The 70,263-nt window shown below is 42.7% G+C and overlaps 3 protein-coding genes across 3 annotated transcripts; all 3 read right to left on the reverse strand.

Annotated features, from left to right (window-relative positions):
* Nucleotides 1-1,527: 1,527 nt before the first annotated feature.
* On the reverse strand, nucleotides 1,528-17,236 carry LOC311116923 (NACHT, LRR and PYD domains-containing protein 3-like). The gene is made up of 12 exons (XM_084191941.1): nucleotides 17,179-17,236; nucleotides 14,562-14,621; nucleotides 12,841-13,073; nucleotides 12,421-12,587; nucleotides 10,292-12,179; nucleotides 10,035-10,208; nucleotides 9,613-9,786; nucleotides 6,052-6,225; nucleotides 5,635-5,808; nucleotides 5,217-5,390; nucleotides 4,711-4,757; nucleotides 1,528-4,574 (listed from the first exon to the last, which is right to left on the reverse strand). The coding sequence occupies exons 3-12, from the start codon at nucleotides 13,044-13,046 to the stop codon at nucleotides 4,018-4,020; spliced, it is 3,735 nt and encodes a 1,244-aa protein (XP_084048067.1). The 5' UTR covers nucleotides 13,047-13,073; nucleotides 14,562-14,621; nucleotides 17,179-17,236; the 3' UTR covers nucleotides 1,528-4,017.
* Nucleotides 17,237-27,079: 9,843 nt separating this feature from the next.
* On the reverse strand, nucleotides 27,080-34,274 carry LOC311116924 (NACHT, LRR and PYD domains-containing protein 1 homolog). The gene is made up of 8 exons (XM_084191942.1): nucleotides 34,136-34,274; nucleotides 33,789-34,003; nucleotides 33,342-33,601; nucleotides 32,616-32,750; nucleotides 32,354-32,486; nucleotides 32,222-32,251; nucleotides 30,067-30,349; nucleotides 27,080-28,354 (listed from the first exon to the last, which is right to left on the reverse strand). The coding sequence occupies exons 1-8, from the start codon at nucleotides 34,216-34,218 to the stop codon at nucleotides 28,348-28,350; spliced, it is 1,146 nt and encodes a 381-aa protein (XP_084048068.1). The 5' UTR covers nucleotides 34,219-34,274; the 3' UTR covers nucleotides 27,080-28,347.
* Nucleotides 34,275-36,669: 2,395 nt separating this feature from the next.
* On the reverse strand, nucleotides 36,670-43,606 carry LOC311116920 (protein NLRC3-like; the record flags this gene model as incomplete). Its single annotated transcript, XM_084191939.1, has 8 exons — nucleotides 36,670-37,226; nucleotides 37,363-37,409; nucleotides 37,929-38,102; nucleotides 38,554-38,727; nucleotides 38,807-38,980; nucleotides 41,091-42,978; nucleotides 43,158-43,324; nucleotides 43,581-43,606. The coding sequence occupies 8 exons, from the start codon at nucleotides 43,604-43,606 to the stop codon at nucleotides 36,670-36,672; spliced, it is 3,207 nt and encodes a 1,068-aa protein (XP_084048065.1).
* Nucleotides 43,607-70,263: the final 26,657 nt, after the last annotated feature.

The raw sequence follows: 70,263 nt of genomic DNA on the forward strand, positions 1-70,263 counted from the left end.
CATGCGTGCATACATTTTTTAAAAATTATTTTAGATTTTTTTATTAGTGGTCCCGGGAATCGAACCCACTACCTTGGCGTTACAAGCGCCGTGCTCTACCAGCTGAGCTACAGAGGACCACATCGTTGGATTTTATAGGTACCTCTCAAATAATCGCTTTGTGGTGTTTTTAGCCAATTCTATTCTTAACCTGACTACCTCCTGTTGTAAAACTTCCCCCTCTGTTCTCTTCACTGGCCTCTTTACTCTGCCCCCCGTCTTCCCGCCCTTCCAACATTCCGGCTTGGCCGTCATATGGTGGGGGAAGTACGGGGATCACCCCTAATCTTCTTTTACACATGACAACGGTGTCATCTGGGCTTGCTCTACCAACTCTGGATATAACCTCTCTGCTCTTTGCTGTGGGGGGGTCCTGAAACTTCCTTTTTTCTGTATATCCCTTTCTCTCTCCTTCGCGCTTCAAAAAGCCATACCCTCGCTGTTTTTTCATCTAATTTTATATGCATCTGCCTACTAACTTTTTTACTTCGATGCCCAATAAATTCATACCTCTTCTCCCAAATGGATCCCTAAAACATATTTCTTTCATCTCCCGTTAATTCTCGGACTTGTTTAGAAGATGTCTTTCCCATCGTGGAACAATAAGAAATCCCTCCCCCCTTTTTGTTTTTTAAATAATTCCCTCCCGAATTATTTTCGTAGGAGCTAATATCTTAGTGCCCCTCTTGCTTTTGTAATTAACCCTTTAAAATTATTTAACCCCTAACCCAGAGTTTCTATTTAAAACTCCGGTTTCAGGAAAAGAGTAAGTTACCCAATTTTTTCCACACGACTTATTTTTTTTTCCTCCACCCCTGAAATAATGATCACGTCTCCGAGGGATTAAGTCTCACACACATACGACCTTATCATCCGTCAAAACTTGTTTGCACAGTTCTAGCAAATGCCCAGTCGCATATATGAACTCCCGACACAGCCCTATCATACGATGATAATCATTTCCCTGTTTATACTGAACATTGCAATTCGTACAATGACAATATTAACTTAGTTTACATTTGTGATTGCAATTCACTACCATGTCATTTCGGACTAGTTTTTTTTTGTAATAGCTATTTACCTCTAGGATCAATTGCGGACCCTCCCTGTCGTAATAATTATTACCTTCTTTGGTAAATAAGTTCAACTCATTTTACCAAAATCCATGAATAAAAATTACTGACCTTTTCCTTGCAGTCTGGATTAAAATGCTTTTTCAAACTTGTTAACGTCTTTATCGTTCATAAAGAGTAATCACCGGCCTGTTTTTTAACCTTAACGTGGAAGGCCAGGACTGTAACGGATGCTATCACCCGCCCGTGCACGGATTCGGTGTCTTCAGAACGATAAAGATGTATTAAGCTCCGCTCGAAGGACCAATCTGTCATGTGAATTTCTATCTCTAATTCACCCTAAGCTTGAATCATTACCAGAGGTTGTAAGGCTCTGGTTTTAATCATCAATGATTCAAGGTCCACAACTCACAAGTCTTATCTGTATTTTTATTCACGGTGAGAGCTCTGAGGCCAAAACACAAATCTCCTTTCTTTATACTTCTTGACAAACAAAAACACTATGCTCCTCCCACCTTTCTTAAACAGTTCCCGCCTCCCCCCTTGAATGGTTAGTAACGCCCCTTCTGTTAGTGGGTTGACACATGATAATTCTAACATTTATACTGTGTTTGGGGTGTAATTCTTTAGTCATTATTCTTAAAATCCAAATTAATCTAACACTAATGTGACATAACACTATGTCAACTTCCATGAAGTCAATACTGATGGTGACATTACAGGTGACATTGCTTATCTTGATGAAAGCCCCTAGAGACGTGAAGTCAACAGGTATCATTTTAACAGGTTATGATGCCCTCTTGTGGTTAGAGTGAAACTGACACTACAGTGAGACATAGGAGAGGAAACATCTGTACATCCAACAGAACACATTAAAACACACCACTACTACTAATCTAACTGTCTGTAGGTCCAACAGAACACATTAAAACACACCACCACCACTAATCTAACTGTCTGTAGGTCCAACAGAACACATTAAAACACACCACTACTACTAATCTAACTGTCTGTAGGTCCAACAGAACACATTAAAACATTACCACTACTACTAATCTAACTGTCTGTAGGTCCAACAGAACACATTAAAACACACCACTACTACTAATCTAACTGTCTGTAGGTCCAACAGAACACATTAAAAACACACCACTACTAATCTAACTGTCTGTAGGTCCAACAGAACACATTAAAAACACACCACTACTACTAATCTAACTGTCTGTAGGTCCAACAGAACACATTAAAAACACACCACTACTACTAATCTAACTGTCTGTAAGTCCAACAGAACACATTAAAACACACCACTACTACTAATCTAACTGTCTGTAGGTCCAACAGAACACATTAAAACACACCACTACTACTAATCTAACTGTCTGTAGGTCCAACAGAACACATTAAAACACACCACTACCACTAATCTAACTGTCTGTAGGTCCAACAGAACACATTAAAACACACCACTACTACTAATCTAACTGTCTGTAGGTCCAACAGAACACATTAAAACACACCACTACTAATCTAACTGTCTGTAGGTCCAACAGAACACATTAAAACACACCACTACTACTAATCTAACTGTCTGTAGGTCCAACAGAACACATTAAAACACACCACTACCACTAATCTAACTGTCTGTAGGTCCAACAGAACACATTAAAACACACCACTACTACTAATCTAACTGTTAGTAGGTCCAACAGAACACATTAAAACACACCACTACTACTAATCTAACTGTCTGTAGGTCCAACAGAACACATTAAAACACACCACCACTACTAATCTAACTGTCTGTAGGTCCAACAGAACACATTAAAACACACCACTACTACTAATCTATCTGTCTGTAGGTCCAACAGAACACATTAAAACACACCACTACTACTAATCTAACTGTCTGTAGGTCCAACAGAACACATTAAAACACACCACTACTACTAATCTAACTGTCTGTAGGTCCAACAGAACACATTAAAACACACCACTACTACTAATCTAACTGTCTGTAGGTCCAACAGAACACATTAAAACACACCACTACTATTAATCTAACTGTCTGTAGGTCCAACAGAACACATTAAAACACACCACTACTACTAATCTAACTGTCTGTAGGTCCAACAGAACACATTAAAACACACCACTACTACTAATCTAACTGTCTGTAGGTCCAACAGAACACATTAAAACACACCACTACTAATCTAACTGTCTGTAGGTCCAACAGAACACATTAAAACACACCACTACTACTAATCTAACTGTCTGTAGGTCCAACAGAACACATTAAAACACACCACTACCACTAATCTAACTGTCTGTAGGTCCAACAGAACACATTAAAACACACCACTACTACTAATCTAACTGTTAGTAGGTCCAACAGAACACATTAAAACACACCACTACTACTAATCTAACTGTCTGTAGGTCCAACAGAACACATTAAAACACACCACCACTACTAATCTAACTGTCTGTAGGTCCAACAGAACACATTAAAACACACCACTACTACTAATCTATCTGTCTGTAGGTCCAACAGAACACATTAAAAAACACCACTACTACTAATCTAACTGTCTGTAGGTCCAACAGAACACATTAAAACACACCACTACTACTAATCTAACTGTCTGTAGGTCCAACAGAACACATTAAAACACACCACTACTACTAATCTAACTGTCTGTAGGTCCAACAGAACACATTAAAACACACCACTACTATTAATCTAACTGTCTGTAGGTCCAACAGAACACATTAAAACACACCACTACTACTAATCTAACTGTCTGTAGGTCCAACAGAACACATTAAAACACACCACTACTACTAATCTAATTGTAGGAATGATTCCAGAGGAAAACACATGATGAAACATTGCTATGACTCACCTTTGAATGTGTTGGTCATCTATCTGACACAGGGTCACTGAGGAGGAGGAAACCCCAATCCCAATCCCAGGATAGAGGGGTTCAGTGAATGTGGTGTGTTCTGTGTAAAGGTGTGTCAGTGTACCAGAGGAGGACACACTATAGAAGGACAAAGTACCAGCTGGCCAGTCCAGATACACTCCAACTCTGTTAGAAACAGGACCAGGGATGGATCTGTTGACTCCAGGATGGTAAAATAGATATCCACTGTCATAGTAGAATAAACACCAGGACTTCCTATTGGCTCCAATACAACTGTCCTTCTCCTCTCCCTTCCTCTTCATTCCTTTGTACGCCACACCAATGCCAGCCCCGTCACCATCCTTCTCCACCTCCCAGTAATAACGAGATCCAGATAAGACTTCTCTGCAGAGAACTTGGTAATGACGGTCAAATCTGTCTGGATGGTCTTCATAATGCTGCTTCTCCTCCACCCGTGTCACCTTCCTGTTCCCCTCAGACAGTATCAGGTTTGGGTTTGCTGTATTTGGGTCCAGGGTGAGATGACAGGCATCTGTAGACAAAAGGAGAGTTTAATCAAACCACATCTCCATATAAAATGTTGTTTTGTAGGTAGAGAACAAGTATTGATTAGTTACTATGTTCCTGTAGTTCTGAATATGTAGTTAATTAGGATTGAAGAGACTTACATTTCATCAGCCCTGATTTCAGCCTGAACTCTCCACCATGATCCACACTGTTGGAGAAACAGGTTATTGACTGACAAAGACCTAATACAGCAGTCAACATTTAAACCATATTGTTGTGTTCTGGTGCACTATCCAAGTTCATTACTAAAGACATACAGGTATTCTATCCTACCTACTGCATACAGAACAGAGTACAATTCATTACTAGAGACATACAGGTATTCTACCCTACCTACTGCATTCAGAACAGAGTACAATTCATTACTAGAGACATACAGGTATTCTATCCTACCTACTGCATACAGAACAGAGTACAATTCCAACAGGATATCAGAGATGCAGTAGAAGAGTATTCATGTGGTGATGATGTATGCTGTGTTGGAGTGCTAAGCCTGCTGGGTAAACGTCCCCTGTATTCTACCATCATGTCCTCATGTTACTGAACCTACTACACTACATAGGACACAACCACTGCTCACACTATTAGGACATCTATTCTGACTTACTTCAGCTTCATCAGTTTATCTGTGGGATCCACCAGAGCAGCTGAAAGCAGTCCCCCTGCAGAGTCTCCTGGGTGATTGTAGCTCAGGTCCAGCTCTTTCAGGTGGGAGGGGTTTGACCTCAGAGCTGAAGACAGAGCAGCACAGCCCTCCTCTGTGACCAGACAGCCAGACAGCCTACAGAGAGACACAACAGCTGTCTAGGTTGGTGGACTGGTGTCAATCATCTTGTAGGACACCCATACATGACACAAACATTGTAAAGAAACATTCGATTTTTGTTTTACTAAGCTCAGTACCGACCTGACTGAAACAGCTGTACTTACCCCAGTGTGTGTAGTTTACAGTCTGGATCCTCCAGTCCAGCAGAGGGCAGTGTAACTCAGCTCAGTACCGACCTGACTGAAACAGCTGTACTTACCCCAGTGTGTGTAGTTTACAGTCTGGATCCTCCAGTCCAGCAGACAGCAGTGTAACTCCTGAGTCCTGCAGGTCATTGTCTCTCAGCTCCAGTTGTTTCAGTTGTGAGTTGGGTGAACTCAGGACTGAGGCCAGATCTGAACAGCAACCCTCTGTCAGACCACACTGACCTAGACTAGAGGGCAGAAGAGCACATGATTAACAAATGTTTAAAACATCCACATAATAACTCATACTGAAGATGTGGTCCTCTGTAGCTCAGCTGGTAGAGCACGGCGCTTGTAACGCCAAGGTAGTGGGTTCGATCCCCTGGACCACCAATACACAAAAATGTATGCACGCATGACTGTAAGTCGCTTTGGATAAAAGCGTCTGCTAAATGGCATATTATTATATTATTATAAGATAGTTAACTCACACTAGTGTCTGTATGTTGCAGAGTGGACTGGTTAGTCCAACAAAGAGCAGCTCCACTCCTCTGTCTCCCAGGTCATTGTAGCTGAGGTCCAGTTCTCTCAGGGGGGAGTTTGGTGTCTGCAGAGCTGAAGCCAGAGTCTCACAGGATTCATATGCGAGATCACAGCCAGCCAGTCTGGAGAGAGGAGATATGTTGATACACTGTTAAATATGCAAAGCTTTAAGAATAATGAGATGCATTAAGACAATAACAGAAGGACACATGATTAACCAATGTTAAAAACATACTAACTCACTCAAGATATTTACCTTAGTTTTATATATGTTATGTATGTTTCTGGATATGTCCCAAAAATGTTAAAATAATGTTAAAAACATACACATACTAACTATACTGAACAGAAATATAAACCCAACATGTAAAGTGTAGGTCCCACGTTTCATGAGCTGCAATAAAATATCCCAGATATGTTCCATACGCACAAAAGCTTATTTCTCTCAAATGTTGTGCATAAATTTATTTAGATCCCTGTTAGTGAGCGTTTCTCCTTTGCTAAAATAATCCATCCACCTGACAGGTGTGGTATATCAAGAAGCTGATTAAACAGCATGATCATTACACAGGTGCACCTTGTGCTGGGGACAATAAAAGGCCACTCTGAAATGTGCAGTTTTGTCACAGCACAATGCCACAGATGTCTCAAGTTTTGAGGGAGCGTGCAATTGGCATGATGACTGCAAGAATGTCCACCAGAGCTGTTGCTAGAGAATTTTATGTTAATTTCTCTACCATAAACCGCCTCCAACATCGTTTTAGAGAATTTGGCAGTACATCCAACCGGCCTCACAACTGCAGACCACATGTAACCACGCCAGTCCAGGACCTCCACATCCGGCTTCTTCACCTGCAGGATGGTCTGAGTCAAGCCACCAGGACAGCTGATTTACAGTGGGGGAAAAAAGTATTTAGTCAGCCACCAATTGTGCAAGTTCTCCCACTTAAAAAGATGATAGAGGCCTGTAATTTTCATCATAGGTACACGTCAACTATGACAGACAAAATGAGAAAAAAAATCCAGAAAATCACATTGTAGGATTTTTTATGATTTTATTTGCAAATTATGGTGGAAAATAAGTATTTGGTCAATAACAAAAGTTTCTCAATACTTTGTTATATACCCTTTGTTGGCAATGACACAGGTCAAACGTTTTCTGTAAGTCTTCACAAGGTTTTCACACACTGTTGCTGGTATTTTGGCCCATTCCTCCATGCAGAACTCCTCTAGAGCAGTGATGTTTTGGGGCTGTCACTGGGCAACACAGACTTTCAACTCCCTCCAAAGATTTTCTATGGGGTTGAGATCTGGAGACTGGCTAGGCCACTCCAGGACCTTGAAATGCTTATTACGAAGCCACTCCTTCATTGCCCGGGCGGTGTGTTTGGGATCATTGTCATGCTGAAAGACCCAGCCACGTTTCATCGTCAATGCCCTTGCTGATGGAAGGAGGTTTTCACTCAAAACCTCACGATACATGGCCCCATTCATTCTTTCCTTTACACGGATCAGTCGTCCTGGTCCCTTTGCAGAAAAACAGCCCCAAAGCATGATGTTTCCACCCCCATGCTTCACAGTAGGTATGGTGTTCTTTGGATGCAACTCAGCATTATTTGTCCTCCAAACACGAAGAGTTGAGTTTTTACCAAAAAGTTATATTTTGGTTTCATCTGACCATATGACATTCTCCCAATCCTCTTCTGGATCATCCAAATGCACTCTAGTCAACTTCAGACGGGCCTGGACATGTACTGGCTTAAGCAGGGGGACACGTCTTGCACTGCAGGATTTGAGTCCCTGGCGGCGTAGTGTGTTACTGATGGTAGGTTTTGTTACTTTGGTCCCAGCTCTCTGCAGGTCATTCACTAGGTCCCCCCGTGTGGTTCTGGGATTTTTGCTCACCATTCTTGTGATCATTTTGACCCCACGGGGTGAGATCTTGCGTGGAGCCCCAGATCGAGGGAGATTATCAGTGGTCTTGTATGTCTTCCATTTCCTAATAATTGCTCCCACAGTTGATTTCTTCAAACCAAGCTGCTTACCTATTGCAGATTCAGCCTTCCCAGCCTGGTGCAGGTCTACAATTTTGTTTCTGGTGTCCTTTGACAGCTCTTTGGTCTTGGCCAAAGTGGAGTTTGAAGTGTGACTGTTTGAGGTTGTGGACAGGTGTCTTTTATACTGATGATAAGTTCAAACAGGTGCCATTAATACAGGTAACGAGTGGAGGACAGAGGAGCCTCTTAAATAAGAAGTTACAGGTCTGTGAGAGCCAGAAATCTTGCTTGTTTGTAGGTGACCAAATACTTATTTTCCACCATAATTTGCAAATAAATTCATTAAAAATCCTACAATGTGATTTTCTGGATTTTTTTTCCTCAAATTGTCTGTCATAGTTGACGTGTACCTATGATGAAAATTACAGGCCTCTCTCATCTTTTTAAGTGGGAGAACTTGCACAATTGGTGGCTGACTAAATACTTTTTTTCCCCACTGTAACTGTGGGTTTTCACAACCGAAAAATTTCTGCACAAATAGTCAGAAACCTTCTCAGGGAAGCTCATCTGCGTGCTCGTCATCCTCACCAGGGTCTTGACCTGACTGCAGTTTGGCGTCGTAACCAACTTCAGTGGGCAAATGCTCACCTTCGATGGCCACTGGCACACTGGAGAAGTGTGCTCTTCACGGATGAATCCCGGTTTCAACTGTACCGGGAAGATGGCAGAAAGCGTGTATGGCGTCGTGATGGCATTGTGTGGGCGAGCGGTTTGCTGAGGTCAACGTTGTGAACAGAGTGCCCCATGGTGGCGGTGGGGTTATGGTATGGGCAGGAATAAGCTACGGACAATGAACACGATCGCATTTTATCGATGGGAATTTTAATGCACAGAGATACCGTGACGAGATCCTGAGGCCCATTGTCGTGCCATTCATCTGCCGCCATCACCTCATGTTTCAGCATGATAATGCACGGCCCCATGTCGCAAGGATCTGTATACATTTCCTGGAAGCTGAAAATGTCCCAGTTCTTCCATGGACTGCATACTCACCAGACATGCATGTTTGGGATGCTCTGGATCGACGTGTACGACAGCGTCTTCCAGTTCCCGGCAGTTTCCAGCAACTTCGCACAGCCATTGAAGAGGAGTGGGACAACATTCCACAGGCCACAATCAACAGCCTGATCAACTCTATGTGAAGGAGACGTGTCGCGCTGCATGAGGCAAATGGTGGTCACACCAGATACGGACTGGTTTTCTGATACACACCCATACTTATTTTTTTTAAGGTATCTGTGACCAACAGATGCATATCTGAATTCCCATTTATGTGAAATCCATAGATTAGGGTTCTAATGAATTTATTTCAATTGACTGATTTCCTCATATGAACTGTAACTCAGTAAAACCTTTCAAATTGTTGCATGTTGCGTTTATATTCTTGTTAAGTATATAGTACATACATAATATATAAACACTCACAGTGGATACTGAAGATAGTTAACTCACACTAGTGTCTGTATGTTGCAGAGTGGACTGGTTAGTCCAACACAGAGCAGCGTCACTCCTCTGTCTCCCAGGTCATTGTAGCAGAGGTCCAGTTCTCTCAGGGGGGAGTTTGGTGTCTGCAGAGCTGAAGCCAGAGACTCACAGGATTCATATGTGAGTTCACAGCGATCCAGTCTGGAGAGAGGAGATATAGTGATATACTGTTAAATATGCAAAGCTTTAAGAATAATGAGATGCATTAAGACAATAACAGAAGGACACATGATTAACCAATGTTAAAAACATACTAACTCACTGAAGACATTTAACCTTAGTTTGATATATTTATCACATTTTATGTATGTTTCTGCATATTTACCAAGACGTTCAAATAATGTTTAAAACATACACATAATAACTCATACTGAAGATAGTTAACTCACACTAGTGTCTGTATGTTGCAGAGTGGACTGGTTAGTCCAACACAGAGCAGCTCCACTCCTCTGTCTCCCAGGTCATTGTAGCTGAGGTCCAGTTCTCTCAGGGGGGAGTTTGGTGTCTGCAGAGCTGAAGCCAGAGTCCCACAGGATTCATATGTGAGGTCACAGTGATCCAGTCTGGAGAGAGGAGATCATCTGTTAGATATACAAATCCTTCAGAATAATGATACTGTATACATCAACTCAATAGCAGAACTTACAGTGCTCTCTTGCAGGTTTTCACTACCGGCAGCAACCTCTGATAACCTGTCTCTGATGTGGTGTATGTCTTCAGGTCAAACTCCTCCAGCACCTCCTCTGACATCAGCAACAGGTAGGCCAGGGCTGAACATTGTTGAGGTTTTAGTCTTGTTACTGAAAGAGTTCCTGATTGCAGGGAGGTTTGCATTTCTTCAACTAGAGAGTTGGCACCAAGTTCATTCAGACAGTGGAACAAGTTGATGATCCTTTCTGGTGAGGATTCCCTTTTGATCTTGTGTGAAAGGTACCTGACTGTTCTCTCAACTGTTTCCTCATTGCTCTGTGTTGTACTTCCTGTCTGTGTCAGAAGGCCTCGTAACAGATTCTGATTGGACTCCAGTGAGAGACCCAGAAGGAAGCGGAGGAACAGGTCCAGGTGTCCATTCTCACTCTTCAAGGCCTGGTCCACTGCTCTCCTGTATAAGTCATACAACGGGTTTGACTTCATGTCTCTGTAATGTTGTGTGATGACATTTTGGAGTAGGGTTGGAGTGGCTGCTTCATCATAGTCATCGTCAGAGGAATCATCATCACCATCACTAGTGACTGCTTTGGGGTGGAAAACATGTTCCTTCTTGTCCAGACATGATTCTAAAGCATGCACTGCTGCTAGAAACTCCTGCATGCTCAGATGCACAAAGCTGTAGACCTTGTCTTGGTACAGCCCAGATTCTTCTTTAAAGATCTCTGTACACAATGCTGAGTACTCTGATGCCTCTGTGACATCAAGGCCACACTCTCTCAGGTCCTCCTCATAGAAGATCAGGTTGCCCTTCTGCAGCTGTTGGAAAGCCAGCTCTGCCAGTTTCAGGATCATCTCTTTGTCTGACTGAGACAGTTCCTTTGGGTTTGTCTCTGTGGCTTTGTTGTACTTCTTGTTCTTCACAATGATTTGGATGAGCGTGAAGTGTGTGAACATCTGGGTCTGAGTTTTGGGGACTTCATCCTTCTCTGCCTCTTTCAGCATCATCTCAAGGACAGTGGCTGATATCCAACAGAAGACTGGCATGTGGCACATGATGTGGAGGCTCCTTGATGTCTTCATGTGTTTGATGATTTCATTGGCCAGATTCTGATCTGTGATTTTCTTCCTGAAGTACTCCTCCTTCTGTGGATCATTGAACCCTCGTACCTCTGTCACCTGGTCAACACACTCAGGAGGGATCTGATTGGCTGCTGCAGGCCGTGAGGTTATCCAGAGGAGAGCAGAGGGAAGCAGATTCCCCTTGATGAGGTTTGTCAGCAGCACGTCCACCGAGGTTGGCTTCGTGACATCACAGCACCTCTCATTGTTTTTGAAGTCTAGAGGAAGTCGACACTCATCCAGACCATCAAAAATGAAAACAGTTTTGGTTTCACCATCTTCAATGCTGTCAATCTCTTTCAGCTCTGAGAAGTAGTGGGAAAGAAGTTGCATCAGACTGTATTTGTCCTTTTTCAGGTTCAGATCACGGAAAGGAAGAGGAAACATGAAATGAACGTCCTGATTTGCTTTTCCCTCTGCCCAGTCAAGGATGACCTTCTGCACAGAGACTGTTTTTCCAATGCCAGCGATTCCTTTTGTCAGCACAGTTCTGATAGGTTTGTCTTGTCCAGCTAAAGGCTTGAAGATGTCGTTGCATTTGATTGGTGTCTCTTGTGTGATTTGTTTCTTGGATGCCATCTCTATCTGTCTCACCTCATGTTCATTATTGACCCCTCCACTTCCACCCTCTGTGATGTAGAGCTCTGTGTAGATGTCCTTTAACAGACTTTGGTTTCCATGGTTTCCAATTCCTTCAGATATGTGTTGATACTTGTGTTTCAGTTTAGCCTTAATGTCTTGTTGGACTGTCAGAAGAGTTTGACCTGTAGGAAAACAATGAGAGTTGGGACTCATAAGTGCATGTGTGTGTGTGTGTGTGTGTGTGTGTGTGTGTGTGTGTGTGTGTGTGTGTGTGTGTGTGTGTGTGTGTGTGTGTGTGTGTGTGTGTGTGTGTGTGTGTGTGTGTGTGTGTGTGTGTGTGTGAGTGTGTGTGTGTGTGTGTGTGTGTGTGTTAGAGGGGCCTTTGTCCCGTTCTTTGTAATATTGTATGAAACACAGTCTTACTTCTTCTGTCCAGAAGGTTGTGTGTGATCTTTAATGCATCCTCACTGTCTAAACTCTCCACTTCCTTATTGTCATCTGATAATGGTTCCTGGCTGAAAGCAGGTGGCTGATCACTCTTCATTGATAGCAGGCTGAGGGCAGGTGACTCTGCTCTGGGCTTCTGGACACTGAACAAAACAGGGAGGCAGATCACCTCATCAATATATCATCAGTACCTCATCTACATATTTTCAACAAGTGTATAGCTGAACTTATAGAAGTCCTGATGTTTCTTTATAAAGCTACAGTCTGCAATTGGTAAATCGATTGGGGGACTTTTAAATGAATGATGTAGACCTACATTTGATGTAATTTGGGAAAACCTTTCCCTTTAGGTTTATATCTTTAAGAGAACTGTATATTTTACATGTCATCTCTTACCTCTTAGAACTGGTGTCTTGAGTCATTTTAGAGGCAGTGGTCTCCTCATCTCTCTCCCCAGAGAGACTCATTTTAGAGTCAGTGGTCCCCTCCTCTCTCTCCCCAGAGAGACTCATTTTAGAGGCAGTGGTCTCCTCCTCTCTCTCCCCAGAGAGACTCATTTTAGAGGCAGTGGTCCCCTCCTCTCTCTCCCCAGAGAGACTCATTTTAGATGTAAGTCACAGCTCACTCAGCTACAATAAGAAATAACAGAACAGTCAATATTTCTGAACATTGTTGAAGAACCATTAACAATGACAACACTTTTACTGTCTGTGGTCAAAGTTCAAACAGAGACTTCATGTTGCATTTAAACATGCACAGTTAATTTGATTTGATTTGACTTGGATCCCCATTAGCTGACGCCATAACAACAGCTAGTCTACCTCGGGTAAACACAACTAAAAATACGTTACAGCTTAGATTGACAGACATTATAAACATTTACCAAGTAGACATTACAGACAGTTAAAATAGCTGACAGGTATTTCTTCTATACCAAAGGGAAGCCAGGCTATAATGTATCTTTCGTCTCTCTTTGCTTCATAATTGTCCTTTAATTCGCAAGAGGCTGAATGTATCTCACAGGAGAAAGCATCCGAGCGAGCTAAACAGCGCCCTTCTGTCTCTCTATGTGTAGGCCATCTATCTGATGCTGTCTGGTCCAAACGAGTATGACATTGTGGCCCGTTGCATTGAAGACAAGGGAAGCCTGCGAGCATTTGGCCTTTGATTTAAAAAACTATTAGAAATGAGCCAATCAGCGTTGAGCTAAACTGAGCGAGCTCAACTGTGATTGGTTCTGGTGCTCCAATAAAAGGTGTCAAGGTAAACCAGCTTGGATTTTGACAGAAACTACTTGAATTGTTGCATCTCGTTATGTAGTTGTCCTCTGGTGTCTAGCTAGTTAGTTAACATTGGTCCTTTCCTAAATGAACCATGGATGGAGATAGGGATTCGGACTTGTGGTTTTACTTAATTCTCCAAGCATTTTAGCCAGGTAGGAAAGGCGTAATTTCATAAGTTGGAATAGTGCCCTTAGTGAATACACCCATGCACTGCTTGACTTCACATGAGGTGCCAACAGTTTATCTCGTCCGTTGCACCCGGGCTTGTATTCAGGTGTGCCGACAACGATGCGGAACATTACGCAACAGTGCGCTGGCCAAGTTATATGAAGCGTACAGCACTGAGCAAAACGGACCACAGCCTTTCTGATCGGTGTCGCCAGAAAGCATTTTCAACGTGAACTTTGATTTATCCCAACATTTAATTAGTTTCTATGCTAATGTTGCACGTCATTTTTACTTGACTGACTTGACGAAACAGACTATTTTCTTTAGTGACAGCTTTACATAATTCCGATGCACGTCTTTCTAACGCAGTTTCGACATGCGGATAATAATCACGATAATGTGATGTCAATCGCCTTTACCAATAATACCCTACCTCATAGCCCTGTAGCCTATAACATCACATCACATTGGATCATATTGATTAGGCTAAGCAATATGAATCAACACCAATGTACAGTAAAATTAGCATTCTTGAAAGTTGAAATCAGTATTGTATTAACTTTATATTTCTGTAGATGTCTTACCCCTAAATCATCTGTCTCTCTCTGATAGCCTAACTTCTCCAGAACACTTTTCTACATTAAATTGTAAAAGAAAGCTACAAACCTCAGATGTTTTTGTCTTCTACCTGTAAGGTCCATTTCTTCCTCTACTTCCTGATACTACCTATGTTGGGACATGAGGTGGAGGGAGGGGAGAGGTAGAGGGAGGTAGGGAGGAGAGAGGGAGAGGTGGGGGAAGAGAGGGAGAGGTGGAGTGGAGGGAGGGAGGGAGGGAGGGAGGGGGGAGGGGGGGTGGAGGGAGGGAGGAGAGGTGGAGAGGTGGGGGGAGAGAGGGAGAGGTGGAGAGAAGGAGGAGAGGTGGAGAGAAGGAGGGGTGGAGAGAGGGAGGGAGGGAGGGAGGGAGGGAGGGAGGGAGGGAGGGAGGGAGGGAGAGGTGGAGTTTAGGGAGGGAGGGAGGAGAGAGGGAGAGGTGGGGGGAGAGAGGGAGAGGTGGAGTGGAGGGAGGGAGGGAGGGAGGGGGGAGGGGGGGGAGAGAGGGAGAGGTGGAGTGGAGTGGAGGGAGGGAGGGAGGGAGGGAGGGGGGATGGGAGGAGAGGTGGAGAGAGGGAGGAGAGGTGGAGATTGATCATTGTGCAATATCAAAAGTAGTGCACTATATAGGGAAAAGGGTGTCATTTGAGAGTACGTACTCTATACACTGTGTAGTAACATAGGACCTTAGAGCTTATTGACATAGGATCTGCCTCTCTCTCTAACACACACACACACACACACAGACACACACACACACACACACACACACACACACACACACACCTTAACAGAGGTGACTACACTGCATTTACAACTTGCTGTAACTCTCTGTGGATCTAAATCAATAGTTGTTTAGTGATCGGAAACATTAACTTGCTTGACCATGATGTAGGTCATGTAACTGTCTGTTACATAGAATATGCTTTGTGGACTTAACTGGACAGAAGTTGCTCTCTGGTTTTGTGATAAAAACAAAGGTGTGGTTGAATTTATTCTCCCACTGTGTCTTCTTATTGTCTCGACCTTTAGGCCTAAAGCCTATATCAGGGTCACAAGGCATATGAATTAACAGGTTATAGAGCAAAACAAATATTACAACACATAGATTGTATTGTATTTTTCTGTCTTCCCCAGTGATTTTACGCACGCACCTCTACTGGTGTGACCTCATAATAGGCGTGGATGCAATTTGGACCCCCAAGCTTTAGGCTTCTGTAGGACTGAACCTGCCGAGTTGATGTATGAGCTTCGGAATGTTTTAATTATAGGCTATGCCCGGGCTTTTCTCCGTTTATTTTACAAGTTGTATCATGTTAAATATCAGCCACTATCGAGAGCCACCGTCAGTAAAACCCACATACATTTATAACTGTCACTTTAGTGTTCGTTTTCTTCCATTTGTAGCTTCCATTTTGCATCATTCCATTCTGTTTCCCTTTCTTTCCTCTGTCACGTCAGTTGTTCCTGAGGGTCGTTAGCATTAGGCTAACGTTGTGCAAGAATTTAGGACATGTAGCCTGTTTGAATCATTATGGAACTCAGACCACACGTAGCCGGTTAAACCTGTAGCCTGGTTCACGGTTCACGACGACTGAACCGGTTTCATACAGTTCCATGATTAGTGAGAATTAGGGTAAATGTATAGGACCCCCCTATTCAACCCCTATTGTACACTTTTTTTCCACCTTCCAATATTTCATGGATTGAACTTGAAAATGACAACTTTCAGGATGAATCAAACCACTGTATTTTATATTAATCAATATATTTAGTGTGTAAAGTTTCTCCAAACCAGTTTTTCTTGTATGATTCATACATACTTTCCAAACCCTAAAATGTGCCTAAATAATCTACAAAATCTGAGTATTTTTAAATCTACCAAGCAAGTGGGAGTGTTTTCAGCGGTTGAAATACATTTATTCAGCGCACGCAAGGGAACCACGCCTGCAAAGCCCGTTGTGCAACTTAATAAGGTAAAGTCTGAATAGAAACTATGAGCAGTGCGTAGGAAAGGCGTAATTTCATAAGTTGGAATAGTGCCCTTAGTGAATACACCCATGCACTGCTTGACTTCACATGAGGTGCGATCAGTTTATCTCGTCCGTTGCACCTGGGCTTGTATTCAGGTGTGCCGACAACGATGCGGAACATTACGCAACAGTGCGCTGGCCAGGTTATATGAAGCGTAGAGCACTGAGCAAAACGGACCACAGCCTTTCTGATCGGTGTCACCAGAAATCATTTTCAACTTGAACTTTGATTAATCCCAACATTTAAATAGTTTCTATGTCTGTTGTTGCGCGTCATTTTTACTTGACTGACTTGTCGAAACAGACTATTTTCTTTAGTGACAGCTTTACCTAATTCCGATGCACGTCTTTCTAACGCAGTTTCGACATGTGGATAATAATCACGATAATGTGATGTCTATCGCCTTTACCAATAATACCCTACCTCATAGCCCTGTAGCCTATAACATCACATCACATTGGATCATATTGATTAGGCTAAGCAATATGAATCAACACCAATGTACAGTAAAATTATCATTCTTGAAAGTTGAAATCAGTATTGTATTAACTTTACATTTCTGTAGATGTCTTACCCCTAAATCATCTGTCTCTCTATGATAGCCTAACTTCTCCAGAACACTTTTCTACATTAAATTGTAAAAGAAAGCTACAAACCTCCGATGTTTTTGTCTTCTACCTGTAAAGTCCATTTCTTCCTCTACTTCCTGATACTACCTATGTTGGGACATGAGGTGGAGGGAGGGGAGAGGTAGAGGGAGGGAGGGCGGAGAGAGGGAGAGGTGGGGGGAGAGAGGGAGAGGTGGAGTGGAGGGAGGGAGGGAGGGAGGGAGGGGGGGGGGGGTGGAGGGAGGGAGGAGAGGTGGAGATTGAGCATAGTGCAATATCAAAAGTAGTGCACTATATAGGGAAAAGGGTGTCATTTGAGAGTACGTACTCTATACACTGTGTAGTAACATAGGACCTTAGAGCTTATTGACATAGGATCTGTCTCTCTCTCTAACACACACACACACACACACACACACACAGACACACACACACACCTTAACAGAGGTGACTACACTGCATTTACAACTTGCGGTAACTCTCTGTGGTTCTAAATCAATAGTTGTTTAGTGATCGGAAACATTAACTTGCTTGACCATGATGTAGGTCATGTAACTGTCTGTTACATAGAATATGTATTGTGGACTTAACCGGACAGAAGTTGCTCTCTGGTTTTGTGATAAAACAAAGGTGTGGTTGAATTTATTCTGCCACTGTGTCTTCTTATTGTCTCGACCTTTAGGCCTAAAGCCTATATCAGGGTCGCAAGGCATATGAATTAACAGGTTATAGAGCAAAACAAATATTACAACACATAGATTGTATTGTATTTTTCTGTCTTCCCCAGTGATTTTACGCACGCACCTCTACTGGTGTGACCTCATAATAGGCGTGGATGCAATTTGGACCCCCAAGCTTTAGGCTTCTGTAGGACTGAACCTGCCGAGTTGATGTATGAGCTTCGGAATGTTTTAATTATAGGCTATGCCCGGGCTTTTCTCCGTTTATTTTACAAGTTGTATCATGTTAAATATCAGCCACTATCGAGAGCCACCGTCAGTAAAACCCACATACATTTATAACTGTCACTTTGGTGTTCGTTTTCTTCCATTTGTAGCTTACATTTAGCATCATTCCATTCTGTTTCCCTTTCTTTCCTCTGTCACGTCAGTTGTTCCTGAGGGTCGTTAGCATTAGGCTAACGTTGGGCAAGAATTTAGGACATGTAGCCTGTTTGAATCATTATGGAACTCAGACCACACGTAGCAGGTTAAACCTGTAGCCTGGTTCACGGTTCACGACGACTGAACCGGTTTCATACAGTTCCATGATTAGTGAGAAATGAGAATTAGGGTAAATGTATAGGACCCCCCTATTCAACCCCTATTGTACACGTTTTTTTCCATCTTCCAATATTTCTGAATAGAAACTATGAGCAGTGCGTAGGAAAGGCGTAATTTCATAAGTTGGAATAGTGCCCTTAGTGAATACGCCCATGCACTGCTTGACTTCACATGAGGTCTTGGTTTTCTGCACATAAATATCAGAAGCCTCCTTCCTAAGTTTGAGTTATTCACTGCGTTAGCACACTCCGCCAACCCTGATGTTCTAGCAGTGTCTGAATCCTGGCTTAGGAAGGCCACCAAAAATTCTGAAATTTCCATCCCCAACTATAACATTTTCCGTCTAGATAGAACTGCCAAAGGGGGTGGAGTTGCAATCTACTGTAGAGATAGCCTGCAGAGCTCCATCATACTATCCAGGTCTGTGCCCAAACAGTTTGAGCTTTTAGTTCTAAAAATCCACCTTTCCAGAAATAAATCTCTCACTGTTGCCGCTTGCTACAGACCCCCCTCAGCCCCCAGTTGTGCCCTGGACACCATATGTGAACTGATTGCCCCCCATCTATCCTCAGAGTTCGTACTGCTTGGTGACCTAAATTGGGATATGCTTAATACCCCAGCCATCCTACAATCCAAGCTAGATGCCCTCAACCTCACGCAAATTATCAACGAACCTACCAGGTACAACCCTAAATCCGTAAACATGGGTACCCTCATAGATATCATCCTGACTAACTTACCCTCTAAATACACCTCCGCTGTCTTCAACCAGGATCTCAGCGATCACTGCCTTATTGCCTGCGTCCGTAACGGGTCCGCGGTCAAACGACCACCCCTCATCACTGTCAAACGCTCCCAAAAACACTTCAGCGAGCAGGCCTTCCTAATTGACCTGGCCCAGGTATCCTGGATGGATATAGATCTCATTCCGTCAGTAGAGGATGCCTGGTTGTTCTTTAAAAGTAATTTCCTCTCAATCTTAAATAGACATGCCCCATTCAAAAAATACAGAACTAAGAACAGATATAGCCCCTGGTTCTCCTCAGACTTGACTGCCCTTGACCAGCACAAAAACATCCTGTGGCGTACTGCATTAGCATCAAATAGCCCCCGTGATATGCAACTTTTCAGGGAAGTTAGGAACCAATATACACAAGCAGTTAGGAAAGCAAAGGCTAACTTTTTCAAACAGAAATTTGCATCCTGTAGCACTAACTCCAAAAAGTTTTGGGACACTGTAAAGTCCATGGAAAATAAGAGCACTTCCTCCCAGCTGCCCACTGCACTGAGGCTAGGAAACACTATCACCACCGATAAATCTACAATAATCGAGAATTTCAACAAGCATTTTGCTACGGCTGGCCATGCTTTCCACCTGGCTACCACTACCCCGGCCACCAGCTCTGCACCCTCCGCTGCAACTTGCCCATGCCCCCCCCGCTTCTCCTTCACACAAATCCAGACAGCTGATGTTCTAAAAGAGCTGCAAAATCTGGACCCCTACAAATCATCTGGACTAGACAATCTGGACCCTTTCTTTCTAAAACTAGCCGCCGAAGTTGTCGCAACCCCTATTACTAGCCTGTTCAACCTCTCTTTCGTAACGTCTGAGATCCCCAGAGATTGGAAAGCTGCCGCGGTCATCCCCCTCTTCAAAGGGGGTGACACTCTAGATCCAAACTGTTACAGACCCATATCCATCCTGCCCTGCCTTTCAAAAGTTTTTGAAAGCCAAGTCAACAAACAGATCACCAACCATTTCGAATCCCACCGTACCTTCTCCGCTATGCAATCCGGTTTCCGAGCTGGTCATGGGTGCACTTCAGCCACGCTCAAGGTCCTAAACGATATTATAACCGCGAACGATAATAGACAGTACTGTGCAGCCGTTTTCATTGACCTGGCCAAGGCTTTCGACTCTGTCAACCACCGCATTCTTATTGGCAGACTAAATAGCCTTGGTTTCTCTAATGACTGCCTCGCCTGGTTCACCAACTACTTCTCAGATAGAGTTCAATGTGTCAAATCGGAGGGCCTGTTGTCTGGACCTATGGCAGTCTCTATGGGGGTGCCACAGGGTTCAATTCTTGGGCCAACTCTTTTCTCTGTGTATATCAATGACGTCGCTCTTGCTGCTGGTGACTCTCAGATCCACCTCTACGCAGACGACACCATTTTGTATACATCTGGCCCTTCATTGGACACTGTGTTAACAAACCTCCAAACGAGCTTCAATTCCATACAACACTCCTTCAGTAGCCTCCAACTGCTCTTAAACACTAGTAAAACAAAATGCATGCTCTTCAACCGAACGCTGCTTGCACCCGCCCACCCGACTAGAATCACTACTCTAGACGGGTCTGACCTAGAGTACGTGGACAACTACAAATATCTAGGTGTCTGGTTAGACTGTAAACTCTCCTTCCAGACTCACATTAAGAATCTCCAATCCAAAGTTAAATCTAGAATCGGTTTCCTATTTCGCAACAAAGCCTCCTTCACTCATGCTGCCAAACATGCCCTTGTAAAACTGACTATCCTACCGATCCTTGACTTCGGCGATGTCATTTACAAAATAGCCTCCAACACTCTACTCAGCAAATTGGATGTTGTCTATCACAGTGCCATCCGTTTTGTCTCCAAAGCCCCATATAATACCCACCACTGTGACCTGTACGCTCTTGTTGGCTGGTCCTCACTACATATTCGTCGCCAAACCCACTGGCTCCAGGCCATCTATAAATCACTGCTAGGCAAATCCCCGCCTTATCTTAGCTCATTGGTCACCATAGCAACACCCACCCGTAGTCTGCGCTCCAGCGGGTATATCTCACTGGTCATCCCCAAAGCCAACACCTCCTTTGGCCGCAATTCCTTCCAGTTCTCTGCTGCCAATGACTGGAACAAATTGCAAAAATCTCTGAAGCTGGAGACGCTTATCTCCCTCACTAACTTTAAGCATCAGTTGTCAGAGCACCTTACCGATCACTGCACCTGTACACAGCCCATCTGAAATTAGCCCGCCCAACTACCTCATCCCTATATTGTTATTTATTTTGCTCATCTGTACCCCAGTATCTCTATTTGCACATCATCTCTTGCACATCATTCCAGTGTTAATACTAAATTGTAATTATTTTGCACTATAGCCTATTTTATTGCCTTACCTCCATAACTTGCTAAATTTGCACACTGTATATTAATTGTATTTCTGTTGTATTTTTTATTTATTTTTGTTTTGTTTTACCCCATATGTAACTCTGTGTTGTTGTTTTTATCGCACTGCTATGCTTTATCTTGGCCAGGTCGCAGTTGTAAATGAGAACTTGTTCTCAACTGGTTTACCTGGTTAAATAAAGGTGAAATAAAAAATAAAATAAAAAGGTGCCAACAGTTTATCTCGAGAGAGGGAGAGGTGGAGTGGAGGGAGGAGAGGTGGAGAGAAGGAGGGGTGGAGAGAGGGAGGGAGGGAGGGAGGGAGGGAGGGAGGGAGGGAGGGAGGGAGGGGTGGAGAGAAGGAGGGGTGGAGATTGAGCATAATGCAATATCAAAAGTAGTGCACTATATAGGGAAAAGGGTGTCATTTGAGAGTACGTACTCTATACACTGTGTGGTAACATAGGACCTTAGAGCTTATTGACATAGGATCTGTCTCTCTCTCTAACACACACACACACACACACACACACACACACACACACACACACACACACACACACACACACACACACCTTAACAGAGGTGACGTCACTACATTTACAACACCTCACCTTAACAGAGGTGACTACACTACATTTACAACACCTCACCTTAACAGAGGTGACTACACTACATTTACAACACCTCACCTTAACAGACTGACTACACTACATTTACAACACCAATCCTTAACAGACTGACTACACTACATTTACAACACCTCACCTTAACAGACTGACTACACTACATTTACAACACCTCACCTTAACAGACTGACTACACTACATTTACAACACCTCACCTTAACAGACTGACTACACTACATTTACAACACCTCACCTTAACATAGGTGACTACACTACATTTACAACACCTCACCTTAACAGACTGACTACACTACATTTACAACACCTCACCTTAACAGACTGACTACACTACATTTACAACACCTCACCTTAACAGACTGACTACACTACATTTACAACACCTCACCTTAACAGACTGACTACACTACATTTACAACACCTCACCTTAAGAGACTGACTACACTACATTTACAACACCACACCTTGACAGACTGACTACACTACATTTACAACACCTCACCTTAACAGACTGACTACACTACATTTACAACACCTCACCTTAACAGACTGACTACACTACATTTACAACACCTCACCTTAACAGACTGACTACACTACATTTACAACACCTCACCTTAACAGACTGACTACACTACATTTACAACACCTCATCTTAACAGACTGACTACACTACATTTACAACACCTCACCTTAACAGACTGACTACACTACATTTACAACACCTCACCTTAACAGACTGACTACACTACATTTACAACACCTCACCTTAACAGACTGACTACACTACATTTACAACACCTCACCTTAACAGACTGACTACACTACATTTACAACACCTCACCTTAACAGACTGACTACACTACATTTACAACACCTCACCTTGACAGACTGACTACGACTACACTACATTTACAACACCTCACCTTAACAGACTGACTACACTACATTTACAACACCTCACCTTAACAGAGGTGACTACACTACATTTACAACACCTCACCTTAACAGACTGACTACACTACATTTACAACACCTCACCTTAACAGACTGACTACACTACATTTACAACACCTCACCTTGACAGACTGACTACACTACATTTACAACACCTCACCTTAACAGAGGTGACTACACTACATTTACAACACCTCACCTTAACAGAGGTGACTACACTACATTTACAACACCTCACCTTGACAGACTGACTACACTACATTTACAACACCTCACCTTAACAGAGGTGACTACACTACATTTACAACACCTCACCTTAACAGAGGTGACTACACTACATTTACAACACCTCACCTTAACAGAGGTGACTACACTACATTTACAACACCTCACCTTAACAGACTGACTACACTACATTTACAACACCTCACCTTAACAGAGGTGACTACACTACATTTACAACACCTCACCTTAACAGACTGACTACACTACATTTACAGCACCTCACCTTAACAGAGGTGACTACACTACATTTACAACACCTCACCTTAACAGACTGACTACACTACATTTACAACACCTCACCTTAACAGACTGACTACACTACATTTACAACACCACACCTTAACAGACTGACTACACTACATTTACAACACCTCACCTTAACAGACTGACTACACTACATTTACAACACCTCACCTTAACAGACTGACTACACTACATTTACAACACCTCATCTTAACAGACTGACTACACTACATTTACAACACCTCACCTTAACAGAGGTGACTACACTACATTTACAACACCTCACCTTAACAGACTGACTACACTACATTTACAACACCTCACCTTAACATACTGACTACACTACATTTACAACACCTCACCTTAACAGAGGTGACTACACTACATTTACAACACCTCACCTTAACAGACTGACTACACTACATTTACAACACCTCACCTTAACAGAGGTGACTACACTACATTTACAACACCTCACCTTAACAGACTGACTACACTACATTTATCCTGTGGTATATATTAAGAATATATTACAATAAAGATATGCTGTATTTAGAATATATTACAATAAAGATATGCTGTATTTAGAATATATTACAATAAAGATATGCTGAGGTATATATTTATAATATATTTTCCGTATTGACTGACCTTCATGTCTTAAAGTAATGATGAACTGTGGTTTCTCTTTGCTTATTTGAGCTGTCCTTGCCATAATATGGACATGGTCTTTTACCAAATAGGGCTATCTTCTGTATACCCCCCTACCTTGTCACCACACAACTGATTGGCTCAAATGCATTAAGAAGGAAATAAATTCCACAAATTAACTTTTAAGAAGGCACACCTGTTAATTGAAATGCATTCCAGGTGACTACCTCATGAAGCTGGTTGAGAGAATGCCAAGAGTGTGCAAAGCTGTCATCAATGCAAAGGGTGGCTATTTGAAATACGTCAGAGTAATCTGAAATGGGGGCATTAATTCATGTTCACATTTACAACATAACATATATAGGCATTACATCATTACGACCTTCAGGAAATAATGTCTGGAGGGTGAAAATCCAAAAACATTCTCTTTTGCTCAGAGTTATTTATATCACCTCCACTGTCTGATATTTTAACTTTCTCTATGCCACAAAATCTAAAAGGTAGAAATGTCATGTTTTAGGAAAGAAAGAAAGAAAGACAGAGACAGACAGACAGACAGACAGACAGACAGACAGACAGACTCACCTTCCCGCAAACTTTAGACCATGCGTATTCACCGTTTCTAGCGGTTGAAGTCTTGCATTGCAAGAAGGCAAGTAGATTAGTACATTTACATTTACATTTACGTCATTTAGCAGACGCTCTTATCCAAAGCGACTTACAAATTGGTGCATTAGTATTTTGTGTAAATGTGGGATATGATGGACATGCTAATTCATAACAATAAAAAGGTTAATAACAAGATGCCGTTAGAGAGAAGAGAGAAAATGTATTTCGTTTATCTATGCGTTTTAAAATAATTAGAAATAGACATCTATTTCCTAGGCTATTATTTATTTCGTTTCCATGCTCATTGCATAATAAATTCCTCACCTTTTCTGTGATGGTTTCATACTCACGAGGTAGCATATAGACCTACAACAAGGTTACTGTTCCAACCATCTCTCGTTTAATTGGACCCACTTCACAGCAGTAAATAGATCAGCTATTTCAAGTATTTTGCTCTATAATACCAGGGGTCTCATTTATAAACGTTGCCTACACACAAAATATGCCACAAAACATGCATGTGCCACTTTTCACGCAAATGTTGTCATTTATAAAAACGGAACTTGACCTGAGAATTTGCTGTAAACTTTAGACCATGCGTGCGCACAGTTTCTAGTGGTTGAAGTCTTGCACATTAAGAAGGCAAAAGTAGCCTAGTAGCTTTGTGCAGATGGGGAATATATGACGAGACTCTTATTCAGAACAAAATAACAGGTAGGCCTAGCTAAATATAATAACAAGATGCAATCATTTGCTGCTAGTGAAAATCCATTTATCTTTACATTCTAAAATAATTAGAAATAGGCATATATTTCCTGTTATTGCAGAATAAAGCCTATACTCGCGAAATATCCTATAGGCCTACAACAAGTTCGGATTGGCTACCATTCGTCCCGTCTCTCATTTAATAGGACCCACTTCACAGTAGTAAATAGATCAGCTACAGTATTTCCAGCAGCCTATTTTGCTCTATGCGATCCGATCCGAAGCGCAGTTTAACGTTAGAACAGACGTTTCACCTTTTCCCTTGACGTTTGTAGGCTAAGTCTGAATGATGTAATGTGACATTTCTTGCGTAGACAATATTTCATTTATAAACATAATACATTATCATAATCATTGCATAATAAATTCCTCACCTTTTCTGGCCATGATGAGTTCATATTCCCGATGTAGCCATACAACAAATGACCATGCGCATTTCTCATTTAATTGGGCCTATCAGAGAGGCTATTATTTAAAGTGTTTGCTCTATGCAGATGACAGGGTGCGCGGCGCGGTTTATAACATACAGCAGAATGGAACAGGTGAACAGACAGCTGATCTTTTGGATTGAAGTGTGAAGGCTACCAATAAACTCGTTTATTTTAATTTTTTCGAGTAGACAATGTTTCCGAATTTGTGGGCAGTGAAGCATATTTAGTTTCGGGAAAAAGTGAATGCAAAACATTACTTCATTCCAACGATCTGTTTACAGGTCCACAACTATTTGCAAGTGTTTTTGTCTTTCAGAAACGGTCAGATAGACCGACAGCAAATGTCACTGTAAAATAAAACATTCTGCCAACACCTCCAAAGACATTTGAAGTTCGCCATGGATATGTTCTGTAGATATACTGTCTGGGCCTAATTCCAATACTTCCCAACTATACAGCAAATAAGGTCGTTATTGTCACCATAAAAGATTGATGATGGGTGTATTTCATAACGCTAGTTCATGCAGGCACCGTTTTACAACAGGTCTGATTTTATAACTGCAAACATGAATGCGCCAAGTTTATACATCTCAATGCTTTTGTACACATTTATCAATTTATAAATATTGTGTAGAATCTATCTTAAAATACAACATATAAACGCAATTTTGTTGGTATGCATAGAAAAAGTATGATGTATTAACCAATCCTATGACGCAAACGTAGGAGATCGCCATTGATAAATACCAGTTGTTCTCAGCCTCAGTTCTTGTGTATTACTTTGGCTATTTAGCATTTATAAACGCCCCTAATTAACCAGATATGGTCAAAATCATCCCTTTAAAGCCCGTGGAGAATGTACAAAGCCTTACAATGAAATGAAACAACAAAAGCTAAGAAAAAACTTTTCCAAGACTGAAATAGAGGTGTTAGTGTCAGATATTTAATACAATAAATGTTACGAATTTCAGTAATTTAAAAAAAAAAAAATCACTATCATCATTGTGGGACTTTTATTTTGAAGGAAAATCGCCGAGGTCACGACCTTATTCTTTCTCGGTCTTGTTTATTCATACTGGCAGAACGGAGGTGAAGCGAAGTAGCGGCACCATTGATCTACAATAAGAGGTAGACCCGTTCCCCTACTTCATTATAAATGGACTTCCTATTTCAACACAGTGGGCGGATTCAACACCCATAGGTTCATCTAAAGTCTTCATCCACTTAATACAAGTATTCAGCCTATAAGTTAAGATTCTATCTAGTAAAACTGCAATTACATTATTCAAAAATAATAGCAGTTGGGAGTATTAATGGTATTATAATCAATTTTACATTCCTTTTCACAATGCAACTAGTTTATAATGATAATAAGACCTTTACAGGCTTTGTTACATTCACATCTATTGATAGAATTTGACCGACAATATATTTGATGTGAAAAAAAATCAGCGATTCCGCGAATGGTGGTCCTCAAGAGCTTTGGACGGTGATTTGATGGTCTCCAGAATGGGAAAGTTTGGGAACCGCTGAGCTAGACAGTCACATCTGTGTGGTAACATGATAGGATGGAAAACCAATGATATACAATGATTCTGCAAACCCAAAACAGACTGATTATAATGTATAGTATATGACGTTACATTGAACTAATCACAGTAATCAGAGACCAACTCACACACACAGATAGACACACACAGTATATACAAAGACACACACACACACAATACATTCCTAGGTGAAGAAGTGTCTTAGTCCACAGACTAGGAGACAGGCCTCAGCGTCTTCAGATTAGGTGAAGAAGTGTCTTAGTCCACATACTAGGAGACAGGCCTCAGCGGCTTCAGATTAGGTGAAGAAGTGTCTTAGTCCACAGACTAGGAGACAGGCCTCAGCGTCTTCAGATTAGGTGAAGAAGTGTCTTAGTCCACAGACTAGGAGACAGGCCTCAGCGTCTTCAGATTAGGTGAAGAAGTGTCTTAGTCCACATACTAGGAGACAGGCCTCAGCGGCTTCAGATTAGGTGAAGAAGTGTCTTAGTCCACAGACTAGGAGACAGGCCTCAGCGTCTTCAGATTAGGTGAAGAAGTGTCTTAGTCCACAGACTAGGAGACAGGCCTCAGCGTCTTCAGATTAGGTGAAGAAGTGTCTTAGTCCACAGACTAGGAGACAGGCCTCAGCGTCTTCAGATTAGGTTCTACAAGAAAGAGGATGGAGGAGAAGGGAAGAGAGAGATCAGAAAGTATGGAGGAGAAGGGAAGAGAGAGATCAGAAAGTATGGAGGAGAAGGGAAGAGAGAGAGATCAGAAAGTATGGAGGAGAAGGGAAGAGAGAGATCAGAAAGTATGGAGGAGAAGGGAAGAGAGAGATCAGAAAGTATGGAGAAGAAGGGAAGAGAGAGATCAGAAAGTATGGAGGAGAAGGGGAGAGAGAGATCAGAAAGTATGGAGGAGAAGGGAAGAGAGAGATCAGAAAGTATGGAGGAGAAGGGGAGAGAGAGATCAGAAAGTATGGAGGAGAAGGGGAGAGAGAGATCAGAAAGTATGGAGGAGAAAGGGAAGAGAGAGATCAGAAAGTATGGAGGAGAAGGGAAGAGAGATCAGAAAGTATGGAGGAGAAGGGAAGAGAGATCAGAAAGTATGGAGGAGAAGGGAAGAGAGAGATCAGAAAGTATGGAGGAGAAGGGAAGAGAGAGATCAGAAAGTATGGAGGAGAAGGGAAGAGAGAGATCAGAAAGTATGGAGGAGAAGGGAAGAGAGAGATCAGAAAGTATGGAGGAGAAGGGGAGAGAGAGACCAGAAAGTATGGAGGAGAAGGGAAGAGAGAGATCAGAAAGTATGGAGGAGAAGGGAAGAGAGAGATCAGAAAGTATGGAGGAGAAGGGAAGAGAGAGATCAGAAAGTATGGAGGAGAAGGGAAGAGAGAGATCAGAAAGTATGGAGGAGAAGGGAAGAGAGAGATCAGAAAGTAGGGAGGAGAAGGGAAGAGAGAGATCAGAAAGTATGGAGGAGAAGGGAAGAGAGAGATCAGAAAGTATGGAGGAGAAGGGAAGAGAGAGAGATCAGAAAGTATGGAGGAGAAGGGAAGAGAGAGATCAGAAAGTATGGAGGAGAAGGGAAGAGAGATCAGAAAGTATGGAGGAGAAGGGAAGAGAGATCAGAAAGTATGGAGGAGAAGGGAAGAGAGAGATCAGAAAGTAGGGAGGAGAAGGGAAGAGAGAGATCAGAAAGTATGGAGGAGAAGGGAAGAGAGAGATCAGAAAGTATGGAGGAGAAGGGAAGAGAGAGATCAGAAAGTATGGAGGAGAAGGGAAGAGAGATCAGAAAGTATGGAGGAGAAGGGGAGAGAGAGATCAGAAAGTATGGAGGAGAAGGGAAGAGAGAGATCAGAAAGTATGGAGGAGAAGGGAAGAGAGATCAGAAAGTATGGAGGAGAAGGGAAGAGAGAGATCAGAAAGTATGGAGGAGAAGGGGAGAGAGATATCAGAAAGTATGGAGGAGAAGGGGAGAGAGAGATCAGAAAGTATGGAGGAGAAGGGAAGAGAGAGATCAGAAAGTATGGAGGAGAAGGGAAGAGAGAGATCAGAAAGTATGGAGGAGATGGGAAGAGAGAGATCAGAAAGTATGGAGGAGAAGGGAAGAGAGAGATCAGAAAGTATGGAGGAGAAGGGAAGAGAGAGATCAGAAAGTATGGAGGAGAAGGAGGAGTTCCACCTGAGATAATGATGTGATGATGGTCCTATGATGTAACTACAATAAGATAACAGTCATTTATTACAGACAGAAACACTAAAACATGCTTCCATTCTGGAAAAACAGTTCCTCTTTGATCTGGGTAGCTGTGTTTTTATTGGACCTATATTTAATCATTACACATATTCAAGGGAGGGAGAAATGAAAACTGTCTTACCTAGATTCACTCAAGTCCTTAACAAGATGGTTTTCATGTTCAACGAGAGCTTTGAGACAAGCTCCCGTCACTTCTGGTCCTTTGGGGATGACTGCTTTCAGTAGTTTTCTCATTCGGTCCTGTTCAGTTGTTTCAGCTGTTATTCTGGAGTGCTCTTCTTCACCAATCATGTTCTTTGACCACAGATCATCTGCTATTGGCATTGAGTTTTTGGTTCGCTGAATTAGTTTAGCCCAGTGTTTCTTCAGAAACTCCTCAGCAGGAATGTCAGGGACTGTTAATGCTGAAGGGGGGGTCAATTAAATTAATATGGCTTTAGGGTTAACAGCAGCTGTTTCTACATCTTCCAGTCTCTCCAGTTATCATTCCTCTGATAGTCATTTCTTGTATAGAGCCGACTCCAGGGTTGTGGTCAATTCCAATTAAAGTCAGTCAATTTAAAATAAAAAATTGAAATAATAATTTTTCCTGTTAGGTTTATTGAGAAGTCATTGAAAATAGATTATTAATGTTTTATCAACAATCTACTCAGAATCCTCTAATGTCAAAGTGGGCCTGTCCCCCATACATTCAACATCTGGAAGGTCCCTCAGTCAAGTATCGCATTTCAAGCACAGATTCAACTATATACAAAGACCAGGGATCTTTTTTGAAAGCCTCATAAAGAAGGACAGTGATTGGTAGATGGGTAACAATAACACATCAGACATTGAATATCTCTTTAAGCATGGTCAAGTTAATAATTATTCTGTGGGTGATGTATTAAACCACCCAGACACATCAAAGATACAGTCGTCCTTCTGAACTGAGCTGCAGGACAGGAAGGAAACTGCTTAGTGATGTCACCATGAGGCCATTGGTGATTTTAAAACAGCTACAGAGTTCAATGGCTGTGATGGGAGAAAACTGAGGATGGATCAACAACATTGTAGTGACTCCACAATAATGACTTAAAATAACACAAATATACAGAATAAAAATATTCCAAAACATGCATCTTATATGCAAAAAGGTACTAAAGTAATACTGCAAAAGGAAACGGCAAAGGAATATACTTTTTGGCCTAAATGCAAAGCCTCATGTTTGGGGCAAATCAAACACAACACATCACTGAGTAACTGCCTCCTTATTTTCAAGCACGGTGGTGGCTGCATCATGTTATGGGTATACTTGACATCGGCAAATACTGAGGAGTTTTTCAGGATAAAAAGAAACGGGATGGAGCTAAGAACAGACTAAATCCCAGAGGAAAACCTGCTTCAGTCTACTTTTCACCAGACACTGGGAGAGGAATTCACCTTTCAGCAGGACAATAACCTACAACACAAGGCCACATCTACACTGGAGTTGCTTACCAAGAAGACAGTGAATGTTCCTGAGTGGCCAAGTTACAGTTTTGACTTAAATCTGCTTGAAAATCTATTGCAAGACTTGAAAACTGCAGTCTAGCCACGATGCCCAACATCTTGACAGAGCTTGAAGAATTATGAAAAGAATAATGGGCTAATATTGTACAATCCAGGTGTGTAAAGCTCTTAGAGACTTAGACAAGAAGACTCCCAGCTGTAATGGCTGCCAAGGTGTTTCTAACATGTATTGACTCAGGGAGCTATTTCATTTCTATCAATCTAAATATATATATATATATAAATATTCTTCCACTTTGACATTAGAGTATTTTGTGTAGATTGTTGACATAAAATGACAATTAAATCCCCTTTAATCCTGCTTTGTAACACAATAAAATGTGATGCAGATACTTTTGCAAGGCACTGGGTTTCTGTCTGAATGTTCCGTAGCATTACACACCACTGAACATGACTCATGAAGGTCTTCATCACCCCACTGAACATGACTCATGAAGACCTTCATCACCCCACTGAACATGACTCATGAAGACCTTCATCACCCCACTGAACATGACTCATGAAGACCTTCATCACCCCACTGAACATGACTCATGAAGACCTTCATCACCCCACTGAACATGACTCATGAAGACCTTCATCACCCCAATGAACATGACTCATGAAGGTCTTCATCACCCCACTGAACATGACTCATGAAGACTTTCATCAGTGTCCTTCATCACAACTTGAAGAGACGTTCGCTCTATAACCCGTTTTATAAACCTCGTCCACAAAAACAAACGTACCTATTGGATGAGAGTCTTTGCTGTATTCATCTAAAAGACAAACAAGATAAAACATCATAAAAACATTTTAATAGCATCTGGAAGAAAAGGACATTTATGATTGACATACTGTTCATATATAGTATTTCTTACCTTTTGATACCACTGATTTCCATACTGTCCTCTCATCATCCCCGATTAACTCCATCTCAATGTCAACCCCTGTGTTTCTCATAACCATCTTACAACAGCTTGGTGTGGTGTCTGCAGGTAACAGCTGAATCTTCTGTAGAAGGTCATATGGTGCAACGATTGAGACGACAGACAGAGAGAGAGAGAGAAAGAAATAGAATGATATTCCAGTTATTAATATATAACATGACAGATTCATGTCCTCAGCCTGCTAAAACTGCACCTCTGGATAGATGGAGGAGGAATGGGGATTCTTGACTGCAAACCAACTGTTCAGCTTTAAGGACCCCTTTGGACTTGACAGCAGAAATTCTGAATATCCTTGGGACACCTGATTCTTCTCCCGGTCCCGAACAGCCTACAAAATGAGCAGTGTAGTAGTCAGTCTGAACAATGTAGTCTAATAATTCACACAACATGCAGCTCACTGAGCAATCCTTTTTATCAACCCCCAAAAATGTGTACACTATTTTTTATTTATTTTACCCTTATTTTCCAGGTAATTGACTGAGAAGAGAGTCTATTTTACAGCAACGACCTCGGGAAGTGTTACAGGGGAAAGGGGATGAATGAGCCAATTGGAAGCTGGGGATGATTAGGTGGCCATGATGGTATGAGGGCCAGATAATGAATTTAGCCAGGACACCGGGATTAACACCCCTACTCTTATGATAAGTGCCATGGGATCTTTAGTGACCACAGAGAGTCAGGAAACATGTTTAACGTCCCATGCGAAAGACAGCACCTTACACGGGGCAATGTCCCCTTCACTGCCCCGGGGCATTGGGTTCTCCTTCGAACAGAGAGAAGAGTGCCGTCTACTGGCTCTTCAAATGAATGAGACAGAAATAGATTTTGTAACTTTGTAATCTATATATTTTCAACAACCTATCAGCTTTCCTTTAGTAAGTTTCAACATACTGGTGTCACTTCAATGATGGTGCCTCACCTCTTTCTGACTGGAGTTTCTGAGGAGCATGTACAGCCGTGAAATTACTGTTGCCTTTTTTACTGCCATATAGAGGACCACGTCACAGTGGACATCTACGTTCCAAAAAAAGATATAGCTCAGTATAACAGCGATAGCTGAGAACTTGGGATGGAGAATCTTAGCATGGAATCTGGTGACCTCATGCACTTCCTCAACAGACACTCCATGTTCCTCTACATGAAGAATCTTCATCTCATTCCTCAGGGAATGGTTGGTCCCTGAACAACACAATAAAAAGGAGACAGAAAGACAAATATTATATTATTCATCCAACTAAAACACAAAGAATATGAGGTACCAGATCACAGTAAACTCAAACTCCCAGAATATTCATTTATTCATTCAGGAAGTGAAACTCAGTTACATGGAAATGTCTTTCTGAATACTATGTCTATATGGTTTTACCTAAACAGACAAAGTGTGGCAGATGAACTTCCTCCAGTTCACCTAACTCCATAGTGATGTCCAGCAATGGACCACCTTGTCCGTACTGCATGTCTTTCAGAAGGTGACTGTAGGGATACCAGTTCCTGAAGTGATACTTCAGAATGACATCTCTGTCACACACCCAGCGGAGCCCAGACACTGTGCACTCATAACGCCCTTTGGGTGTCCTGTGCCTGAGGGCAACAACAATATATGGTAGAGAGGGTCAATCGTCAAATGGAGAGGTTGGATTAGAAGCCTATTCCCAAAGGTAATGGGGAAATACACTAGCAAGTGGAATGAAATGTTAAAAGTAGTTATTTTACCTGAACATTGTCACTTCCTGGACAGTGGAAGTCAAGGGTTCAATCTGAAGCCAGTGTGTGGAGTCCTGAACAAGGACAAGCATGTCAGTTATACATATGGGGCCAGTTTCCTGGACACAGATTGAGTCTAGTGCTGGACTTAAAGCATGATCAATGGAACTTTCAATAGAAAGTTATTTAAGGTCCAAGACTAGGCTTAATCTTTGTCCGGGAAACTGGCCCATTAAATGAACAAAGTAATTTATCTAATGTATTTATTCAATGTTACATGGAATGCTGGTGATTGATCCAATTAAACTGTCTAATGACAAAATATGACAGAAGTTAAAATCCTGCATTCCTACAAGCAGAACACAGGACTGTCTAGATCCCAGTATGAATGGTTGGTCAGTACACACCTGGCTTTCAGACTGTGTTTATATTACTAAAGCAGAACACAGGACTGTCTATATCCCAGTATGAATGGTTGGTCAGTACACACCTGGCTTTCAGACTGTGTTTATATTACTAAAGCAGAACACAGGACTGTCTATATCCCAGTATGAATGGTTGGTCAGTACACACCTGGCTTTCAGACTGTGTTTATATTACTAAAGCAGAACACAGGACTGTCTATATCCCAGTATGAATGGTTGGTCAGTACACACCTGGCTTTCAGACTGTGTTTATATTACTAAAGCAGAACACAGGACTGTCTATATCCCAGTATGAATGGTTGGTCAGTACACACCTGGCTTTCAGACTGTGTTTATATTACTAAAGCAGAACACAGGACTGTCTATATCCCAGTATGAATGGTTGGTCAGTACACACCTGGCTTTCAGACTGTGTTTATATTACTAAAGCAGAACACAGGACTGTCTATTTCCCAGTATGAATGGTTGGTCAGTACACACCTGGCTTTCAGACTGTGTTTATATTACTAAAGCAGAACACAGGACTGTCTATATCCCAGTATGAATGGTTGGTCAGTACACACCTGGCTTTCAGACTGTGTTTATATTACTAAAGCAGAACACAGGACTGTCTATATCCCAGTATGAATGGTTGGTCAGTACACACCTGGCTTTCAGACTGTGTTTATATTACTAAAGCAGAACACAGGACTGTCTATATCCCAGTATGAATGGTTGGTCAGTACACACCTGGCTTTCAGACTGTGTTTATATTACTAAAGCAGAACACAGGACTGTCTATATCCCAGTATGAATGGTTGGTCAGTACACAGCTGGCTTTCAGACTGTGCCTGACTCCTGAAGGTATGTAAAAGTGAGAATTGACATTATGACTTACCTCAACATGGTCACAAGTCTTACAGCTCTGAGGAATCCCTGAAGTCAAAAGTAGTTGTTATTTAAAACGGACAATCTCATGTAATAATGAATTAATAAATATTAAACAGACTTGTAATAAAAATGAATGTAAGTGAGCAACAGTCTCAGAATGTACACTCATTATCATACCATAATCTGACATTAGTGTTATATAATGAATGTTTGTGGAAGCAGGAAACAACATGGTTCTGGTCCATGTTTTGGAGATGTTGGGGGCCTGATTTCTGGTAGATCCCAGGATGAGAGCTTAAAGGTAGAGTCAGCTAAATGATGTTGTACGAGCAGCACCGCAGATATTGTGATGAGCAAGATGCCTGACTTCTCTCTCACACAGTATCTGCCCAGGTGCACGGGTTCTCTTCACTCTCTTACAGCGTGGTAGCCACGGGACCAAAACAGAGAAGTTTAGCATCGCGCTCCAACGCTCTTAGTTGTTGTAGAAATTTACCCAATATGATGTTTACTTTGTGCATCTACATCATATTGCTGACTCTACCTTTAAGTTTGTTTTGACCAAATAGATCATGATTGTGTTCCTTGCCTGGGATTCAAGAACGCTTTAATCGTATTTTGATTTTAAAACAATTATCAGTTAACACTCACATATCTGGTCTCTGGTGTTCTCAGGTCCAGACTTGATACAACACTCTCCACCATGGTCTCTGCTGTTGGGAAAGCAGAAGGATAGACTGTGATTAATCTAAATACAACTTATAAAGGCTTTATATAGCATACATACAGTCTTCATAAGCAATACAAAGGGTGTATAAAGGATGACAGAACCACTCCCTATGTAGGGTGCATTGCCAAATGTGACATAACACTATGTCAACTTCCATGAAGTCAATACTGATGGTGACATTACAGGTGACATTGCTTATCTTGATGAAAGCCCCTAGAGACGTGAAGTCACCAGGTATCATTTTAACAGGTTCTGATGCCCTCTTGTGGTTAGAGTGAAACTGACACTACAGTGAGACATAGGAGAGGAAACATCTGTACATCCAACAGAACACATTAAAACACACCACTACTACTAATCGAACTGTCTGTAGGTCCAACAGAACACATTAAAACACACCACTACTACTAATCTAACTGTCTGTAGGTCCAACAGAACACATTAAAACAAACCACTACTACTAATCTAATTGTAGGAATGATTCCAGAGGAAAACACATGATGAAACATTGCTATGACTCACCTTTGAATGTGTTGGTCATCTATCTGACACAGGGTCACTGAGGAGGAGTAAACCACAAACCTAAACCCAGGATAGAGGGGTTCAGTGAATGTGGTGTGTTCTGTGTAAAGGTGTGTCAGTGTACCAGAGGAGGACACGCTATAGAAGGACAAAGTACCAGCTGGCCAGTCCAGATACACTCCAACTCTGTTAGAAACAGGACCAGGGGTGGATCTGCCGACTCCAGCATGGTAAAAGTTATATCCACTGTCATAGCAGAATAAACCCCAGGACTTCCTATTGGTTCCAATCCTACTGTCCTTCTCCTCTCCCTTCCTCTTCATTCCATTGTACACCACACCAATGTCAGCCCCGCCACCATCCCTCTCCACCTCCCAGTAATAACGAGATCCAGATAAGCCTTCTCTGCAGAGAACTTGGGGATGACGGTCAAATCTGTCTGGATGGTCTTCATAATGCTGCTTCTCCTCCACCCGTGTCACCTTCCTGTTCCCCTCAGACAGTATCAGGTTTGGGTTTGCTGTATTTGGGTCCAGGTTGAGATGACAGGCATCTGTAGACAAAAGGAGAGTTTAATCAAACCACATCTTCATATAAAATGTTGTTTTGTAGGTAGAGAACAAGTATTGATTAGTTACTATGTTACTGTAGTTCTGAATATGTAGTTAATTAGGATTGAAGAGACTTACATTTCCTCAGCCCTGGTTTCAGCCTGAACTCTCCACCATGATCCACACTGTAGGAGAAACAGGTTATTGACTGACAAAGACCTAATAAAGCAGTCAACATTTAAACCATATTGTTGTGTTCTGGTGCACTATCCAAGTTCATTACTAGAGACATACAGGTATTCTATCCTACCTACTGCATACAGAACAGAGTACAATTCATTACTAGAGACATACAGGTATTCTATCCTACCTACTGCATACAGAACAGAGTACAATTCATTACTAGAGACATACAGGTATTCTATCCTACCTACTGCATACAGAACAGAGTACAATTCATTACTAGAGACATACAGGTATTCTACCCTACCTACTGCATACAGAACAGAGTACAATTCCAACAGGATATCAGAGATGCAGAAGAAGAGTATTCATGTGGTGATGATGTATGCTGTGTTGGAGTGCTAAGCCTGCTGGGTAAACGTCCCCTGTATTCTACCATCATGTCCTCATGTTACTGAACCTACTACACTACATAGGACACAACCACTGCTCACACTATTAGGACATCTATTCTGACTTACTTCAGCTTCATCAGTTTATCTGTGGGATCCACCAGAGCAGCTGAAAGCAGTCCCCCTGCAGAGTCTCCTGGGGGATTGTAGCTCAGGTCCAGCTCTTTCAGGTGGGAGGGGTTTGACCTCAGAGCTGAAGACAGAGCAGCACAGCCCTCCTCTGTGACCAGACAGCCAGACAGCCTACAGAGAGACACAACAGCTGTCTAGGTTGGTGGACTGGTGTCAATCATCTTGTAGGACACCCATCATTCTGTCCATGACACAAACATTGTGATAAAACATCAGATGTTCAGAGTATTTGTTTTACTAAGCTCAGTACCGACCTGACTGAAACAGCTGTACATACCCCAGTGTGTGTAGTTTACAGTCTGGATCCTCCAGTCCAGCAGAGGGCAGTGTAACTCAGCTCAGTACCGACCTGACTGAAACAGCTGTACTTACCCCAGTGTGTGTAGTTTACAGTCTGGATCCTCCAGTCCAGCAGAGGGCAGTGTAACTCAGCTCAGTACCGACCTGACTGAAACAGCTGTACATTGCCCAGTGTGTGTAGTTTACAGTCTGGATCCTCCAGTCCAGCAGAGGGCAGTGTAACTCAGCTCAGTACCGACCTGACTGAAACAGCTGTACTTACCCCAGTGTGTGTAGTTTACAGTCTGGATCCTCCAGTCCAGCAGACAGCAGTGTAACTCCTGAGTCCTGCAGGTCATTGTCTCTCAGCTCCAGTTGTTTCAGTTGTGAGTTGGGTGAACTCAGGACTGAGGCCAGATCTGAACAGCAACCCTCTGTCAAACCACACTGACCTAGACTAGAGGGCAGAAGAGCACATGATTAACAAATATTTAAAACATCCACATAATAACTCATACTGAAGATATTTAACTCACACTAGTGTCTGTATGTTGCAGAGTGGACTGGTTAGTCCAACACAGAGCAGCTCCACTCCTCTGTCTCCCAGGTCATTGTAGCTGAGGTCCAGTTCTCTCAGGGGGGAGTTTGGTGTCTGCAGAGCTGAAGCCAGAGTCTCACAGGATTCATATGTGAGTTTACAGCCAGCCAGTCTGGAGAGAGGAGATATAGTGATACACTGTTAAATATGCAAAGCTTTAAGAATAATGAGATGCATTAAGACAATAACAGAAGGACACATGATTAACCAATGTTAAAAACATACTAACTCACTCAATACATTTAACCTTAGTTTGATATATTTACAGTGGGGAAAAAATGTATTTAGTCAGCCACCAATTGTGCAAGTTCTCCCACTTAAAAAGATGAGACAGGCCTGTAATTTTCATCATAGGTACACGTCAACAATGACAGACAAAATGAGAAAAAAAAATCCAGAAAATCACATTGTAGGAATTTTAATGAATTTATTTGCAAATTAGGGTGGAAAATAAGTATTTGGTCAATAACAAAAGTTTCTCAATACTTTGTTATATACCCTTTGTTGGCAATGACACAGGTCAAACGTTTTCTGTAAGTCTTCACAAGGTTTTCACACACTGTTGCTGGTATTTTGGCCCATTCCTCCATGCAGATCTACTCTAGAGCAGTGATGTTTTGGGGCTGTCGCTGGGCAACACGGACTTTCAACTCCCTCCAAAGATTTTCTATGGGGTTGAGATCTGGAGACTGGCTAGGCCACTCCAGGACCTTGAAATGCTTATTACGAAGCCACTCCTTCGTTGCCCGGGTGGTGTGTTTGGGATCATTGTCATGCTGAAAGACCCAGCCACGTTTCATCTTCAATGCCCTTGCTGATGGAAGGAGGTTTTCACTCAAAATCTCACGATACATGGCCCCATTCATTCTTTCCTTTACACGGATCAGTCGTCCTGGTCCCTTTGCAGAAAAACAGCCCCAAAGCATGATGTTTCCACCCCCATGCTTCACAGTAAGTATGGTGTTCTTTGGATGCAACTCAGCATTCTTTGTCCTCCAAACACGACGAGTTGAGTTTTTACCAAAAAGTTATATTTTGGTTTCATCTGACCATATGACATTCTCCCAATCCTCTTCTGGATAATCCAAATGCACTCTAGCAAACTTCAGACGGGCCTGGACATGTACTGGCTTAAGCAGGGGGACACGTCTGGCACTGCAGGATTTGAGTCCCTGGCGGCGTAGTGTGTTACTGATGGTAGGCTTTGTTACTTTGGTCCCAGCTCTCTGCAGGTCATTCACTAGGTCCCACCGTGTGGTTCTGGGATTTTTGCTCACCGTTCTTGTGATCATTTTGACCCCACGGGGTGAGATCTTGCGTGGAGCCCCAGATCGAGGGAGATTATCAGTGGTCTTGTATGTCTTCCATTTCCTAATAATTGCTCCCACAGTTGATTTCTTCAAACCAAGCTGCTTACCTATTGCAGATTCAGTCTTCCCAGCCTGGTGCAGGTCTACAATTTTGTTTCTGGTGTCCTTTGACAGCTCTTTGGTCTTGGCCATAGTGGAGTTTGGAGTGTGACTGTTTGAGGTTGTGGACAGGTGTCTTTTATACTGATAACAAGTTCAAACAGGTGCCATTAATACAGGTAACGAGTGGAGGACAGAGGAGCCTCTTAAAGAAGAAGTTACAGGTCTGTGAGAGCCAGAAATCTTGCTTGTTTGTAGGTGACCAAATACTTATTTTCCACCCTAATTTGCAAATAAATTCATAAAAAATCCTACAATGTGATTTTCTGGATTTTTTTTCCACAATTTGTCTGTCATAGTTGACGTGTACCTATGATGAAAATGACAGGCCTCTCTCATCTTTTTAAGTGGGAGAACTTGCACAATTGGTGGCTGACTAAATACTTTTTTTCCCCACTGTATCACATTTTATGTATGTTTCTGCATATTTACCAAGACGTTCAAATAATGTTTAAAACATACACATAATAACTCATACTGAATAAAGTTGACTCACACTAGTGTCTGTATGTTGCAGAGTGGACTGGTTAGTCCAACACAGAGCAGCTCCACTCCTCTGTCTCCCAGGTCATTGTAGCTGAGGTACAGTTCTCTCAGGGGGGAGTTTGGTGTCTGCAGAGCTGAGGCCAGAGTCTCACAGGATTCATATGTGAGTTCACAGCGATCCAGTCTGGAGAGAGGAGATCATCTGTTAGATATACAAATCCTTCAGAATAATGATAATGTATACATCAACTCAATAACAGAACTTACAGTGCTCTCTTGCAGGTTTTCACTACCGGCAGCAACCTCTGATAACCTCTCCCTGATGTGGTGTATGTCTTCAGGTCAAACTCCTCCAGCACCTCCTCTGACATCAGTAACAGGTAGGCCAGGGCTGAACATTGTTGAGGTTCTAGCTCTGTTTCTGAAAGAGTTCCTGATCGCAGGGAGGTTTGCATTTCTTCAACTAGAGAGTTGGCACCAAGTTCATTCAGACAGTGGAACAAGTTGATGATCCTTTCTGGTGAGGATTCCCATTTGATCTTGTTTGAAAGGTACCTGACTGTTCTCTCAACTGTTTCCTCATTGCTCTGTGTTGTACTTCCTGTCTGTGTCAGAAGGCCTCGTAACAGATTCTGATTGGACTCCAGTGAGAGGCCCAGAAGGAAGCGGAGGAACAGGTCCAGGTGTCCATTCTCACTCTTCAAGGCCTGGTCCACTGCTCTCCTGTTTAAGTCATACAACGGGTCTGACTTCATGTCTCTGTACTGTTGTGTGATGACATTTTGGAGTAGGGTTGGAGTGGTTGCTTCATCATAGTCATCGTCAGAGGAATCATCATCATCATCACTACTGACTGCTTTGGGGGGGAAAACGTTTTCCTTCTTGTCCAGACATGATTCTAAAGCATGCACTGCTGCTAGAAACTCCTGAATGCTCAGATGCACAAAGCTGTAGACCTTCTCTTGGTACAGCCCAGATTCTTCTTTAAAGATCTCTGTACACAATGCTGAGTACTCTGATGCCTCTGTGACATCAAGGCCACACTCTCTCAGGTCCTCCTCATAGAAGATCAGGTTGCCCTTCTGCAGCTGTTGGAAAGCCAGCTCTGCCAGTTTCAGGATCATCTCTTTGTCTGACTGAGACAGTTCCTTTGGGTTTGTCTCTGTGGCTTTGTTGTACTTCTTGTTCTTCACAATGATTTGGATGTGCGTGAAGTGTGTGAACATCTGGGTCAGAGTTTTGGGGACTTCATCCTTCTCTGCCTCTTTCAGCATAATCTCAAGGACAGTGGCTGATATCCAACAGAAGACTGGCATGTGGCACATGATGTGGAGGCTCCTTGATGTCTTCATGTGTTTGATGATTTCATTGGCCAGATTCTGATCTGTGATTTTCTTCCTGAAGTACTCCTCCTTCTGTGGATCATTGAACCCTCGTACCTCTGTCACCTGGTCAACACACTCAGGTGGGATCTGATTGGCTGCTGCAGGTCGTGAGGTTATCCAGAGGAGAGCAGAGGGAAGCAGATTCCCCTTGATGAGGTTTGTCAGCAGCACGTCCACTGAGGTTGGCTTCGTGACATCACAGCACCTCTCATTGTTTTTGAAGTCTAGAGGAAGTCGACACTCATCCAGACCATCAAAAATGAAAACAGTTTTGGTTTCACCATCTTCAATGCTGTCAATCTCTTTCAGCTCTGAGAAGTAGTGGGAAAGAAGTTGCATCAGACTGTATTGGTCCTTTTTCAGGTTCAGATCACGGAAAGGAAGAGGAAACATGAAATGAACGTCCTGATTTGCTTTTCCCTCTGCCCAGTCAAGGATGACCTTCTGCACAGAGACTGTTTTTCCAATGCCAGCGATTCCTTTTGTCAGCACAGTTCTGATAGGTTTGTCTTGTCCAGGTAAAGGCTTGAAGATGTCGTTGCATTTGATTGGTGTCTCTTGTGTGGTTTGTTTCTTGGATGCCATCTCTATCTGTCTCACCTCATGTTCATTATTGACCCCTCCACTTCCACCCTCTGTGATGTAGAGCTCTGTGTAGATGTTCTTTAACAGACTTTGGTTTCCATGGTGTCCAATTCCTTCAGATATGTGTTGATACTTGTGTTTCAGTTTAGCCTTAATGTCTTGTTGGACTGTCAGAAGAGTTTGACCTGTAGGAAAACAATGAGAGTTGGGACTCATAAGTGCATGTGTGTGTGTGTGTGTGTGTGTGTGTGTGTGTGTGTGTGTGTGTGTGTGTGTGTGTGTGAGTGAGTGTGAGTGTGAGTGTGAGTGTGTTAGAGGGGCCTTTGTCCCGTTCTTTGTAATATTGTATGAAACACAGTCTTACTTCTTCTGTCCAGAAGGTTGTGTGTGATCTTTAATGCATCCTCACTGTCCAAACTCTCCACTTCCTTATTGTCATCTGGTAATGGTTCCTGGCTGAAAGCAGGTGGCTGATCACTCTTCATTGATAGCAGGCTGGGGGCAGGTGACTCTGCTCTGGGCTTCTGGACACTGAACAAAACAGGGAGGCAGATCACCTCATCAATATCTCATCAGTACCTCATCTACATCATTTCAACAAGTGTATAGCTGAACTCATAGAAGTCCTGATGTTTCTTTATAAAGCTACAGTCTGCAATTGATAAATCGGTTTTTGGCCTTTTAAATGAATGATATAGGCCTACATTTGATGTAATTTGTGAACAATTTTCTCTTCATTAGTTTGATATTTTTAAGAGAACTGTATATTTTACAATTAATCTCTTACCTCTTAGAACTGGTGTCTTGAGTCATTTTAGAGGCAGTGGCCCCCTCCTCTCTCTCCCCAGAGAGACTAATTTTAGAGCCAGTGGTCCCCTCCTCTCTCTCCCCAGACAGACTCATTTTAGAGGCAGTGGTCCCCTCCTCTCTCTCCCCAGAGAGACTCCTTTTAGAGAGAGAGGCCCCCATCCTCTCTCTCCCCAGAGATAATAATTTTTGAGTCACAGCTCACTTACCTACACTAAGAAATAACAGAACAGTCAATATTTTCCGAACATTGCTGAAGTAACATTAACAATGACAACACTTTTACTGTCTGTGGTCAAAGTTCAAACAGAGACTTCATGTTGCATTTAAACATGCACAGTCCAATATGTTATTAATTTGACTTGGATCCCCATTAGCTGACTCCATAACAACAGCTAGTCTCCCGGGTTGGATCCCCATTAGCTGACTCCATAATAACAGCTAGTCTCCCTGGTTGGATCCCCATTAGCTGACTCCATAACAACAGCTAGTCTACCTGGTTGGATCCCCATTAGCTGACTCCATAACAACAGCTAGTCTACCTGGTTGGATCCCCATTAGCTGACTCCATAACAACAGCTAGTCTACCTGGTTGGATCCCCATTAACTGACTCCATAACAACAGCTAGTCTACCTGGTTGGATCCCCATTAGCTGACTCCATAACAACAGCTAGTCTACCTGGTTGGATCCCCATTAGCTGACTCCATAACAACAGCTAGTCTACCTGGTTGGATCCCCATTAGCTGACTCCATAACAACAGCTAGTCTACCTGGTTGGATCCCCATTAGCTGACTCCATAACAACAGCTAGTCTACCTGGTTTGATCCCCATTAGCTGACTCCATAACAACAGCTAGTCTACCTGGTTGGATCCCCATTAGCTGACTCCATAATAACAGCTAGTCTACCTGGTTGGATCCCCATTAGCTGACCCCATAACAACAGCTAGTCTACCTGGTTGGATCCCCATTAGCTGACTCCATAACAACAGCTAGTCTACCTGGTTGGATCCCCATTAGCTGACTCCATAACAACAGCTAGTCTCCCTGGTTGGATCCCCATTAGCTGACTCCATAACAACAGCTAGTCTACCTGGTTGGATCCCCATTAGCTGACTCCATAACAACAGCTAGTCTACCTGATTGGATCCCCATTAGCTGACTCCATAACAACAGCTAGTCTCCCTGGTTGGATCCCCATTAGCTGACTCCATAACAACAGCTAGTCTCCCTGGTTGGATCCCCATTAGCTGTCTCCATAACAACAGCTAGTCTACCTGGTTGGATCCCCATTAGCTGACTCCATAACAACAGCTAGTCTCCCTGGTTGGATCCCCATTAGCTGTCTCATTAACAACAGCTAGTCTACCTGGTTGGATCTCTATTAGCTGACTCCATAACAACAGCTAGTCTCCCTGGTTGGATCCCCATTAGCTGACTCCATAACAACAGCTAGTCTACCTGGTTGGATCCCCATTAGCTGAATCCATAACAACAGCTAGTCTACCTGGTTGGATCCCCTGACTCCATAACAACAGCTAGTCTACCTGGTTGGATCCCCATTAGCTGACTCCATAACAACAGCTAGTCTACCTGGTTGGATACCCATTAGCTGACTCCATAACAACAGCTAGTCTACCTGGTTGGATACCCATTAGCTGACTCCATAACAACAGCTAGTCTACCTGGTTGGATCGCCATTAGCTGACTCCATAACAACAGCTAGTCTACCTGGTTGGATACCCATTAGCTAACTCCATAACAACAGCTAGTCTACCTGGTTGGATCGCCATTAGCTGACTCCATAACAACAGCTAGTCTACCTGGTTGGATCCCCATTAGCTGACTCCATAACAACAGCTAGTCTACCTGGTTGGATCCCCTGACTCCATAACAACAGCTAGTCTCCCTGGTTGGATCCCCATTAGCTGACTCCATAACAACAGCTAGTCTACCTGGTTGGATCCCCATTAGCTGACTCCATAACAACAGCTAGTCTACCTGGTTGGATCCCCATTAGCTGACTCCATAACAACAGCTAGTCTACCTGGTTGGATACCCACTAGCTGACTCCATAACAACAGCTAGTCTACCTGGTTGGATCCCCATTAGCTGACTCCATAACAACAGCTAGTCTACCTGGTTGGATCCCCATTAGCTGACTCCATAACAACAGCTAGTCTACCTGATTGGATCGCCATTAGCTGACTCCATAACAACAACTAGTCTACCTGGTTGGATCCCCTGACTTCATAACAACAGCTAGTCTACCTGGTTGGATCCCCTGACTTCATAACAACAGCTAGTCTCCCTGGTTGGATCCCCTGACTTCATAACAACAGCTAGTCTACCTGATTGGATCACCATTAGCTGACTCCATAACAACAGCTAGTCTACCTGATTGGATCACCATTAGCTGACTCCATAACAACAGCTAGTCTACCTGGTTGGATCCCCATTAGCTGACTCCATTACAACAGCTAGTCTACCTGGTTGGATCCCCATTAGCTGACTCCATAACAACAGCTAGTCTACCTGGTTGGATCCCCATTAGCTGACTCCATAACAACAGCTAGTCTACCTGGTTGGATCCCCATTAACTGACTCCATAACAACAGCTAGTCTACCTGGTTGGATCCCCATTAGCTGACTCCATAACAACAGCTAGTCTACCTGGTTGGATCCCCATTAGCTGACTCCATAACAACAGCTAGTCTACCCTGGTTGGATCCCAATTAGCTGACTCCATAACACCTGGGGTCCAAACACAACTAAAAGACATTACAGACATCGACTTTATAGTTGACATTGAAAGACGGTAGTAGACATTATAAAACATTTACCAAGTAGTCATTACAGACAGTTAAAATAGCTGACAGGTATTTCTTCCTAACCCTTTAAGAGAATACAGCCTACACACCACTGTTTCTTGTTCTGGTTTAGTAGTAGCCTACAAGGTGACACGCATTGCTTTGTTATGGGCAATTCTACGGTAACGGAATTACACTGAGACTCAGATTTATCCCTTTAAAATGTATCCCAAACAAAAAGCATTTATTTTCGAAGTTTAACTTTAGTTTTACTATTACAACAACTGTATATGCACAAGGACTCGTTCAAACAATTTACACAGAAACTGGAAGAACTGCAGATGCAAAGTTTGGTAACAGAGTTACAGTAAATTCTCCCTCAGTTTTTTATGCGACCACGTTTTCCAAAAACAAAAGATTTCTTCAGTAAAAAATGGGGTGTCAGCTATGACATGACACCTTGAGTTTGAAAAAAATATATTTTGGTTATTGAACTACAGTAAGTGAAGTGGATTTACACCCGGTAACAGAATTACGGTAAAGGAATTTCATCATGGGTCCCTGATCTGTACTACACAGAAATGCATAATGATGATATGAATGTAATTCTCTTCATGGTGATGTATCCTAACTAGGTACACAAAGGTAGAAATAACCACAATCATCCTGTTGCATATATGGCTATTATTCTACCCCCAAAACAAGGCCGAATTTGGTTGGTCCGGACCAGACCAAATCTAACCCAATCATAGACGTCTACGCATCGCGAAAAAGAATTGACAAAATACAATCATTATCATTGATACACACTTTTTTATAACTTGTTTAGGTCGTTGAAGTTCAGACTGGAGTATTTTATTCATAAAAAAATAAATTATATATTTATATATATATATATATTTTTACTCAGACACCCGTGACCCATTCAAAACCATTTGGGTTGCGACCCACATTGTACTGTCCTCTAGTGTACTGAACTCTAATCTACTGTACTATACTGATATGGACCGTGCTGTCCAAACTCGTGAAACATAGACGTCTAGGATTGGTTCAGATTTAGTCCGGCCAAAAAAATCTACGTCTGCGGACATTGAAATGAAGGCCGGTCCGAGCCGGCCCAAAAAACTACGTATATGTGGACGTTGAAATCAAGGCCAGGGCAGACTGACCAAATTTCAACGTCCATGGAAGTCCGGTGTTGGTCGGTGCTCAGTGTATGCGGATGCTGGTTACAGTAGATGGGAAGAGAGGGGGCTCATGGGTAGGTGACAGTAAGAGCCGGGAGAGGAGACATTAACTGGAGAGAGAGAGAGGCAAAGAGAGAGAGAGAGAGGGGTAACATTACCTGGAGAGAGAAGAGAGAGAGAGAGAGAGGGAGGGGTAACATTACCTGGAGAGAGAAGAGAGAGAGAGGGGTAACATTACCTGGAGAGAGAAGAGAGAGAGAGAGAGAGAGAGAGGGAGGGGTAACATTACCTGGAGAGAGAAGAGAAGAGAGAGAGAGAGAGAGAGAGAGAGAGAGAGAGAGAGAGAGAGAGAGAGAGAGAGAGAGAGAGAGAGAGAGAGGTAACATTACCTGGAGAGAGAAGAGAAGAGAGAGAGAGAGAGAGAGAGAGAGAGAGAGAGAGAGAGAGAGAGAGAGAGAGAGAGAGAGAGAGAGAGAGAGAGAGAGAGAGAGGGAGGGGTAACATTACCTGGAGAGAGAAGAGAGAGGCAAAGAGAGAGAGGGAGAGAGGGAGGGGTAACATTACCTGGATAGAGAAGAGAGAGAGAGAGAGAGGGAGGGGTAACATTACCTGGAGAGAGAAGAGAGAGAGAGAGAGGGGTAACATTACCTGGAGAGAGAGAGAGAGAGAGAGAGAGGGAGGGGTAACATTACCTGGAGAGAGAAGAGAGAGAGAGAGGGGTAACATTACCTGGAGAGAGAAGAGAGAGAGAGAGAGAGAGGGAGGGGTAACATTACCTGGAGAGAGAAGAGAGAGAGAGAGAGAGGGAGGGAGAGAGAGAGAGAGAGGTAACATTACCTGGAGAGAGAAGAGAGAGAGAGAGAGGGAGGGGTAACATTACCTGGAGAGAGAAGAGAGAGGCAAAGAGAGAGAGAGGGAGAGGTAACATTACCTGGAGAGAGAAGAGAGAGGCAAATAGAGAGAGAGAGAGAGAGAGAGAGAGAGAGAGAGGTAACATTACCTGGAGAGAGAAGAGAGAGGCAAAGAGAGAGAGAGAGAGAGAGAGAGAGAGAGAGAGAGAGAGAGAGGGGTAACATTACCTGGAGAGAGAGAGAGAGAGAGGGGTAACATTACCTGGAGAGAGAAGAGAGAGAGAGAGAGAGAGAGGGAGGGGTAACATTACCTGGAGAGAGAAGAGAGAGAGAGAGAGAGAGAGGGAGAGGTAACATTACCTGGAGAGAGAAGAGAGAGAGAGAGAGAGAGAGAGAGCGGGGTAACATTACCTGGAGAGAGAAGAGAGAGGGAGGGAGAGAGAGAGAGAGGGAGAGGGGTAACATTACCTGGAGAGAGAAGAGAGATGCAAAGAGAGAGAGAGGGAGAGAGGGAGGGGTTGTCCAGACAGTGTTCACACTCTCGATCTGACCACCAGACAAAGCTTATTATAGTTTTGTGTTTTTATATTAGTTCTTTCTATTCGAATTTCGATATTTATTTGAAATTCAGTTTAGTTTCAAACTTGATTTACTCGTTTCTATTCAGTTTTAGTTTGACAAAAACATTTCTATTTTTGTTTTTAAATGATTTAGTTTCAGTTTCAGTGTGAGGGACAGGAAGTAGCCATGTTGGAGGCTAAGAGCCATTTATGTTTTATCTGTCGCCAAGACAACACAGTACAGAAGAAAGGCAGAAACTGCTGCTCCAATAGAAATCCCCGATCACACTTGTAGGCGATGTCATGACGACGGTGGATGGCTAAGGCAACGCAGAAACACGTCATCTGGTCTAATGGTCATCTCGCACCAAACTGTGCATGTGCAGGCCTTCAAAATCAAAAGCACTCCTTCGATATAAAGTGGTTTTTGACAAAAAATGAAAACGTATCAGTTTGTCACTTTCACGAGGCTGTAGTAACGACGTGTTCAACTACTGAAGACATTGGCTCTAATCTGTGCTGTGCCTTTACATTTAGAGAAGATTAACAACTACTGAAGACATTGGCTCTAATCTGTGCTGTGCCTTTACATTTAGAGAAGATTAACAACTACTGAAGACATTGGCTCTAATCTGTGCTGTGCCTTTACATTTAGAGAAGATTAACAACTACTGAAGACATTGGCTCTAATCTGTGCTGTGCCTTTGCATTTAGAGAAGATTAACAACTACTGAAGACATTGGCTCTAATCTGTGCTGTGCCTTTACATTTAGAGAAGATTAACAACTACTGAAGACATTGGCTCTAATCTGTGCTGTGCCTTTACATTTAGAGAAGATTAACAACTACTGAAGACATTGGCTCTAATCTGTGCTGTGCCTTTACATTTAGAGAAGATTAACAACTACTGAAGACACTGGCTCTAATCTGTGCTGTGCCTTTACATTTAGAGAAGATTAACAACTAATGAAGACATTGGCTCTAATCTGTGCTGTGCCTTTACATTTAGAGAAGATTAACAACTACTGAAGAACCTTTCACTTCTCTCATCGACTTCTCAAACCCCGGCCTGGTCTGTTTGGTCTCTTTTCTCCATGTTGCGCCTCTGGGGTTAGAAACTCTGTGCCTACAGTGTATTCGGAAAGTATTCAGACCCCTTGACTTTTTCAACATTTTGTTACGTTACAGCCTTATTATAAAATGGATTAAATAAATAAAAATCCTCATCAATCTACACACAATACCCCATAATGACAAAGTGAAACGTTTTTTTTTTTTTTTGTGTGCAAATGTATTCAAAATAAAAAACAGAAATATTTACACCCTTTGCTATGAGACTAGACATTGAGCTCAGGTGCTTCCTGTTTCCATTGATCATTCTTGAGATGTTTCTATAACTTGATTGAAGTCCACCTGTGGTAAATTCAGTTGATTGGACATGATTTGGAAAGGCACACACCTGTCTATATAAGGTCCCAACAGTTGACAGTGCATATCAGAGCAAAAACCAAGCCATGAGGTCGAAGGAATTGTCCGTAGAGCTCCGAGACAGGATTGTGTCGGGGAAGGGTACCGAAAAATGTCTGAAGCATTGAAGGTCCCCAAGAACACAGTGGCCTCCATCATTCTTAAATGGAAGAAGTTTGGAAATACCCAGACTCTTCCTAGAGCTGGCGGTCCGGCCAAACTGAGCAATCGGGGGAGAAGGGACTTGGGAGGTGACCAAGAACCCAATGGTCACTCTGACAGAGCTCCAGAGTTCCTCTGTGGAGGACAACCATCTCTGCAGCACTCCACCAATCAGGCCTTTATGGGATGTTTTTCAGCAGCAGGGACTGGGAGACTAGTCAGGATTGAGGGAAAGATGAACGGAGAAAAGTACAGAGAGATCCTTGATGAAAACCTGCTCCAGAGCGCTCAGGACCTCAGACTGGGGCGAAGGTTCACCTTCTAACAGGACAACAACCCTAAGCACACTGCCAAGACAAAGCAGGAGTGGCTTCGGGACAAGTCTCTGAATGTCCTTGAGTGACCCAGCCAGAGCCCGGACTTGAACCTGATCGCACATCTCTGGAGAGACCTGAAAATAGCTGTGCAGCGACGCTCCCCATCCAACCTGACAGAGCTTCTGCAGAGAAGAATGGGAGAAACTCCCCAAATACAGGTGTGCCAAGCTTGTAGCGTCATACCCAAGAATACTCAAGGCTGTAAATGTGATATATCCGTTTTTTAAATTTTTTATAAAGTAGCAAACATTTATAAAAACCTGTTTTTGCTTTGTCATTCAAATCAAATCAAATTGTATTGGTCACATGCGCCGAATACAACAGGTGCAGACATTACAGTGAAATGCTTACTTACAGCCCTTAACCAACAGTGCATTTATTTTTTACAAAAAAAGTAAAAAATAAAACAACAACAAAAAAAGTGTTTAGAGAAAAAAGAGCAGAAGTAAAATAAAGTGACAGTAGGGAGGCTATATATACAGGGGGGTACCGTTGCAGAGTCAATGTGAGGGGGCACCGGCTAGTTGAGGTAGTTGAGGTAATATGTACAAGTGGGTAGAGTTAAAGTGACTATGCATAAATAATTAACAGAGTAGCAGCAGCGTAAAAAGGATGGGGTGGGGGGGCAGTGCAAATAGTCCGGGTAGCCATGATTAGCTGTTCAGGAGTCTTATGGCTTGGGGGTAGAAGCTGTTGAGAAGTCTTTTGGACCTAGACTTGGCACTCCGGTACCGCTTGCAGTGCGGTAGCAGAGAGAACAGTCTATGACTAGGGTGGCTGGAGTCTTTGACAATTTTGAGGGCCTTCCTCTGACACCGCCTGGTATGGAGGTCCTTGATGGCAGGAAGCTTTGCCCCAGTGATGTACTGGGCCATACGCACTACCCTCTGTAGTGCCTTGCGGTCGGAGGCCAAGCAGTTGCCATACCAGGCGGTGATGCAACCAGTCAGGATGCTCTCAATGGTGCAGCTGTAGAATTTTGAGGATCTGAGGACCCATGCCAAATCTTTTTAGTCTCCTGAGGGGGAATAGGCTTTGTCGTGCCCTCTTCACGACTGTCTTGGTGTGTTTGGACCATGATAGTTCGTTGGTGATGTGGACACCAAGGAACTTGAAGCTCTCAACTTGTTCCACTACAGCCCCGTCGATGAGAATGGGGGCGTGCTCAGTCCTCTTTTTTTTCCTGTAGTCCACAATCATCTCCTTTGTCTTGGTCACGTTGAGGGAGAGGTTGTTGTCCTGGCACCACACGGCCAGATCTCTGACCTCCTCCCTATAGGCTGTCTCATCGTTGTCGGTGATCAGGCCTACCACTGTTGTGTCGTCGGCAAACTTAATGATGGTGTTGGAGTCGTGCCTGGCCATGCAGTCATGGGTGAACAGAAAGTACAGGAGGGGACTGAGCACGCACCCCTGAGGGGCCCCCGTGTTGAGGATCAGTGTGGCAGATGTGTTGTTACCTAACCTTACCACCTGGGGGCGGCCCGTCAGGAAGTCCAGGATCCAGTTGCAGAGGGAGGTGTTTAGTCCCAGGATCCTTAGCTTAGTGATGAGCTTAGAGGGCACTATGGTGTTGAATGCTGAGCTGTAGTCAATGAATAGCATTCTCACGTAGGTGTTCCTCTTGTCCAGGTGGGAAAGGGCAGTGTGGAGTGCAATAGAGATTGCATCATCTGTGGATCTGTTGGGGCGGTATGCAAATTGGAGTGGGTCTAGAGTGTCTGGGATAATGCTGTTGATGTGAGCCATGACCAGCCTTTCAAAGCACTTCATGGCTACAGTCGTCAGTGCTACGGGTCGGTAGTCATTTAGGCAGGTTATCTTAGAGTCCTTGGGCACGGGGACTATGGTGGTCTGCTTGAAACATGTTGGTATTACAGAATCAGTCAGGGACATGTTGAAAATGTCAGTGAAGACACTTGCCAGTTGGTCAGCACATGCTCGGAGTACACGTCCTGGTAATCCGTCTGGCCCTGCGGCCTTGTGAATGTTGACCTGCTTAAAAGTCTTACTCACATCGGCTACGGAGAGCGTGATCACATAGTCATCCGGAACAGCTGGTGCTCTCATGCATGCTTCAGTGTTGCTTGCCTCGAAGCGAGCATAGAAGTGGTTTAGCTAGTCTGGTAGGCTTGTGTCACTGGGCAGCTCGCGGCTGTGCTTCCCTTTGTAGTCTGTAATAGTTTTCAAGCCCTGCCACATCCGACGAGCGTCAGAGCCAGTGTAGTACGATTCAATCTTTGTCCTGTATTGACTCTTTGCCTGTTTGATGGTTCGTCAGAGGTCATAGCGGGATTTCTTATAAGCGTCCGGGTTAGAGTCCCGTTCCTTGAAAGCGGCAGCTCTACCCTTTAGCTCAGTGCGGATGTTTCCTGTAATCCATGGCTTCTGGTTGGGGTATGTACGTACGGTCACTGTGGGGACGACATCATCGATGCACTTATTGATGAAGCCAGTGACTGATGTGGTGTACTCCTCAATGCTGTCTGAAGAATCCCGGAACATGTTCCAGTCTGTGCTAGCAAAACATTATGGGGTATTGTGTGTAGATTGTTGATGGGGGGGGGGGGGGGACTATTTAATCCATTTTAGAATAAGGCTGTAACGTAACAAAATGTGGGGAAAAATCAAGGGGTCTGAATGCTTTCCGACTGCACTGTAAATATGTTTTTGGGGGGATGCCACTCCTTGCCACTGGGGGGCAGTAATACATAAGGTAATGCATCAGGCGATAGGTCAGGTTAGGTTTAAATTATACATTGGTTAATGGACCAATAACAAACCTCTCTACCAATGGAGAGCAATAGTAATAGTGTATTTCTGTAGGTACTAACTCCGCCATGGTTCATTGGACAAAGCCTATGGGGAAATGAATGGAATTGATGTAGTGTGGTTGGATAAAAGGCTGTCAATAAGGTCTGTGGTAAACACAGGCTTAGAAGATCTTATACGTTTTGTTCTATGAGATCATTTTCATCAGCTTCATTCATTTATGTAATCAGATAAAAAAAAAAAAAAAAATCTCAATTTGAATGGAAATCTATTACAGTAAAGTACTTCATTAATTGTTAACCAGAAATGATTTGATATTGATGTAAAAATGCCTGCATTGGGTCTTTAAAGCTAGAATCCTTAGTTGCTACATCCATTTTTGGACTATGAATTAATGATATACTGTATACTGATTTATTCTTGAAGTACCTGGTCAATATAATGGATAATCTGATAGAGCAGCCACTATAGTACCTGGTCAATATAATGGATAATCTGAGAGCAGCCACTATAGTACCTGGCCAATATAATGGATAATCTGATAGAGCAGCCACTAGAGTACCTGGTCAATATAATGGATAATCTGATAGAGCAGCCACTATAGTACCTGGCCAATATAATGGATAATCTGATAGAGCAGCCACTATAGTACCTGGCCAATATAATGGATAATCTGATAGAGCAGCCACTATAGTACCTGGTCAATATAATGGATAATCTGATAGAGCAGCCACTATAGTACCTGGTCAATATAATGGATAATCTGATAGAGCAGCCACTATAGTACCTGGTCAATATAATGGATAATCTGAGAGCAGCCACTATAGTACCTGGTCAATATAATGGATAATCTGTGCACTAGAGCAACAAGCGGAGATAGCGGTGACGTCACCGGTGACGCGTCCCATTTCCGACTCCTTCTCTCTGTCATATATTATCTATGATATTGACAAGATAGCCGAGTGACCTCTCTAACAATGGAAATATATTACGTCATAATATTATTAATATATATTAATATAACGTGGCAGGTTAGGAGAACTAACACAGCAGGTTAGGAGGAGAACTAACACAGCAGGTTAGGAGGAGAACTAACACAGCAGGTTAGGAGGAGAACTAACACAGCAGGTTAGGAGAACTATCACAGCAGGTTAGGAGGAGAACTAACACAGCAGGTTAGGAGAACTAACACAGCAGGTTAGGAGAACTAACACAGCAGGTTAGGAGAACTAACACAGCAGGTTAGGAGAACTAACACAGCAGGTTAGGAGAACTAACACAGCAGGTTAGGAGGAGAACTAACACAGCAGGTTAGGAGGAGAATGAACACAGCAGGTTAGGAGGAGAACTAACACAGCAGGTTAGGAGGCAAACTAACACAGCAGGTTAGGAGAACTAACACAGCAGGTTAGGAGAACTAACACAGCAGGTTAGGAGGAGAACTAACACAGCAGGTTAGGAGGAGAACTAACACAGCAGGTTAGGAGGAGAACTAACACAGCAGGTTAGGAGGAGAACTAACACAGCAGGTTAGGAGAACTAACACAGCAGGTTAGGAGAACTAATACAGCAGGTTAGGAGGAGAACTATCACAGCAGGTTAGGAGGAGAACTAACACAGCAGGTTAGGAGAACTAACACAGTAGGTTAGGAGAAGAACTAACACAGCAGGTTAGGAGAACTAACACAGCAGGTTAGGAGGAGAACTAACACAGCAGGTTAGGAGAACTAACACAGCAGGTTAGGAGGAGAACTAACACAGCAGGTTAGGAGAACTAACACAGCAGGTTAGGAGGAGAACTAACACAGCAGGTTAGGAGAACTAACACAGCAGGTTAGGAGAACTATCACAGCAGGTTAGGAGGAGAACTAACACAGCAGGTTAGGAGAACTAACACAGCAGGTTAGGAGGAGAACTAACACAGCAGGTTAGGAGAACTATCACAGCAGGTTAGGAGGAGAACTAACACAGCAGGTTAGGAGAACTAACACAGCAGGTTAGGAGGAGAACTAACACAGCAGGTTAGGAGAACTAACACAGCAGGTTAGGAGGAGAACTAACACAGCAGGTTAGGAGGAGAACTAACACAGCAGGTTAGGAGAACTATCACAGCAGGTTAGGAGAACTAACACAGCAGGTTAGGAGAACTATCACAGCAGGTTAGGAGGAGAACTAACACAGCAGGTTAGGAGGAGAACTAACACAGCAGGTTAGGAGAACTAACACAGCAGGTTAGCAGAACTAACACAGCAGGTTAGGAGGAGAACCAACACAGCAGGTTAGGAGAACTAACACAGCAGGTTAGGAGAACTATCACAGCAGGTTAGGAGGAGAACTAACACAGCAGGTTAGGAGAACTAACACAGTAGGTTAGGAGAACTAACACAGTAGGTTAGGAGAATGAACACAGCAGGTTAGGAGAAGTAACATCAGGTTAGGATAACTAACACAGCAGGTTAGGAGAACTAACACAGCAGGTTAGGAGAACTAACACAGCAGGTTAGGAGAACTAACACAGCAGGTTAGGAGGAGAACTAACACAGCAGGTTAGGAGAACTAACACAGCAGGTTAGGAGAACTAACACAGCAGGTTAGGAGAACTAACACAGCAGGTTAGGAGAACTAACACAGCAGGTTAGGAGAACTAACACAGCAGGTTAGGAGGAGAACTAACACATCAGGTTAGGAGAACTAACACAGCAGGTTAGGAGAACTAACACAGCAGGTTAGGAGAACTAACACAGCAGGTTAGGAGAATGAACACAGCAGGTTAGGAGAACTAACACAGCAGGTTAGCAGAATGAACACAGCAGATTAGGAGAATGAACACAGCAGGTTAGGAGAACTAACACAGCAGGTTAGGAGAATGAACACAGCAGGTTAGGAGAACTAACACAGCAGGTTAGGAGGATACCTAACACAGCAGGTTAGGAGGAGAAATAACACAGCAGGTTAGGAGAACTAACACAGCAGGTTAGGAGAACTAACACAGCAGGTTAGGAGAACTATCACAGCAGGTTAGGAGAACTAACACAGCAGGTTAGGAGAACTAACACAGCAGGTTAGGAGAACTAACACAGCAGGTTAGGAGAACTATCACAGCAGGTTAGGAGGAGAACTAACACAGCAGGTTAGGAGGAGAACTAACACAGCAAGTTAGGAGAACTAACACAGCAGGTTAGGAGAACTAACACAGCAGGTTAGGAGAACTATCACAGCAGGTTAGGAGAACTATCACAGCAGGTTAGGAGAACTAACACAGCAGGTTAGGAGAACTAACACAGCAAGTTAGGAGAACTAACACAGCAGGTTAGGAGAACTAACACAGCAGGTTAGGAGGAGAACTAACACAGCAGGTTAGGAGTACTATCACAGCAGGTTAGGAGAACTACATAGCAGGTTAGGAGGATAACTAACACAGCAGGTTAGGAGAACTAACACAGCAGGTTAGGAGAACTAACACAGCAGGTTAGGAGGATAACTAACACAGCAGGATAGGAGGAGAACTAACACAGCAGGTTAGGAGAACTAACACAGCAGGTTAGGAGAACTAACACAGCAGGTTAGGAGGATAACTAACACAGCAGGATAGGAGGAGAACTAACACAGCAGGTTAGGAGAACTAACACAGCAGGTTAGGAGAACTAACACAGCAGGTTAGGAGAATGAACACAGCAGGTTAGGAGAACTAACACAGCCGGTTAGGAGAACTAACACAGCAGGTTAGGAGTACTAACACAGCAGGTTAGGAGAACTAACACAGCCGGTTAGGAGAACTAACACAGCAGGTTAGGAGAACTAAAACAGCAGGTTAGGAGGAGAACTAACACAGCAGGTTAGGAGGCAAACTAACACAGCAGGTTAGGAGGATAACTAACACAGCAGGTTAGGAGAACTAACACAGCAGGTTAGGAGGAGAACTAACACAGCAGGTTAGGAGAACTAACACAGCAGGTTAGGAGAACTAACACAGCAGGTTAGGAGAACTAACACAGCAGGTTAGGAGAACTATCACAGCAGGTTAGGAGAACTAACACAGCAAGTTAGGAGAACTAACACAGCAGGTTAGGAGAACTAACACAGCAGGTTAGGAGAACTATCACAGCAGGTTAGGAGAACTAACACAGCAGGTTAGGAGAACTATCACAGCATGTTAGGAGAACTAACACAGCAGGTTAGGAGAACTAACACAGCAAGTTAGGAGAACTAACACAGCAGGTTAGGAGAACTAACACAGCAGGTTAGGAGGATAACTAACACAGCAGGTTAGGAGGAGAACTAACACAGCAAGTTAGGAGGAGAACTAACACAGCAAGTTAGGAGGAGAACTAACACAGCAGGTTAGGAGAACTAACACAGCAGGTTAGGAGAACTAACACAGCAGGTTAGGAGAATGAACACAGCAGGTTAGGAGAACTAACACAGCCAGTTAGGCGAACTAACACAGCAGGTTAGGAGAACTAACACAGCAGGTTAGGAGAACTAACACAGCAGGTTAGGAGAACTAACACAGCAGGTTAGGAGAACTAACACAGCAGGTTAGGAGAACTAACACAGCCGGTTAGGAGAACTAACACAGCAGGTTAGGAGGAGAACTAACACAGCAGGTTAGGAGGCAAACTAACACAGCAGGTTAGGAGGATAACTAACACAGCAGGTTAGGAGAACTATCACAGCAGGTTAGGAGAACTATCACAGCAAGTTAGGAGAACTAACACAGCAAGTTAGGAGAACTAACACAGCAGGTTAGGAGAACTATCACAGCAGGTTAGGAGAACTAACACAGCAGGTTAGGAGAACTAACACAGCAGGTTATGATAACTATTACAGCAGGTTAGGAGAACTAACACAGCAAGTTAGGAGGAGAACTAACACAGCAGGTTAGGAGACTGAGGTTAAGGTTAGGAAAAGGGTTAGGCTTAGCTAAAATGCTACATTTGTCAACAACTGTTGTCCCCAACGCAACCACTAGACAGAGCTGTAGGCCTACTCCATCTAGCCACAACGGTAGAAATTTAAACAAACCATCGGAGTTGTGCCTGTTGCCATAGAAATAGAGGACTCATCAGGGATATAACCAGTTTTAGCATGGACATTGCGCTTGAGGCCTTCCACCATTTTAAAGTAGTCAACTGGATGGGGATTCCTGTGAGTTGGGAGCGATCAGCCAATGAAGAAGAAGAAAATGTACTACTTTAAAATGGAGATAGCATGAATGGCTCTGCCCATGCTGTCCCAGATGCTATAATGGCACAGATACAAAGATGAGTCCATTTATCTCTATGGCCTGTTGTTCACACACATATCTGCCCTCTCATTGGCTAGATGGTCCCATCGGCTCTCGCCTCCTCCCGCCTGCCTTCCATCTTTGAGGACATGCATCCTCCCGCCTGCCTTCCATCTTTGAGGACATGCATCCTCCCGCCTGCCTTCCATCTTTGAGGACATGCATCCTCCCATCTTTGAGGACATGCATTTCCATTGTTAGAGCGGTCACTTGAGTATCTTCTCAATATAATAGACAATCTTTGCTTGTATGCAGGAACATTGGTACATTGTGGGAGGCTGTCTAGAGAGACTACTGATGAACAAGCTAGGCCTATTTGAAACATCGCCATCTCCTGGCAGCATTTACCAGACAGATTCAGAAGCTTGAAAACCCCATTAGATTTTTTGCCCCAAAGTATAGAAGGAAAAAAAACTAACTGAACATAGTTTATGATTGTTTTTATTTTATTTTTGGAGTCAATGATAATAGTTTCAGTATACTTTTAGTTTTTCAAATGGGTTTCTTAATTATTGTATTCTTTTAGGTTCAGATTTGGTAACATAATTACGAGTTTTAATCAGTTAATAATTCACAAATAAAAATGTATATCAGTAAAAACACTACCTAATTGTTAGATCTACTTTTACTTGTTACGTCTGTGAACTTTCATTATCCTCCCTCCTGATGAGAAGAGAAATTAGAAAATATCTTAAATATACTGTGTGTGTTTTTGTGGTAACGGAATTACAAGGCAATGTTTCTTAAAAACTTACAGAAGGCAACTAATTTATCCCAAAATAAATATAAGTGTTGCTATTAGTTGGCTGTTAGGGGTCTCCACTTTAACATTATTGTGTTTTGATGTATTTCTAATACCTTTATAGACTTTTTCTGGTAGATGTTTTCGAAGACCTATTACTTATGCATCATTTTAAAGATGGAAAATGGTTGAAAAATGTATCTATGCCTTCTGATTTCCCCAAAACACAGACTCTTAAGCTTTCATTTGATACCCAATTTGATATTCTCCTATGACCTTCACATGTTGGTGCTCATGGGTCCTTTTACATGGAAATTACCTTATGCAGAAAAATGTCCAATGATGGAAAAGTGTGTTTGTCTGGCAAGTGCATTTGATAGTGCCGTTAGTGAACACCGTACCAAACCGTAGCAAAATGTTTCAACAACAAGACTTTTCTATTGGACAAATTCTGGTAGGTCCCTAGTGGTGGGATGGGCAACTTTGATGGGGGTGGGTGCCACAAAAAAAAACAGAACTCATCATGGGGTGCCGCAGTGTCTCTGCGTACCCACATCCATAATAGTTTTCATGTTCATTTCATGCAATTCTACACATTTCGCCATGAGGGCGGAGAGAATATTTCGCAATTTTCTAACTAATTTCATGCAATTCTACACATTTCGCCATGAGGGCGGAGAGAATATTTCGCAATTTTCTAACTCATTTCATGCAATTCTACACATTTTGCCAAAGGGTGGAGGCAAATGTTTGCCGTTTTTAATATGATAACTGACGATCAATGGTCCCCACCCGCGGTCTGTAATTCAGTAACCTACCAATCTAAAAACAAATGTAGCTGACATGGGCTAATTGAGTGACTGCTGAGGCACAACCACATTTCCAAATTGCACCTCGTGTGTTCTATTATTCTAACGGTCAACAGCAAGTTGAGACCCAGACTGAGTTCCAAAACAACGTCTTTTATTATTGGTCCGCGGGACTACAAAAGGTGGGTCGCGGCCCGCCAGTTGCCCATCCCTGGTTTAGTGAATACACCCATGCAGCGCTTGAGTTCCCTTGAGGGGCGATCAGTTTATCTCGCCCGGGGCACCGGGGTTTTGCATTCGGAGAAAAGGTGTGCTGCCGATTCAACCTGTGGTTAACAATGCGCGTACGTGAGCCGGTAAATGTCTCCCGAGTGGCGCAGTGGTCTAAGGCACTGCATCGCAGTGCTAGCTGTGCCACTAGAGATCCTGGTTCGAATCCAGGCTCTGTCGTAGCCGGCCGTGACCGGGAGACCTATGGGGCGGCGCACAATTGGCCCTGCGTCGTCCAGGGTAGGGGAGTGAATGGCCGGCAGGGATGTAGCTCAGTTGGTAGAGCATGGCGTTTGCAACGCCAGGGTTGTGGGTTCGATTCCCAAGGGGGGCCAGTATGAAAAAATAAACTGTAAGTCGCTCTGGATAAGAGCGTCTGCTAAATGACTAAAAATGTAAATGTAAATTATATCGAGCGCACCTGCGCCAAACGGACCACCGCCTTTCTGATCCATCACCAGAAAGCTTTAAACTTAAAAATTGATTTAGCCCTACATTTAAATAGTTTCTATGCACATTGTTGCACGTCACTTTTACTTGACGAGACATACTATTTTATTTAGTGGACAGCTTTACATAATTCCGATGCACGTCTTCTTTCAGGAAGTGAAAGTGCGCCGTTTCCAAAGTCTTTCATGCGGATAATTATCACGATAATGTGCTGTCAATCGCCAATAACAATAATACCCATAATCACAGCCCTGTAGCCTTTCACATCACATTCGATCTTATCGATTAGGCTGATCACTAACACCAATGTTAATTAGCCAAAATTATCATTCACGGAAGCTGAAATCAATATTGTAATAACTTGGCGGATGTCTTACCCCCTAAATCATCTCTCTCTTTATGATAGCATAACTTCTCAATAAATAATAGAGTCTACATTAAATTGTACAAGAACGCTACAAACCTCTTAACATGTTTCCTCGACGACAACGTCCTCTACTTCCTTATACATGTATTTCCTATTTCAAACTAGTGATGGGGTCGGTCGCGAAAGAACGGCTCTTTGTGAACGGATCTTTTTTGGCGAACGTCGGGAATCGAATTGCATCGGTGAAAGAGCCGTTAATTTGTCTCCCTGATTTACATGCAGCTAGGAGGTGCTTTTTGAGCTCAAAACAACGATCACCCGCAGATAAGTTACACAATAATTATCTAAAGAGGGTGAATCCTTACTGCAGAAACAGTGGGGAGAGCGCGTCATTCTGCTCCAGGCTTATGTTTGTAGTGCGTTAAAAATAAACTTTATTTTTTAAGCAGGTGATCTAATAATTTATCCAGGTAAAAATGTATTTGAACGCGCATTTCACTATCTGACGTAATGGTAGTCTACCGTTTGACCTTTATATTGTAGATTTGCAATTAAGCGTTTTAAATGAAGAGCCGTTTGGGAGCCAAATGATGGCTCTCTTATGTGAACGGAGTCAAATGAACCGGCTCACCAAAAATACTCATAGGTTTATAGCCTATTATATATTGATATTTAGGTCATGTAAAGTCTCCATACACTTAAGGCAAGTATCCAGCCGATACGTTCATATTCTATCTATAGTAAAAGTCGATTTATATTTTGTATTTCATGATTTAATGAAATTAGGGAGTGGTCGAAATGCACGCAATTGTTCACAATGGGGGAGGGTCATGATCTTTCGCTTGGTCTCAATCACATGATCCATGGCCTCTACTGTAGGCCTAAGGCTATAGGAAGAGAATGCTCGGAGAAGAACAGCGCCAAGTTCCATTTCTAAGAAAATGTACTTCCTTTTCCGAGTTTTTGCACTGCTGCTGGGATGGTGTATACAGTGTTACACAGTGCAATGGATAGGTTATCCCAATCATGAGCCCTGTCCTACCCTGCTCTTGCTGATGTAAACCCTGGTGTGCTTCCTAATCAATGGATGTGCTGTGTACCGTGGGACTTCAGGAGGCGAGTCAAAGGCTTCTAACGGAAAAATAAATTTAAAAAAAGGTTTAAAAAAAAATGCAATATCTGTGTGCGCGGACTAGTCTTACTTACTTCCTGTTCAGTTTGAGAGGGAGTACGTGAACATGAGAAGGAAGACAGGAGGTAAGCTCGCTACTGCTGTAATTGATATGAATAAAAACAATATGTTTTGTTGCCCCATAATGAAGCTATTTATCAGAGTTATTGACCTCTCTTTACCATTTATATAAATACTACTGGTCTATGTATTAAAATCCTGTAATATTCTTCTATATGCAGACTATACGGTTATGCGCCGACTGTTGACCAAGCTATGTTAGAGCTGCAATCTGATTTAGTTACATTACAGGAAGCCCTTGTTGATTTAAAACTCGTACTTATTGCGGGCAAAACTAAATATGTTGTTCTCTTATTCACTGAATAAATTGTCTCCGATGGGCTACATATTCACTCATTGGGTGGCTCTGTTATGGAGCGCGTTCCCGCTTATAAATATCTGGGCATTTGGGTTGATAAAGATCTAACGTTTAAAAAACATACTGATGAGCTAGTTAAAAAGCTAAGATTTTAAAGTGGGCTTCTTTTTTATTAACAGCAGGAAGCAGATGGTGCTGTCAATTTTCCTTCCAGTTCTTGACCACGGTGACTCCATTTATTTACCAGAATGCAGCAGCCACTACTCTCAGACAGTCTGTTATCCTCATCACATGACCATGCTCATGAGGCATTTATAAGTTAGATTCTGGGTTTTGATGGGGTATGACAGTTGAACTGAGCTCATGAGGCATTTATAAGTTATATTCTGGGTTCTGATGGGGTATGACAGTTGAACTGAGCTCATGAGGCATTTATAAGTTAGATTCTGGGTTCTGATGGTGTACGACAGTTGAACTGAGCTCATGAGGCATTTATAAGTTAGATTCTGGGTTCTGATGGTGTAAGACAGTTGAACTGAGCTCATGAGGCATTTATAAGTTAGATTCTGGGTTCTGATGGGGTATGACAGTTGAACTGAGCTCATGAGGCATTTATAAGTTAGATTCTGGGTTCTGATGGGGTATGACAGTTGAACTGAGCTCATGAGGCATTTATAAGTTAGATTCTGGGTTTTGATGGGGTATGACAGTTGAACTGAGCTCATGAGGCATTTATAAGTTAGATTCTGGGTTCTGATGGGGTATGACAGTTGAACTGAGCTCATGAGGCATTTATAAGTTAGATTCTGGGTTCTGATGGGGTATGACAGTTGAACTGAGCTCATGAGGCATTTATAAGTTAGATTCTGGGTTCTGATGGGGTATGACAGTTGAACTGAGCTCATGAGGCATTTATAAGTTAGATTCTGGGTTCTGATGGGGTATGACAGTTGAACTGAGCTCATGAGGCATTTATAAGTTAGATTCTGGGTTCTGATGGGGTATGACAGTTGAACTGAGCTCATGAGGCATTTATAAGTTAGATTCTTCAAGAATCAATGGGTACATACTGTATCATTAATTTATAAGTCAAAAAATGGATTTAGCAACTGCCGATTACCTCATTAAGTTTCGTTTTGGCATCTTTTGACTTTCTGTTTTGTACACCAGCTTCAAACGGTTATTTCTCAGCGGTTAAGATGGTACCATGTTTTGTCACACAAACTGAAATTAGACAAACTATCAGCATTTTTGCAACCAGGCAAATGTCTCATAAAACTTTCCAGTAATCCAGTCTACTAGTTTCCCCACTGAACCTTTTAACATTTCCAACATCCAAGACACCCAGGTAGATTGACTTCTCAATGAGATAATCTGGGATTCTCATCATCATTTGGACTGAATCTATCTCCATGAAGGCCAACAGGTCACACACACACACACACACACACACACACACACACACACACACACACACACACACACACACACACACAGACACACACACACACACACACACACACACACACACACACACACACACACACACACATAGATGAAAACATTACAGGATAATAAACACAATAATTAACTTTTACTAAAAATATATTTTCATAGCGACTATGTACATGGTTTGTACAATTATTTTTTAATTTCAGTTAATTCAGAAAGTTAACCAAATTCCAATGCCAAATTGTCTTAATTGAAAAGCATTGAGGAGAATTGGAATTATAATTTGTCTACTTCCTGAATTGACTGATATTTTAATGGAATTGACCCCAACCCTGACTATGTATTGGTTTACCAACCTTTCTCAATATATTTTTCAATGATTAATTCTCACACACAGGGGCCATTCTGAGGCAGAACCATTCTGTGTCAGTTTTGAGCCACAGCACTTGTCAGTTGCACTGCAGAGACTGGGTTAAGATGTCAACAAACCTGTCTTGGGGTTGATGAACATGGCAGGTGGCATGTTGAGATAGTCAACCTGTCTCTTAAAGTCACCCAGTTCAGCAGTGGTGAGCTCCCTTCACTTACCTGGAACATTAAGTCATTATAGTGAATACACATGACTTCATTTAGTGAATTACATGACTCATTTCTTTATTTTATTCAGTTCAATCCAATTAATCTGAATCCAATCCATTCAATTCAATTCAATATAATCCAATCAATTAAATTCCAATCCATTCAATATGATTCAATTCAGTTGTTACTGGAGATTTCCAGAGAGGTGTAGGTGTGTCCATGGATGGTGGTTGTAGTCTGGGTCAGATAACAGTCTGGACAGGTAGACAGGAAGATGGTGGTGGAAGAGACAACGAACACTGTGAAGACACAGGCAGGCAGGCAGGCAGGCAGGCAGGCAGGCAGATAGGCAGGCAGATAGGCAGGCAGATAGGCAGGCAGGCAGATAGGCAGGCAGATAGGCAGGCAGGCAGGCAGGCAGGCAGGCAGGCAGGCAGATAGGCAGGCAGATAGGCAGGCAGGCAGATAGGCAGGCAGATAGGCAGGCAGGCAGGCAGGCAGGCAGGCAGATAGGCAGGCAGATAGGCAGGCAGATAGGCAGGCAGGCAGATAGGCAGGCAGGCAGATAGGCAGGCAGATAGGCAGGCAGGCAGATAGGCAGGCAGGCAGATAGGCAGGCAGGCAGATAGGCAGGCAGGCAGATAGGCAGGCAGATAGGCAGGTAGATAGGCAGGCAGGCAGATAGGCAGGCAGATAGGCAGGCAGATAGGCAGGCAGGCAGATAGGCAGGCAGGCAGATAGGCAGGCAGGCAGATAGGCAGGCAGATAGGCAGGCAGGCAGATAGGCAGGCAGATAGGCAGGCAGATCTAACTTATAAATGCCTCATGAGCTCAGTTCAACTGTCATACCCCATCAGAACCCAGAATCTAACTTATAAATGCCTCATGAGCTCAGTTCAACTGTCATACCCCATCAGAACCCAGAATCTAACTTATAAATGCCTCATGAGCTCAGTTCAACTGTCGTACACCATCAGGACTACAAGAGGTTAGTTCAATACCTGCTGGCGTCCAGAAAGAAAACAAATATTATTTCGGTAAGTTCTGGCAAACACACGTCCAAAACACACACGTATGTAAATACCAACACAGCGTGTATCCGCGAAATCATCACACACAGGCAAGTCGATTAGTATTTTGTGTAAATGGAGAATATGATGGACAAGCTTATTCATAACAATAAAAAGGTTGATAACAAGATGCAATCATTTGCCGTTAGATAATTACAAATAGACAGATATTTCCTAGGCTATTATTTATTTCGTTTCCATGATCATTGCATAATAAAATCCTCACCTTTTCTGTGATGGTTTCATACTCACGAGGTAGCAAATAGACCTACAACAAGGTTACTGTTCCAACCATCTCTCGTTTAATTGGACCCACTTCACAGCAGTAAATAGATCAGCTATTTCAAGTATTTTGCTCTATAATACCAGGGGTCTCATTTATAAACGTTGCCTACACACAAAATATACCACAAAACATGCAAGTGCCACTTTTCACGCAAATGTTGTCATTTATAAAAACTGAACTTGACCTGAGAATTTGCTGCAAACTTTAGACCATGCGTGCGCACAGTTTCTAGTGGTTGAAGTCTTGCATATTAAGAAGGCAAAAGTAGCTTTGTGCAGATGGGGAATATATGACGAGACTCTTATTCAGAACAAAACAACCGGTAGGCCTAGCTAAATACAATAACAAGATGCAATCATTTTTTGCTAGTGAAAATCCATTTATCTTTACATTCTAAAATAATTAGAAATAGGCATACATTTCCTGTTATTGCAGAACAAAGCATATACTCGCGAAATATCCTATAGGCCTACAACAAGTTCGGATTGGCTACCATTCGTCCCATCTCTCATTTAATAGGACCCACTTCACAGTAGTAAATAGATCAGCTACAGTATTTCCAGCAGCCTATTTTGCTCTATGCGATCCGATCCGAAGCGCAGTTTAACGTTAGAACAGACGATTCACCTTTTCCATTGACGTTTGTAGGCGACGTCTGAATGATGTAATGTGACATTTCTTGCGTAGACAATATTTCATTTACAAACATAATACATTATCATAATCATTGCATAATAAATTCCTCCCCTTTTCTGGCCATGATGAGTTCATATTCCCGATGTAGCTATACAACAAATTACCATGCGCATTTCTCATTTAATTGGGCCTATTAGAGAGGCTATTATTTAAAGTGTTTGCTCTATGCAGATGACAGGGTGCGCAGCGCGGTTTATAACATACAGCAGAATGGAACAGGTGAACAGACAGCTGATCTTTTGTATTGAAGTGTGTAGGCTACCAATAAACTCGTTTATTTTTATTTTTTAGAGTAGACAATGTTTCAGAATTTGTGGGCAGTGAAGCATATTTAGTTTCGGGAAAAAGTGAATGCAAAACATTATTGCATTCAAACGATCTGTTTACAGGTCCACAACAATTTGCAATTGTTTTTGTCTTTTAGAAACGGTCAGTAAGTCCTACAGCAAATGTCACTGTAAAATAAAACATTCTGCCAACACCTCCAAAGACATTTGAAGTTCGCCATGGATATTTCCTTTAGATATACTGTCTGGGCCTAATTCCAATACTTCCCAACTATACAGCAAATAAGGGCGTTATTGTCACCATGAAGGGTGAATGATGGGCGTATTTCACGTGGAGTTATAACGCTCATTGTTACTCATCAAACCACAACTGAGTGAGACAAATAAAACCTTTGTGGTTTGATGAGTAAATCTAAAAACATAGCTACAAAGAGACCATTAGAACATTTCAAGTTGCTTTAGCGATGACAAATATACTTTGAAGTATTCTAATGGTCCTCTCTTTGTAGCTATGTTTTTTATTTTTACTAATCAAACCACAACTGAGTGCGTCAAATAAAACATTTTGGTTGATTTCAATATCTGACACTAGCAGTAGGCAATACTCACCAATACGCCATCCATCCTCAACAGCTCCCCCTGTAGGCGGATCGGCAACATTGCTGTTCTGCAGAATGAACAAGTCGTGCTTTCCACCTGAGCACTAAATTCAGTAGCGTCTTTTGCACATAACATCACCTATCACCTGCTCATTAAGAGTAGAAGCCTTCTCTGTTCACATAGCCTAGTTGAACTCGTTTTGGGATGGTGCTTTTATGGCGATGTGGGGGCCGTCTATTTCTCCGTTCGTATTTGGGAACCCATTGATGGCAAAGAAACCCCTCTTAACCTGTTGCGCGATGGTGGGAATTGTATGTTACAGTACGTTTTGCTGATGATTGCATCCAAACCATTGGCTCATCGAGGGATGTGAGATGCCGCTGGCCGATCGGAAAGCTCCGGCTGAAAAGTGCCCTGTTGCCAAAAACCCGAGGATGGATAACACTTTGACGTGCACCCGAATGGCATGGGTTTGCCTTTCTAAAGTAGGTCTTAAATCCTCTCAAAGATCCTATAAGATTGGTTTTGGGAAACGATTTCTGATGAGCCAAACTGTACTTTCTGCTAAAAAGTCCCACCTGTCTCTAAAAACGTGCTCTCTGTGAAATGCAGCGGTGCCAGATCTTCCAACAGAGCAGATCAGCCATCTCTCATTGGATTTCCATTATCTCAGTCTTTTATAGGATTTACACAATAGTTTCACTTTCACACGTACCTCTAATTTAACAAATGACTGTACTTTATATGGATTATTATCATTACCAATGCACCGATGTGGTCAAATTATTTATAGCCTGTCAAGACATGGATATTTCAAAAAGACATGTTGCATGAATTCACAATGTCAATATAATTACATAAAAAAATGTCATTATTACTCTCACAATAAAATACATTTTCAACATACAGTATATTTTGGGGCGGCAGGTCGCCTGGCGGGTAGGAGCGTTGGGCCAGTAACTGAAAGGTTGCAGGATCGAATCCCCAAACTGACAAGGTAAAAATCTGTCGTTCTGCCCCTGAACAGTTAACCCACTGTTCCCCGGGCGCCGATGACGTGGATGTCGATTAAGGCAGACCCAGCACCTCTCTGATTCAGAGGGGTTAAATACGGAAGACACATTTCATTTGAATTCATTCATTCAGTTGTACAACCTACTATATATCCCTTTCCCCATTCTACGCTTGACAAATGGTTCCCTTATTCCACCATTTGGCACTGATCGTGGTCATGGGGCTGAACACTCTTAAACTAACATTTATATTGATAAATCTCACACTTTGCGTGGAAATGATCCCTTGCATGGTTTATGTACAGATTAGCGCCTATGTATGATGTAATGAATAGTAATAATAATCATTATTTTGATAATGAATAATAACAAAGTGCATAAAATAAACTAGAAAATAAGAGTTTAACAAACAACACATTAGTATTTTTGGGAGGTTTGTACCAGAACTGTATTTTAGAACACAACAGGACAAAAACAAAACTATGATAAGAGGGGAGAAAAATGTCAAGTAAATAAAACCATACCTGGTTTGTTGTTACTGATGGCCACCATGGATCACTTCCTCATTTACCCTAGCCACACCCCCCAATGGAGTAAATATCTATTATTATGCTTTATTACTGTTTCATTCACATATCACTTCCCCCCCTGCTGCTCCCCCTGTGGGCATTCCCCAACGGACTCTTACCCTGCCCCCACCAACCAACATACTTTTACCCTGCCCCCACCACCCAACATACTCTTACCCTGCCCCCACCACCACCCAACAGACTCTTACCCTGCCCCCACCACCCAACATACTCTTACCCTGCCCCCACCACCCAACAGACTCTTACCCTGCCCCCCCACCATCCAACAGACTCTTACCCTGCCCCCACCACCCAACAGACTCTTACCCTGCCCCCACCCCCACCCAACAGACTCTTACCCTGCCCCCACCACCCAACAGACTCTTACCCTGCCCCCACCACCCAACAGACTCTTACCCTGCCCCCACCACCCAGTTGTAAATGTCTAC

Source organism: Coregonus lavaretus, assembly GCF_964263955.1.
Source record: "Coregonus lavaretus genome assembly, contig: HAP1_SCAFFOLD_465, whole genome shotgun sequence".
In the NCBI taxonomy this organism is placed as follows: domain Eukaryota; kingdom Metazoa; phylum Chordata; class Actinopteri; order Salmoniformes; family Salmonidae; genus Coregonus; species Coregonus lavaretus.

Excerpts from the sequence above, each read along its gene's own strand:
- LOC311116923 (XM_084191941.1), bottom strand. The coding sequence starts at position 13,046 with ATGAGTCTCTCTGGGGAGAGAGAGGAGGGGACCACTGCCTCTAAAATG. Across the intron at positions 5,809-6,051 it reads TGCAACATACAGACACTAGT|TCTAGGTCAGTGTGGTCTGA; the intron begins GTGAGTTAACTA and ends TCTGCCCTCTAG. Across the intron at positions 4,575-4,710 it reads GAAATCAGGGCTGATGAAAT|ATGCCTGTCATCTCACCCTG; the intron begins GTAAGTCTCTTC and ends TTTTGTCTACAG.
- LOC311116924 (XM_084191942.1), bottom strand. The coding sequence starts at position 34,218 with ATGCTTGTCCTTGTTCAGGACTCCACACACTGGCTTCAGATTGAACCC. Across the intron at positions 32,487-32,615 it reads CCTCCTCCATCTATCCAGAG|AAGATTCAGCTGTTACCTGC; the intron begins GTGCAGTTTTAG and ends GACCTTCTACAG. Across the intron at positions 30,350-32,221 it reads CAAAGACTCTCATCCAATAG|CATTAACAGTCCCTGACATT; the intron begins GTACGTTTGTTT and ends CCCCCCCTTCAG.